Source organism: Anguilla anguilla, chromosome 5, assembly GCF_013347855.1.
Source record: "Anguilla anguilla isolate fAngAng1 chromosome 5, fAngAng1.pri, whole genome shotgun sequence".
Classification (NCBI taxonomy): Eukaryota; Metazoa; Chordata; class Actinopteri; order Anguilliformes; family Anguillidae; genus Anguilla; species Anguilla anguilla.
In genome coordinates this window covers 62,349,557-62,410,504 of record NC_049205.1, presented here as the reverse complement: position 1 = coordinate 62,410,504, position 60,948 = coordinate 62,349,557, and the positions used below count along the sequence as shown (strand labels likewise).

Genomic DNA, 60,948 nt, shown 5'->3' with positions numbered 1-60,948 from the left:
ACTGAGGGTGCGCTCCCACTGCTGTCCACTGCTACAGAAATAACCATGCACACACACTTTCTCTTGGCCTTGTATATGACTCTAACCATGCACACGCACTTTCTCTTGGCCTTGTATACGACTCTAACCATGCACACACACTTTCTCTTGGCCTTGTATACGATCCTCAGGCAAATTAACACTGTGTGATTACAAAGAGAAGAAAAAGTTGTTTTTTTTGGGGTGGGGGGGTGTGTGGGTTGGTGGGGTGGGGTGATTCGGGTGGGCTTCAGAGGCATGTTGGCAGCAGTCGGTAGCCCAGAGGAATGACATTGCATGGCACTGCATATCTGATTGTGAAAACACAGACTCGTGTTTCACTGTCTGTCTCCCCCCGGGCCTCTGTACCTTCCTATATAACGACAACAGCTTGGCTATTATGTTGCTTTCTTCCCCCCCCCCCCCCCCCCCCACCCTCCTCCTCCTTCCAAGAGATGTGCTGTAACTTCTGTGCAAACACACAGTCAACAGGCAACTGAGGCCAGCGGGAGAAAAACAGAGATTTCCTTTGTCTGGAGTGACGGGGAGCGGGCTGGCAGGGACCCAGCGGAGAGAGAGAGAGAGAGAGAGACCTTGAGCAAGCCTGCAAAAAAAAGAAGAAGAAGAATGTGTGCTGCTTTTTTTACAGGAGGAATATCAGCGACACAATGCAGCCCTTCAGACCGTAACGGCCTCCTCTCCTCTTCTTCTCCTCCTCCGGCGCTGTGTGTCCTCAGGAACGCTCGCTATCGCCCCGGAGACCGGCCTGTTTCGCATCGCCATGCCGATAACACACGCGTTCAGAAAAGAGACATGCTTTACATAGGAAGTGTGTTTTAGTACAAGATGGTTTACACATGTAGTATATCATAATAAAAGAGAGATACTTTACATATGAAGTATTGTTTAATGAATATTGTTTAATATAGGGCGGCAGTGTAGCACAGTGGGTAAGGAACTGGGCTTGTAACCGAAAGGTCATAGGTTCGATTCCCGGGTAAGGACACTGCCGTTGTACCCTTGAGCAAGGCACTTAACCGAAATTGCTTCAGTATATATCCAGATGTATAAATGGATACAATGTAAAAAATGCTATGTAAAAGTTGTGTAAGTCGCTCTGGATAAGAGCGTCTGCTAAATGCCTGTAATGTAATGTAATGAAAGATAGTTTACATATGAAGTACATTTTAATAAAAGAGAGGTACTTTACATATGAAGTATATTTTAGTACAAGATGGTTTACATGTGAAGTATATTTTAATAAGAGAGAGATAGTTTACATATGAAGTACATTTTAATAAAAGAGATGCTTGTATACGAAGTGTATTTTAGTAGAAGATAATTTACATGTGAAGTATAATACAAGAGAGATATTTAATATATGAAGTCTGTGTTCGTAACAGAGAGACTTCACACAATGTTCCAACATCGTCAGCTGATACCGTCTCTCAATCTCTGTTCCTTTTTTTTGTGTGATGCAGTCTGAGAGTTCGTACCTGATCTCGCCGAGCACTCCTGTGCATTTAATGTCAAGCCTCATAAATAATTTGCGGTTGTAAACCACCCGCTGCTCAGCTGCGTTATGACTGCATTGTAAATAAACCACGCGCTGCGCTAGAGAAATAAAAAAAAATAATGTTGAAGCGGAGAGAGAACAGCCTTCAGTACATGAGGTTTAGAACCCGTCGTTAAATATTATGAAAATGTAGGCCAAAAAAATCCTAAAATGTCTACCTGCCTGTGTCCTCGTAATGCCTGTGACAGTAGACCCATGCTACGATATGTGTGACCTTCAGTTTGGTACCACCTAGAGGCAAACCTTGAATCCCAATGCTGTCATCTGGGCATCTTATTAAAAATTATGTACGCACAAGGAAATGCTGCTTATGCGCGTGGATTTGAGCCAATGCTAGTCTATTTACATGCAGGAGGCCAATGCTAATCTATCTCCATGTAGGAGGCAATGTTAATCTATGCGCGTGTGGGAGTCAATGCAAATCTATGTACTTGCATGACCCAATGCTGGTCTATGTACATCTATGCACATATGGGTCAGTGCTAGTTTATGAGCATGGCAGCCTGGGCATTTTGGGGGGTTTGTAGTCTAAAGCCTAAAAATACACTTCAATTAACTTCAGAGCAGCTGGTACAGCAGTATTAAGTTTCCAGAGTCTGTATATGCAGTATAAACAGATTGATGTATGGCCTTTACTCACTATCATGAACGTAAATATAATTTTTATATCCTGCCAGTACTTCTCCCCTTGAGTCCAGCGGGCTCAGGTGGCGTGTGCCATTGGAAACAGATCTGTTCAAAAGTGAGGTCATATTTCTTGAAGAATTACTCTGAAAATTGATAATAGAATGAACTAGACTAGAGAGTGTACCAATTATATGAATTCTTAAATGTAATATGTTATAGCCAGTAGTAATTTTGAAGAAAAAAAAATGCTATGTAAAAGTTGTGTAAGTTGCTCCGGATAAGAGCGTCTGCTAAATGCCTGTAATGTAATGTGATTTTAAAAAATGTAATAATGGAAAAAACTTGATCAACCAGTACCTGTATGTGGTATTCAGGTACAAGTTCACCTGCCAATCCCATTAAAAGGTCATTTTTGGAAAGGTGGAGATTACATTACATTACAAGCATTTAGCAGACGCTCTTATCCAGAGCGACTTACACAACGTTTACATAGCATTTTTACATTGTATCCATTTATACAGCTGGATATATACTGAAGCAATTTCGGTTAAGTACCTTGCTCAAGGGCACAACGGCAGTGTCCTACCCGGGAATCGAACCTGCAACCTTTCGGTTACAAGCCCAGTTCCTTACCCACTGTGCTACACTCCGCCCTGGGGCTCTCAGAGTTTGGGGCTCGCCCGGACTTGGGCTGGGGGAAGCTCATGGGGATGCTGGCCATAGATCTGGATTTGATACCAGATCGCGAGACTCATCCATGAACACGGGCCCCTCCAGGCACTGGAGCTCCTCCATGCACTAGAGCCCATCCATTCATTGAGACATAACCATGCACTGGAGCCCCTACATGCACTGGGGCCCCTCCATGCACTGGGGCCCCTCCATGCGCTGGGGCCCCTCCATGCGCTGGGGCCCCTCCATGCACTGGGGCCTACCCATACACTGATTTTCCTCTCTTTCTATGGGAACTTCTCTTGAATGCACAGGGGGTTTTAAAAATGACGTGTAAACCAAGCTCATCTCACCGAGTGACTTAATCTCCTTTATGACATTGGACCCTAGGGCGAGAGTCACACAAGTCAACTGGATAATCAGTAATTACAAACCAGGTACATTCAAGGGGGAAATTATGCCACAAATACAACGTAACACTGTCAGCAGTGCTTGTTTACAGTTTTTGCTTTGTTTGTTTATATTTTATGTTGAGAACAGACATAGACACTGATATTGCCAATCATGTATCAGGCAAATATTAGAGAAATGCAAATACCGCACAGAGCAGACTGAAAAAAAAAAATTGTCTCAAATGTTAAAATAAAGATGTTTGGTCTGTGATAATCCTCGGCCTTGAAACAATGAAATTCTTTCCTACCATTCTATAAGCCATCTGCTAATTTTCTGTTGTCAAGGAAACAAGTCTCATCGCTTGAAAGCCCTGTTCTGGTAAAACATTTAGATAACCTAAAAAAAAAAAAAGCCTCAATAAGCGAAATTTCAAAACATCACATGGAATAATAAAACCATATTTTGAGAATGAGAATGAAAGCTTCAATAAACAGAGTCAAGCAGAAAAACAATTTTTGATGCATTAGTTGTGTCACTTCATAAAACCAGTGTTCCAGTTATGTTTGATTGCAAGTATTCAACGTATGATGAAGAATACTCTCGCCATGGCACCTTTTCCTTCTTGTACACATTGAAACTTACTTTCATGCCCTGATTTGAAGGAAATCTGGCTTAAATTTCCTTTCATATGTTATTCCTTTGTCAGGTATATTTGAAAATGACAAACATGTTCAACTATGCAAATGAAACTGCTATACATTGTATAGAACAGAATACATATAGGCCTATACCACTCAAACAGCATGTTCATAGTGAGGCTAATGTATACCAGTTTTATTGAAATAAAAAAGTATACCTCCTCATAATTAAATTAACTATCCAAAATCATAGCGCATTGGCCAAAAAACATAAATCTTGCATGGAACGAGCACTGTTGCCAACTGGTCTTATTCCGTCACTGCTCTTGTACATTATTCATTTGAGCTTTAGATGCCCGTATCCAAGGCAACAGCCATAAGTTATATTTTGCATACGACCCTTTCCTACAGCTGAATATTTACTGTGGAATTTCAATGGCTCGGCTCAAGGGCGTGACAGCATTTTCTAACCGCCTTCCAAACCGGATTTTCGGCACTGCATCTCTGCAGCCACTTACTGTCATCTGCTGTGCTCAATTAAGGCTGACCAAATGTCCTCTTTTTACTGGACATTTCTTCTTTTTTGGGCCCAAACATATCCGTCCAGGTGGTATCTTTAAATTCCTTTAAAAAATTTAAAAGGCCGGTTAGTTTTGCTTGTTACATAGACCTAATATAAACAAGCGAAATAGCCTAGTATTATGTTCATAACGCCCCTGTCTTCGTTTCCTGAAATCCAATACATGTTCACCCTAATTCTCTCTCTCAGCAATAACACTCGTTACTCAGAATCCTGACATGGCCTAAGAGGACAAGGAGAAAGTTACCAGAGTACAAATATGCAGTGGGGACATATTATTAAGAACATTATTAACATCATCTTAATCAGATTCAAACACTTAATTTACAAAATTCTACTCGCGCAAAATGATACAAAAAACAAGGATGATCAAACAGTTTGTCATGTGTTAGAATTTCTCTGACAGGTAGCGTTTTATAATGGCGGTGTTACATGATTAGGCGTTAAATAGCATCGTTATTCCATGTTGCAGGGGAGCCAGTTTCATTTTCACATTGAAATCAGCAACCGACCAGACCCAAAACATCAGGTGAGGAGAGCCGAGTGTGTAATTAACTGCTCGAAATCGATCAATTAAGCTCTGAATAACAATTAAAACTAGCGCTCTCTTTGGTTCCCCAAGGACAGTAGTCAGGACTAGTTCTGAAGGGCTTTCTTTCTGAAATTTAATCTAAAAATTGGTCCTCAATCCAGGTCCTGGAGAGCCGCAGGATTCAGGACCTCCTGCCTTTTGTTGTCACTCAGCATTTGAGCAGAGCAGCGATTGGCCAGTTAAAGCATTTAATTACGCAGCTAACGCAGATCACCTGATTTCTCGGATCTGAATCGGTTGTTGATTTTATGGCGAGAAACAACAAAGACCAGTAGACCATGGTTCTCTGTGACCAGGACTGAAGATCACTCAGCGAAGATTTAACATAAGGTAAACGTTTAAGTCAAAAAAGGATATTTGTTCATATTACTTTTCACGGATAGGTAAGGTTCTGGCTATAGCATATGAAACCTCCGCAAGCAATTTGCCAACCAGCTGTTCGTAAATTATCACAGCTGTATGCTAGCAAACCATTCGATGCGAAGACCACTTGCCAACTGTGTTGCCTGGTCTTAACTATGAAAAATCAGGTTCTTCCCCTCCTGTCTTCTGTTGTACTCAATTAAGTTAGACATCCTCTCACATTTCTTAATTTTTGAAAATATTTGTCCATGCGAGTTTTCTAAGTTCCCAAAAATGTTCGGTTAGGTTCTGCTTTCTGATCAGGGCTACTCAAATCTGGCCCTCCGTTCCAGTGATGCTGCTGATTTTCATTCTTCCCCTCTAATCAGGACGGATTTAAACCTGGTGAGTTAAATCTCTGGCCAATCAGTGGCGTTAATCGATCAATTAACTATCAGATAGAAAAAGAAAAGCAGCAGTACTACTGGCCTTGGGGGCCAATTTTGCGTTATCACCGGGCTAGGGGACAACAGCAGGACTGATTTGCATACATTTGGTGGACTGACTGCTGTGACAACAGCAGGCCACTAGTGGGTGCTGTTAGTTTGGGGTCTGAATTAGAGAAACGTGATGAAATTCAATACAATATAATGGAGACAGAGGTCAATGGCTATATTTTCAGAAGGTATGGCACTGAGGTGTCAAATCAAATTTAATAAGACAGTATTACATTATTACTTGGTTTTAAAGGGCCAAAACATAAGCTATCATCCACATGGAGGTAAATGTATTATATTCAGAGGTGGACATTCCAGGGGTCAGAAAGTAAAAGTCGTGCCATGTATTTCATCCACCTCTGAACTCAGCCTGCTGATTTAGCTCTACCTCCTGGCTGAAGAACGGTGCTCATTAGCAAATCCAGGTGACTGGAACAAAATCCTGGGATGAACTTTCTGAACCTGGATTGTCCACCTCTGATTATATTGAAGGTTATATCTGTCATGTCTTAACCCAAATCAGAACTCCTTTCGAGCTGGATCTCAATTGAAATTAGTCAGATTACATGGTTGCTGCTTATAGCTTTAAACAAATTATGAATATTTAATGTTTGCTTGTGAATAAAAAAAGCATGTTAGTCCTGCATATTTTATAATAGCTCCTTCTTTATGAACCGGGACGTGGAAATCAGAATGCCTTTTAAAATGACCCTACTGGCTTCACGCAGGGGTTGGCTTGTAGCTAATGGTGTTCTTGAAACAAATATTCAACCATGGTCTTCACCTCACTTTCCGTCCTCTTATAAAAAGCTACATGGGGTTTTATAAGATATGGTCTCATGCTAAACCCATATGTGGGTCAAACAAAACCAGAAGATGAGATGTAGTTTAAATTACTTTGTAGTGTGTTTTTGAACACACTGAATCCATCAGACATTGACTGAAAAGCAGGACTTGACTTAGTGTTGCTACTACAGGTGGCTGCTGTGCTTCAGGAGGCAAAGACTCAGCTGCAGTTTAGACTACAGACCTATTCAAAGCACTGCTGTATAGATGCAGGTATGTACACGTACAGCGCAGTCCAAGAATTTGGATGGTAACACATTTTTGGTTGTTTGGTTCTGAACTCCAGCACATTGGATGTGAAATGAAACGATGGATACGAGGTTAAAGTGCAGACTGTCAGCTTCAATTTGCAAATATTTACGTCCATATCAAAGTGCACCATACAGCAATTGGAGGTCCTTTTGTTAGACCTTGTTTCCCCCATTTTGGGGGGCCGAAAGTAATTGGGCATTTAGCTGCTGAGCTGTTCCTTAGCCAACTGTGTGTCGGCACCATTAGTTCATGCACAAGAAAGCTAACAAAAGACCTGGAGTTGATTCTACAATGTGTGTGGAATTTGCAATTGGAGTCTGTTGCTGTTGTCTCTCCGTACTCTCCTTGTAAAGAAACAAGAGTGCGCAGGTGAGCTCGGAAGTAGCAAACAACCTAGTAGACCACCGAAGAACACACATGTACACACACACACCCACACACTCATACTGCTGCACATATTCAAATAATATCTTGCATAAATACATCATTTAAGCATTACAAGAATATAAACTGTTGCACTGATTGTGTCACTGATTCACGACAATATATTTTTGTGGTTGCAGTGATAAAATGTATATTGTGTACATTTAATGTATACTTAAAGTATCATACGTGCTCTGTGCAGTGCTTAGAGCTGGGACATTGTTCCTCTCACAATGCAAATATGGCTCTACTATTCTCAAACTGGAGAGGGTCTCTCTTGGCTTTCACATGGAAAAATAAAACCGCTGTCTGATTGGTTGATTTTTTTAAATTTTTTTTTACTCATGACATCACCTTTATTCATTGCTGCTACATTCTTTGTATAGTTCAAATGTGCATTTTGAGAGCAAACTGAATTGATGGAATTGGTGGGGAGGAGGAAACACTGCCCCCAAGTGTTTGTGTTTAATACTACAATTCATTTCTGATGTAAATGTGACACAAGAAACTAAACAAAGGAAACGATAAGACCTTCATTTGAACAGACACATTTTATTATGATAGACATTTCTGGCGCAAGTATATTGCCAGTTTGAAAGTGGAACCTTGAAGAGATTCAGTGCCTTGAAGAGTCTCCATTTCATACCCTCTTTTCATGAATATTGTTTTGAAGCTTTGAAGGATCCCATGGAATGTAAATGTATGGATGCAACTTTAACGTGACAATAAATTTTTAAATGTAATGCATGAGCAACCTTTAATATTAAGCAATACATTGCAATACAAAGTATATAAGCTATAACTATAACTGAGTGACATGTTTCAATTCGAAAGCTTAGCAGTTTAATCATTTAAGACATTGCTTACTAGCTAAATATAACGCACTGTACGTTTCAACAACAGCGAGCGATTTGCAGCATTGCGCCTTGACTGAATCATATATAAGAGCAAGCATCCTATTAACCCTTTGAGGTGTGAGATCACAAATACGCGATTGGAATGTTCTTGACGGAACATTGTGATGCTGATGTAACAATCACTGCTGGTAACTGACAGCAATGGAGTTCAGCATTTATTTAAGGGCTGAGGATGACGCTATTTACATTATTTCCATTTATTACAGATTAACCTCATCTAAGGTCATGCAGATCTTTACATGCATGCATCACTGGTATCCTGACTTTGCCTGACACAAACAGTCTCCCTTTATGATGAAGATTTGTGACTTTTTGCCAAACAATACATCACAGGGATTGTTCTGTTGGATGCTTCTGAACACAAAAGCTATACGCTTTTGTCACAGTTATTTTGGTGACTTTGAAATGCAGAACAGAGGTTAACCAACTCTAATCTTCATTTTCTGTGTGTATTTGTGGGGTTACTCCTATATATCTTCAGCCATGCCACAGCACCCTGTACATTTATGTGTTTTAATCATAAGTGCTGGTAAATCCATCGCCGGCTGGCAAGATTAGACCTGTTCATTAAATCTTGTAATGTCTTTGGTCCGCTCTACAGGTCCCTGTTCATTTCCATTGCAGATAAAACTGGTGATTAAGTGCATAATCAATCTGCGTTGAATCTGTGGAGGGAGGTCTGATGTGTTTCTGAAGATCCCTGCCACAGACAGGGTTGCCAAATTGGAGTTAAACCCTATATAATTCATTGGGGGAAAATGTATGGCAGTCAGTGACAGACAGGATTTTAAAAGGAGATATGGGGGGACAAATTGTGAGAAATTTGTATGGGAGACAATAGAAGATCAGGGATTTTGAGAACTTTTCATGGGGACTTAATCTGGCAACATTAACCACAGATTTCCCCTCATGGTGGGTCTGATTGGTCGGTCCAGTTTAGCGTTGCTCTGGGGATCAGGTTTTAAAAAGAGGATTTGCACAGTGAATACTTGGTCTGACCTGGACACCAAGAGCGAGTTGTGTTCAAGGCAGGAGTCACACACTCCACTAGAAGTAGTTTTGCAGATTGAAAAATGTAAGATATGTTAAAAGCATTAGGCTACACCAAATAGCATTAGCCATTCAGCAGACACCCTCTGGGAACTGAATCCAGAGTCGCTGAGAAACAAGTTCATTTTCTAAACCGTCGGGTTACATCTGATAATTGCACAGCTTCTGCAGAATGGGTATGTAGCATAATGAAGACGAGTTTGACTCATCACGCCGCCGACAGAAGCTATCAATCCCGAGAGAGGAGCGGGAATTCAGTGGACCACCCCCCTTTCCCCCAACCGCTACTGCTTTCTGTGCCCCCGTCTTGAATTTAATGGGGAACAGCTTGTTCATCTTCTTCGATTTGACGATCCCCAACGTTGGATATTCAGTGACAGTTCAGGACAGTTTTTTTTTTTTTTTACATTAATCTGCCGCAGATGACGCGCGGAAGCTACAAGGCCGAGGTTTTCGTTGGGGGCTCCCTTTGCGTGCAACCTGGAGAACACTGCCGACAAATTTCAAATTTGGGTTGGATCGCTGAGACGACTTTTATGGCCCCAGCGAAACAAAGTGACCACAAAAACTAACCTGTCATGTCGAATAAATCGCGCTGGGAGTGGGAAAGAGATGACTCACAGACACCAATTCCCGAGTTCTGAAAAAAGACGCCCATTTTTCATTTTTTGGGAGACGTCTGAACGTCTGAAACCCTTATAAAAGAGGTTATTTACATTTTAAAAAATAAAACCGCGTGTATTAAATGTACCAAAAATCAGACCGTGCACACCTGCGACCGCAATCTACAATAACAATGTGAGGGATATTATGCTGCCAATATTTTTTTATGCGGAATTGTTGGTGAGGACGTCAGTTGGCTGTTGTAGGAGAATGAATCATATCCGTTAATCTGTCCACAGATTCAAAGTACAAAATTTTCCCTGCTAGCTTAAAGTGGTATCAGATAGCTCCCATATTGGCCGGTGGGATGGACTATATATAAAACAAAACTTGGAGACACGTTTGATCATTCATGTTCGAAATTCAAATTATTGGGTTAAAGTAAATATTACTTTGCATTTTGATGTATGTACGTACGTACGTGTGTGTGGACACGTATTACTATCTTTGTGAGAACCAAATGTCCCCACAAGGATAGAAAGATGAGGAAAATTATGCAAAGTGGGGACCTTATGCTGGTCCCCACAAGTTCAAGAGCCTGTTTTAGGGTTAGGACTTAGGGTTACAATTAGGTTAAGGTTAGGGTTAAGGTTAGGCATGTAGTGGTTGGGGTTAGGGTTAGAGGTTATGGAATGAATGTCGTCAATGGGAAGTCCTCACATGTATAGAAATACATTCTTGTGTGTGTGTGTGTGTGTGTGTGTGTGTGTGTGTGTGTGTGTGTGTGTCGCTCTTAGTTTATTTGTATTTTTGTGTGTGTGTGTGTTGACGTGCAATCTTGTTTCAGCAATGGATTTGGGAAAAAGTAAATGTAGGGAATGGTTCAGAAACACAATGATTTATTCACTTTTACTTGTTGCAGTTGGACCGCAGTTTGCCTGTTTGGTTCCATGAATCCTTCTAAGTGGTTTCGCAAAATTGCATAAAACTCTTGGCAGGTAGCTATCTCTTGGCATGCCATCGGGCCCATAAACATTGTGGCTTAACTCTGAGGTAGACACAACGTTAAAGAGTTGATGATTTTATATATTTTTTTCGGCTGAGCAAATGTGTGTCTCCACCATCATCCAAGCAGTGTCTTTGGCCTCCTGACGGGCAGACTGGGTACAATTATTAATTGCAGTAATTCAGTTCATTGGCTGCAGACTGGGCCCGTTTCGATGGAAAGCATTCTTCCTTTGCTTTTTGTAGTATCAGTATCTGACTCCATCTCGTGCTGTGTTCTTGCTGTTTTACTAAAACACTACGTTTCGTCTGTCTCTCCGGGACCGGGGTTGGCCGCTACTGAGCTAAGGCGTATACCTTGTATTAGTCTGTAGAGGGCAGCAGAGGTGCGTGATTTTGCATCCTTCATATACCCGAAGGTAAGTGCGATTGAGACATCTGATACTCCTGTTGAATCGTAAAGGGATATAGAGAGACCGCACGTGTGCTTCTCTCTGGGCCCAGATGCAGTTTCGGAAGACTAATCTTTTCCCCACAAACGCAGAATATGGTAATTTACAGAGCGGAGCTCCTCTCGCGCTGCGCCGTATTGAGGATGTGGGTAAGCGGCTGAGCTCCGCGTTTTGAACTGCATTTGATGAAAATGCTGACTGTAAACGTCCCTGTACCCAACTGTGCTTTCCTGTTTTTCAAAACTCCTTGTGTGCAATATTATCCCGCATTTACATTTTTATTTAATTTATTTTAAAAATAAAGGCTTCGACGGAAAATCCTACTTAAAATACTAAAATCCTGTCAGCACCATTTCTGTACTTTGAAAGATGCAGATCCTGCATATCATATCCGAAATGCTCATGTTGAACAAACTCTAGAATATTAAACAGATGTTCTACATCTCTGAGTGAATCTCTTGTTATATGGTGTGAAATGCATTAACATGTATTAGCCTGTTTCTGCAGTAGCCTATATCCACTTATAGTGTCTGAACTCTACTCATTTCATTTAAGGACCAGATTAAACGCAGTCCACATGACAGGAGTTCAAATGTGCCTGCTGTATCTTGTGAAAAAGAAGTGTACCGGGTGATCATTCCTTAGGAGCTCATTTTATTTGCCGACTTATTCGGCAGATACCCTATTTGTCATTCCAGTTATTTCCCGTTTGATATGATCTAAGGGGCAGTAAGACTGCTCGCAACGAAGCAATTACAGGAAGGCGCTGACATTGCGCGTACGCGTTTGCGCGAGACCGTAGCCGAATGTGTGGTCACGTGACCTCCATTGATCTCAGTTCCGTATTAGACAATTACTCTGGAATAACAGAGCTGGGAGCAGCAGCGTTTCGTTGCTAATCAGCAATTAATTTCTCTGTTAAAGAAGCCGAGTTACCTGAGCTGTCTTCCGGCTTTCTTGGGCCTGAACTGGCTGCTCATTTTAGGGTGAAAATGAAACTCAGCAGACCCTGTGGCTCTCCTGGACAAAGGGTGTAGGCGCCTGTGATAGAGACAATCTTGTTTCCAGATTCAAGATTATTTCTATTGCCATATGGAACGAGTACAATGGAATGCTTGCTTCCCACTCATTCCCACGGTGTAAGCAGAAAGCCAAAGTACTATAAAGACGCACGCACGCAGGCACCCTCAGGTCTGGCTCGCAGATTTCCAGTTGATCCCAAAGGTGTTGGATGGGGTTGATGTCAGGGCTCTGTTCAGGCCAGTCAAGTTCTTCTGCATCGTTTTCAACAAAACCATTTCTATGTGGACCTCGCTGTGTGCTGGGGGGTGTTGTCATGGTGAAACAGGAAAGGGCTTTCCCCACACTGTTTGGGAAGCACAGAATCATCTAGAATGTGATTGTGTGCTGTAGCATTACGATTTGCCTTCACTGGAACTAAGGGGTCAAGCCCAAACCATGAACAACTGCCCCAGACCAAGGGGTGTCCAGATACTTTGGGTCATATAGTGTACCAACTACTTTTGTCCCTACAATAGTTATTTTCCCCAAACCCCTTTGAATAAATGATTCTGATTGGTGAGAAGCACTCCGCTCCACTATAGTCGCCAACAGTCAATTGCCAATTTCCCCACATTAATGGTTCTCCCCACTCCGCTGTATAGCAGTTCCCCCCTGTGTGCTAAGAGAAGGCTTTCCTCACGTGTGTGTCATGTCTGGGAAACATGATAATGATAAATTTATTTTATTTTATTTTTTTTAAACAAAATAGTTTGAACTACATTTGTTGAGCAGTTGTCGGTTCACAAGCTACTTTTCTCTTCACGGGCGCTTTGCTGTAGTCCAAACTACTTTCAGTGTGGAGTAATTGGTCATTTGTACGACTGCTTTCAAAGTTGCTTCCCCAACACTGGAGTTGTGTGTGTGCACTTGAAAAGCACCAGTGGTGTGTTGGATCCAGTTTGTACCAGCCTATATTTGACCTTTGATGCCTGGTCTTCCACTGCTACACCAGACTTAACATTCGCTGTGAAAAAGAAGGCACTTCTCTAGTTTCCGCACATCTCTAATTCACGTAGAATATTGGAATTCCGATCAAACCTCATTCATTTTTTTTTTTTTTTGGACAGATAATCTCAAATGGACTGTGAATAGCCTATATCCTCTTGATGAAATTGCCGTTATAAAGGTGCTCCTGACAACGGTTGATCAGACTACTATAGCTCTTCAGGTCATTTTTTCCTCTCTGCGAGTGTGCTTCTTCCGTTCATGGTAATCAACGCTGGAAACACGATGCGATCTTAATGGCTTTAATTGATGCCATTGTGTACTGTAATGTCTCACGACGACCGTGTCTGATGTAGAGATTCAATCTGATGTTTTCATTATTATGTTTTTTCTCTCCACTTGTTTAAAAGGTACTTTCACACATTACTACCAGACACTTTCCTACAGGCGTTTAATTAAATTTTCTTTGCGAGCCAGTAGCTTTTATTCGTTAGGTTTTTTATTTTTATTTATTTATTTTTTTTACAAACTATTGAGTTTGAGAAATAGTGATTTTGTTCAAGGAGGTGTAAAATTGCCACCTCATTTGTAAATGTGTCTGGGACAGAGCTTGGTGTGTGATAGTGATTTGAATAATGGATTTAAGCAGGGTGTTCCTTGTGTTTATTTACTTCCTCAAAATGTTTAATTAACTCAAACTCCTGAGCGTTAAAGGTGTGTGTATAAGGAAATGCAAACTTGGCTTGCTGAAAGATGCAGCTTTGGGAGTTGTGAAGATTTGAGTCCATGTCCAAGTCAACAAAATTCCTTGTTTAATATACTTAATATACTTTGCTTAATATTCCACATTTACCGCTTTTGTTTGTATTCAACACGTTTTGATTCGGCTTGACCTGGTATTATTATAAAATCTAAGTGGGTAACAGGAGACTGACCTGTTAGAGGGATGTAGACTAGAGTTTATGCTCTGTGAACCAGAAAAGCAGATGGGTTGGGGGGGGGGTTGCTTGCTTGATGACTGATTATTTGGTGGCAGGGGGTGCGGGTGTGGGGGGAGGGGGGTTGGGGGGTGTGTCTGGCTTTCGGGGTTAAGCTGGCCAGGTGTGCCTCGGTCCTCTGCTTCCTAAATTGCTTCTCCACAGTAGAGGTGCAGCAGATGTGGGGTCACTGCAGTGCACCTGTGCACAGAGATCCATATGGCCCAGCTGTCCGGCCACAGGAAAGAGATGTCTGTGTGTCTGCAGGACAGATAAAGACAACAGCTCAACTTCCTTAAGGACACACTTCTACGTGTGTGTGTGTGTGTGTGTGTGTGTGTGTGTTTGGGTGAGAGTGAGTGTGTGAGAGAGAGAGTGAGTGTGTGCCTGCATGTGTGTGTTTGTGAGTGTGTGTGAGAGTGTGTCTGTGAGTAAGTGGGTGTGAGAGTTTCCATCTCAGATCATGTGATCACTGGAGGAGGCGTTAGTGTTCTCAGATCCGGCCGGGCACTTTTCAAACAGAGCTGAAAATGTGCCGGTGTGCACCCCTATCTGATTTCCCCAAACGCAGGGGGGGCCTGGAGCGCCCTACTGAGCGCGTGTGTGACTTCAGTTGAGCGGGACCGGGGCACGTGGGAAGGGCAGTGGGAAGGGCGTGAAGGAATACAGAAGCCATTCGGGAATATTCACACCCAATTTCCTGCCTATTCTGAGTGCCATTTTGAGTCAGACATGTCTGACAGTGCAGATCTGACTGATGTCACTGGATCCTGTATTTGGGGGGGGTCTCTTAGTCTTTTTATAAATCAATCTGTTTCTCTGTCTTTCCATCTAATTCTCTCCCCATCTCTCTGTCTGTTTCTCCCTCTCTCTTTCTCTCCTTTCCCTCTTTCTCCATCTCTTTCTTCCTCCTCTTTCTGTTTGCTGAAGTCTGAGGGAGTGCCCTTTCTCTGTCTTTCTCCCTCTCTCTTCCTCTCCCTTCCCTCTCTTTCTCCATCTCTCTTCCCTCCCCCTCTGTGTTTGCTGAAGTCTGAGGGAGTGGTGCTGGACTCAGGAGAGCGGATCACTGCTGTTTACCTTCAAATCTTTGATCATCGAATTTGCAAAACAAAGGCAGGAGAGCAAATAGCAAACATATGCATGCACACACGCATACAAACACTCACACACACACACACACACATACACACATACACGCACACCTACATGCGCACACTCGCATACACACACACTTACACACACACACACACATGTATTCGCATACACCCACACTTGCATACGCATACACATACACACGCACTTACATACACACACACACTTGTTATCTTTGGCAGACAGTTTGGAAACTCGCAGTTAAGGCTGTGTGGAGCCTGAACGGCAGTGGAGTGTGGGATAATGTGCTGGTGTTGTTTAGTCACGGTGCCTGACTTGTGTGAAAACAGGTTCAGGAGTGTAATGAATTGCAGTCCAGTGCCGGAAACAATTTAGTAATGTATTTTGTGTTCTGGCTCCAGAAAACTGCAGTCATATTTGCGGTTCTTTAAAAAGAAAAAGAAAAGAAGGTATTTCACATCACTTGCCCATAGTTTAAACATGAAGCGATCGCACACTAATCAAATTTGACTTTGCTCTGCTTTGAAAGTCAAATTTTTTCATTCTGCCTATGGCCACACAGTACTACGGGAGAGCCAGTGACTATTTTACACCCTACAGACCACACAGTACTACAGGAGAGCTAGTGACCATTTTACACCCTACAGACCACACAGTACTACAGGAGAGTCTGGCTATTTTGCACTCTACCCAACCTACCATACTACAGGAGAACCAGTGCCTATTTCACATCCAACAGGCCACACAGTACTACAGGAGAGCCAGTGCCTATTTTACACAAAGCAGGAAAATAAAAACTGTGGGGACGTTGGCCCCCAGGACACCCCTTTTCTATGGCCCTGGCTTGTGATATGAAACCGTATCCAGAGAGGATGATGCGGTCCTCCTCGCCAGTTCCTGCAGTTACGTTCTTGTCCACCTGATGGCGACAGCGGTCAAATTTTGGACCTTACAGGTGCACAATGAAAAATATATATTTAAAATAACGATCAATTTCCATACAGGCTGAAGCAATACAAAGTTTCTCTCAAATATAGATGAATAAGAAATGATCGTATATTTTTAAAAAATTTAAGTTTATGAGGCGTGAGCTGATGTGAAGAGGACTGCGGGAGACTGATTCTCGGGAGAGCGTTTATAGGGAAGCGGTTCCTATTTCACACTTGAGTATTGCAGTTACGACACTTTCTGACGATTGCTTTTCTTTTATTGTGCATGAAGCCGGAGTTTGCATGCCTAATTAACTGTGCCGTAGCTCTGCTTCATCGTAAACGGGTGTCTTTCTCCTGTGGACTCTTGGGTATTAAGATACCTGTTTCTGAAGCCGTTTTTATTGCAGTGATTTTCAAGCAGTTCCTTTGAAACGTAATTAACGCCTTTTAAATTATTTCCTTAAAAAAAACTGTTGAAAAATCAAATTTCATTGTCTACACACTGTAATTCCAGCAAAGCATCATTTATCATTAATTCATTGATACGCTTAAGAAAACGTACTCTTCGTTTCCTTCCTGGTTCATTTCTGCCTATAGTCTTTAAAACAATGGGATACACTGCACAGATGTTTTCTCCTCTGAGATTAAATAATTCAGGTTTGACTTTAAATCAAATAAAGTGGTTTGCACTGTAAAAGCCATTGAAATTAATCAGACGCTTCAGTAGCAAATATGGAAATCAGTTCTTCAAAGTAGGCGTCTTCTCTCAGTCCCTCTTAGCTGTGATTTCTGTTTCTCTTGTTACTGGAAAAAATCCTTATTGATCAACATAAATATATTTATTCATGGTCTTGGGAGATGTTCATTGGGTGTGCCACGGGTGCCAGGAAGGTTCCCTTTCCTGATTGGTTGATTGGTGGGGATTGGTGGTTTATTTCAATGGGTTAAAGCAGGTAACGTTACACATTGCAACTCTCACAACCCAGAACGTATATGAAGCGGACAACAATGCTGGATTACGGATTAGATTTATGTTCCAGGAGTATGACACAACGGTCAAAAAATGCACTTGGCCCACGCCAAGCCTACGGCCAAAAAGACCTGGCCTGAGGAAGGGTAAAGCAAGAAGAAGTGAGAGAGAGAATTCATGCTGAGCCCCTTTAATAGTCTTCATTACAGGTGCTGCCAATTATATTATACATTTCCCCTCTCATTGCTGGTCCACACCTACTGGGAGCAGCGAGACAACTGGCAGGGAGAGCCATAACAGTAACTAGCCACAGTGTAAAGGCCTCTTGCAAATAGCATGATCAGTTGCCATAGCTGCAGTCTTCTGCTTCTTCTGTGTTCAGTTCAGTCCTGTTTCTATTTTAAAGCGTTCACGTAATGTTTCCTGGGCTCTGATTATACCTGTAATATGTAAGATACGATGGAAAACCTGCTGTGGATTTCAGTTTTTGTGGAAACTGAGTACTGTTACAGTGCATTTTAGCGCTGATCTTTTTGTGCGGGTTAAGCTTGAACAGGGCTTGGAGGGTCACAGTGTCTGGTGCTTTTTGTGGACTCCAGTTGTTAATTTGGGCCGTAGAACTATGGCATGTGAACACTGTGAAGTAAAAACAGGACTGAACACTTTTGCACAGGGGTGTCAAACTAAATCTCAAGTTTTCCTTCAAATCAACAAGGACAAGAGAACAAGGTGTGTGGTTTCCTTAGCCAATAAATGCTAAATGAAACGGTTGTGCCGAGAACACCCCCGAAAAACCAGCAGGCACTGCGGCCCTCCAGAACTGGAGTTTGACACCTGTGCATTAGCCAAGCAATGACTTAAACTAAGTGTTATAGTGCTGAAACGTACATAGTCATTCGGCCGATGCTCTTATGCAGAGCGTTTAGCAAAAGCGCTTTGAATGACTGCGCAAGACAGCATCACATGCGCGTATTTAGCCTGTGAAAACACTCCCATGACAAGAAACTACTGTCCACGTGCCTGAGCGTATGTTTTATTTTTATGATGACGATGTACTGAGAATGAACCGAAAGAACCTCTCAACCTGTGCACAACTGTTATTATTCAACAACAAAAAAATAGCGGAGGCTGTTTGTCTAGGTCTACTGCATGCATGCATTGTTAACAGCGGACGCCATCTTGACTGAAAATGCATGGATCTGGTGATCAGTACCATATGGGCCCGTGGGGTTGTAAATTTAAACAGATTCTAAAAGGTAACACGTCTGTCTGTGACTCAAAAAGACAAACTCTTCTGGGGCCTTACCTTACCGGCCTCGGGCGGGTGGCGATACGTTCTCGTTTGATTTGAAATTATGGGCCGCATTAGGCTGGTTTAAACCGCTTCAGAATATACGCTCAGTGAAAATAAATACAGGCAGGGCCGTTGATGTCATTGTTTGAGCCCAAACGTCTGCACTCTGCCCAGCAGACGTTCCTGTGCAGAGCCATCGGTTCAGCTGCATTTCCCATCAGCCCCTGACGAGTTACAGTATCAAACATGTCCGTACCCCCGTCCCTTGTTTAAAAGAAGATGATTTATGTCAAAGACATAATCAGGTATTTGCCTGAATGAAGTTATTGTTATAAAATTCGACAGATGTAGATACAATATGTTCTTTCACTGTTTTGGATATTTGGCGCTGGGTAACGTAGTCTTTCTGGGAAATTTAGCGGCTCAGTTTGAGGAGAAGTTGAGGATCTGAAGCAGTTTCTTCTTCACTGCTCATTTGCGTAGTTGTTCCTTGTTGAAACGTTTTTAAAATGGTGACTGAAAACTCTTCAGAAGTGTGTGAGCGTGCCCATTTCACTTATCTGAATGAGAAGATGGAGATAGCAGTGGAGGACCGATGGTCTTATTCTCTTCTTTACACTGCCAAGGAAACAACTGACATATTGCGGGAGAAAAACATCTGAAAACATCTTGGCTGTCTGAAGGAGTTACTGATGTTTGTCTGGACTTGTTACCGCACTACCATTGCTACTTTGCAATTTAACTTGCATGATTTTTTTTTGCAGGAAACAGTTAAGATTTTTCTGTGCAAATTTAGTGGCTCTGCGGACAAAACACAACAAAAATGTCACACAAGTACCCTTCAAGAACAAAGTGTTGATAATCGGTCTAAGTATGCCGTAGTGTACTAGAGACAAAACAAGAAAACGGTAATCATGATTTCATTGAAGGGCAGACATGCACCTATCTGTAACTGAAAATCTAATTTTCCTAAAGTCCTTAATTTTATACTGCTTTTAAAACAAAGATTTACTATTTCTCTTCTGCATGTAGTAGAAAATACAAGGTGATTGTCCAACAAAGTACCTGTTTGGTATTCAAAACCGTTCGAGCCTGTTGTTGATTCCCCTAAGCGGGTGTTTTCCTTGTACTGCCCGTATTGAGTTTTATTTTTTAATATGTACAGGAAGAGACTTGATATCACTTCCTTTCTCTGGAAGTTGGAGCAGCCAGGTTTTTTTCCCTCTGTCTTTTTAAATAGTAAAATGGTAAATGAACTGCATTTATATAGCGCTTTTATCCAAAGCGCTTTACAATTGATGCCTCTCATTCGCCAGAGCAGTTAGGGGTTAGGTGTCTTGCTCAAGGACACTTCGACATGCCCAGGGCGGGGTTTGAACCGGCAACCCTCCGACTGCCAGACAATCGGTCTTACCTCCTGAGCTATGTCCAAATATGGAATCACAAACGGATTTAAATAAAAAACAAAAAGATATATATACAGAGCAGTTTAATATTGTGGAAAATGAGAAATGCTTATGCTTAAGAATAACTAGAACAAGAATTAAGTAAATTGATGTTATAATTGTACTTACTGTATGCATTTGTTTGTAGTCCTGCATATTATCTGAAAGATATGTGCTTACACACATTTGCAATGGTTTTAAATATAGATGAGGTACTTTTTTTTTTTTTTTTAGACCCGTTTAATATTCAACAGAGCACACATGCGGTCCTATCTAAAATTGCTTTTCAAACCTATAACACTATAAAAGTCTAACAAGATGCAGAGTGATTCACATTTTTTTCAGATTCTATTAGATCAGAAGCGAACAAGGATATAGAAATCCCCACTTCCGCTGCCCCAGAAAAAACTCTCCCAAAAAAAAAACTTTTTCAGACTAAAAAAAGATCAGCAAAGTCTGTTTTTCCTGGAATAAAAAGATTATTTTGTGTGCAGCGTGCCCCATAAACAATCATAAAATAAATATGCAGAATGCCACACTCCCTATCAGTGAGCTAGATACCTGAAATTAATGCCTTTGAGCTGAAAGGGGGGACTTTTTGTTTGAAGCATTTAGAGAACACGTTATCTGAAAGCTCTACTGAGAGGACATGGTTTTGCATAATAAATAATAACTAGAGTCATTATTGCTAATGAGTGGATTAAATGTAGCATAAAGAGCCTGTAAACATGAGTAATGAAGCAGTGATACGGAATGTATAATGTATGATTATCACAACAGAAAGCCAGGTTATGAGTATTACGGAAGTATTGAGTGTAATTAATGGCAGAGTGTTTCGATATTATTGGTGAAATTAAGTCCTGGGTTTTAAAATGAAGTTCGTTGGAAAGCAGTATGAAATATGTCTGACGCTGTCGATATCTTGAAGACGCATTAAAATAAAAAAATTATTTCTCAGTGGCTCAGATACGGCTGTTTTTTTTTTTAAAAAGAGCTAAAATTCTGTTTATAATTTCAAAGCCAAGCAAATAATATATTTACTAATAATACACCTATACTTACACAATGCGCTACAACATAAGGCACAAAAAAAAAACAGCTTTCACCTGTCAATTGAGTTGAAAAGGCAGCCATTTAACCCTTTAAGGTATCAGATCACAAATATGTGATTAGAATGTTCTTACTGTAACCGAACATTCTAATGCTGATGTCACTATCACTGCTGGTAACTGAAAGCAACGTTCTAGAATGCTGACTTAGAATAAAAATTGAAAAAAATAAAAATAAAAAAACATTGCAAAGAACCTGCTCTCCAAAGGGTTAAAATTCCTTTGGCGCAGAGGTCACATGGTGACTGGTGAGGAGAGGGGAGAACGTTTCTCACAGCGGCAACATCGACAAGCTGTTTTAGTCCTCTGATTGCAGTGCCATTGTTAATTTGGAAAGCAAATGGCCGGCAGGACAGCTAATTCTCCATCACGTGGACTGCCTTCTCAGCTTTGTTTTCTTTTGTGTGTGTGTGTGAGAGAGAGAGACTGTGTGTGTGTGTGTGTGTGTGTGTGTGAGAGAGAGAGAGAAAATGTGTGTGTGTGTGTGCGTGTGCAGGGGGGTGGTGGGGGGTGTGGGTGGACTGTCAGGAAGCCAATAAGGGACTCTTATTCATCAAACAGGTATTTAGTCTCAGGACATCCCTTCGCCCCCCCCCACCCGACGGCCATGTTCTCACGCAGCACAATGGCACAGATGCTCACTTTAATCAGTGCTGTCAGAGTGCAAACGAGCAAAGGCTGCTTCCAGTAATTAATCCTTTTTTTTTTCCCTCCGGTCAAGTTGCACTTTCGGGACAGGAAGCCGTTTCCTGGTCCTCAGAGGAGAAGAAAAGTACCTTTATTTGCTCCTTTCAGGAAACCGGGAACCTGAATTTCGGTTCCTGTTCCGATTATTTAGATCAAAATAATTGTTAACGCTTCGTTGAACCACATGCCGTTGAGCCTGTATTACACAGTGCCACAAGCCCTAGCATAGCATCTGACATAACAAGTTGTGACAAATGTATTACAGCTGCCAATGGATGTCATTACGCTGACATCATTTATGCTGCCATCACGTTGTAACAGTTATTATGACAGTGATATTATGATGCTTGTCGTGAGCTGTGTTATGCTGTAATGACTTGATTTGACAGGTGTTATGTCACGCCTACGGCAGTGTTATGTAGGCTCATAGGTGCATAGCACAAGCAGTATTTCCACCAAACCTGTCACCTGTTGACTTTTAGTAGATAGTTTAATGGGTTGGAAACATCGCATTTTAAAATATGTTTAGAACACGGTTACAGAGATGAATATTTCCCATTGAATCCAAAAACAAGGCCCCATTAATTAAACACATCTTCCTCCTTTGTTGTAAGTGTGTAATTATTATTATTATTTTTTAACTTTCATAAGCCACATGCCTGGAGTATTTTCCTACCCTGCTGGCTGTCTGGCTTATTCTCAGGAATGTGTGGCATTTCCCAATCAAGACCGAGGCTTAACGAGCTTAACAAGAAGTCCCGGCCTCCTGGGTTCAGGGCTTCATCGAGGGGGACATTCTCCTGTACTTACTTCATCACTTCACAACCACAGTGCCATTTTTCAGCAGCAATGCTGAGGCACAGCAAAAAAACAAAACATTTTTTTAAAAATTTCAAGATACTAAATCAGAGACTGACAGCATACGCAATAATATTAAGGTAATACTACTTATAGGACCACTTCTCTCCATCAGATGATTGTGTTATCCTAAGAATCCTGTTTGTAAAATTGGGGCCATATGAGGGAACCTTTCTTTGAGCAGGATACCGTATCATCAGATGACGCTCAGTCTAAATCCTCACATTCCAAGATGGCCGCCCTAACGCTCTCGCAGTAGATTTAAAGTACACGCATTGACTGAGCCCGGACCACAGCGTGGACGCTGGATAGCTCACGATCCCCGGACGGTTACAGCACTGTGTGAATGAGTCGCATGGAGCTGTATGGCGCATCGGGCTAGCGCACGCCGCCATGCGCCGCGACGCCGCGGAGGCGCTAGTGGTGTGATTTACCCCGGGGCCCGGTGCAGCGGCGCGGGGGCTAAACGGTGGGATCATTACCCCCCCCCCCCCCCCGCCTGGATTAATCTGCAGCTCCGCCACGTGACGGCAGGCATGGCTCAAAGTGTCCGGGCATAATCGCCCGAGTGACAGCTTCATTTGTAATGTGGGGGGGGGGGGGGGGGGGGCTGGCAGAGCGGGGGGCCGGCGGGCGGGGCGGGGCTGAGTGGGGGGGGGGGGGGGGCTTTTTCCCCTGCGTGGCGGAATGATGGAGGGCTAGTGGTGGCAGGGCTCGTGTCCACGAGAGAGAGAGACATGGAGTGTGTATGTGTGTGAATGAGAGAAACGGAGAGGGTGCATGAGGCAGAGAGAGAGAGAGAGCGAGAGTGCATGAGACAGGCAGACAGACAGAGAGAAAGGCAGAGTGAGAGAGAGAGAGAGAGAGAGAGAGAGAGGCTGACATAGAGTGAGAGGTGTTTCATAAAGACATGACAATGGGAGAGGGTCTGAGAGCAGAAGATTGGTGGGCTGACAGGTAACCACCATAATCTGCGTAGGTGTGAGATTAGGGGAGGGGAAATCGTGGGGCGGGCGGGCGGGCGGGCGGGCTGGCGGGCGACTTTAAAAGACCTGCCGCTGCGTTTGAACTTTACCAAACTGCGGGGCCACGAACGGGCCTCTTGAGCTCGGTGAACGTCTGAAGCAGCACCGCTTGGGGGGGGGGGGGCCCTGAAAATCAGCGAGAGACCCCCTTCTTCCGCCGGGAGCCCCCAGAGTAGCGGGTCACCCCATCCTGTTTAACCCCAGGGGCGCCTTGCTCAAAAAAACTTTATTAAACTTTATGAGAATCTTAATGAAGTTTTTTTTTTTTTTTTTTTTTTTTTTTTTTGCTGCCCTTCAACATAAATCCCTCCAGTTAAACTACGTGAGAAAGCGAGTCGGTTATACTTTTGAAAAATATTTCTTCTAACAAGCTCTCATTAAAGATTCCTTTTCCGTTCTTCTTTAATTCAAATGTGTTCTTTCTAAGTTATTCATAGTTCTGTGGGGAGTGCTTTTATACGAGTGGGGATCTTCTGTTCTCCTCGGTCTCTATAGAATTGAAGTTTTACAGTCCTTGTATCCACAACCCTTTGGTCAACCCCTCAGAAGGAATTACTAACACACATCAAATTAGCAAACAGATAAGCACGCTTCATACAAATTATGTCTGGAATGCTTGATTTTATACCAGGATTTGTGAAATCTGTTTTTCGTGTTTTTGTTATCATGCAGAACTATTTTCTACGTGTTTATTTTAACGAACATTCTGCCATTAAGCATTTTAGAATTGGAAATAAATTATTTGTTTCAACATTTTCTGTGCACAGAAATGTATAGATAGTGACCCATGGGCTCTGCTCAAGGAACTGCAAATAAATTCTTAACGGCATAGATATGGATTTGCTATAATAACAACTATGAACCTCTGCCAGTTAAAATTTATTTCTGAGATACCCATGTTTAAGCTTGCTAGGCAAAGGGAACGGAATTTATTTTTCAGTATTCCTTTTAAGGTTGTTTTTTTATGGACTTAATCCTTATCTGTGAGACCACCTATATTTCAGACTACACTCCCACCCACATTCCACCAGCTCGGTACTTTGGCTGTTCATCTGATCTCCATTGAATAAGAGCTGCCTCCTCCATTTCATATTTGGACCTCTCTAGGTTTTGCAAAGACACATAAATTAATATGTAAAATTATCTCATATTTTTTTGCAAACATCTCAAAGATATTCCTAACATTTATAAAGCTTCAGGAGACAGCTAAGCAATGTGGCTTGTATCTTAAATGAAAGCTCACTATAAAGGACGGTTTTCAAAGATCGGTTCAAGGTCGGTTTCACCATGTGTGCACTCAACTTTCTTGAAGTCTTTCAGGTTCCGCTACGTATAAGAAGCTCTGTAATACATTCTTTAAAAAAATATATAGAGCAAGCTTTATTCATTTTTATTTTATTTACCTGCCACGCAGCATAGCTATGTGTCAAAGATAAAAGCTATGAAAGATAAAAGCTATAAACGATTTAAGCTATGAGGAAAGACTTAAGAGTTAGTGTAACGAGGAGACATAAATGGAAATTAGCAAAAGGTAAGTAGTCAATGTGTGGAACAGAGTAGTCAGTGTGTGAAATAGCCTGCCAGGTCACGAAGTAGAGGTAGAAACTCTGGATTTTCAAGACTAGGCCTGACATGGTGTTAGATACGATCTAGTCTAATAGGTAATCCGAGCGCTAATTTGATTAGGAAAATGGCGAGCATTGTTAGGCTGAATGGCCTTGTTCTCGTCATTATGTTATGTTACGTAATGTTAAAGACAGGAAGTGGTAACCAGGGGAAACCTGTCTGTTTTTAAACCCGTCCCGCTGTCTCTGTGATACACTTTCAGTTCTGTAGCCGCTGACTTCCAGGCTTAAACATATTTTTAAAAAAATTTTTTTTTAAACATACAATCCATTTATTTATATTTAAGGGAATGGACTTGCAACTGCAAGAGGTTTGATTCTCAGGTGTGTCACTGCTGTTTTGTTGTCAATGTGGCGGCTTAACCTAAATTGATTCATTAAACATTATGCTGCAATGAGTTCAGTTGTTAAAGGGGCTGTTGACTCAAAAAAATGAAGTAAATCTATATTTACACTTATCCAGAGTGCCATCTATCCATCCAGATAGTTTTGTTGAAATTTTTTTAGAGATATTTGCTGCTGCTTATCCTGATACAACTGACATGTTTTTCATGGTTTGGGCTCAGCCCCTTAGTTCCAGTGAAGGTAAATCTTAAATGCAATGACATTCTAGATGATTCTGTGCTTCCATCTTTGGTAACAGTTTGGGGAAGGCCCTCTCCTGTTTCAGCACGACAATGCCCCCGGGCACACAGCGAGGTCCACACAGAAATGGTTTTGTCGAGATCGGTGTGGAAAAAACTTGACTGGCCAGCACAGAGCCCTGACCTCAGCCCCATCCAACACCTTTGGGATCAATTGGAGATTTTGGATGAGATAATGGACGTCAGGTGTCCGCATACTTTTGGCCATGTTGTGTATACTGTAGCAATTAAGGACCTTGCTTAATGGTACAACAAACCTATAACCTTGATGTTCCATGACCAGATCCGTATCAATTATGCTAATTATGCTACACTGCCACCCACTTGTTAAAGTGTAATTCATTGGCCTTTCTAAAAAGCTGTCGCAAATATTTTGCACCGGTATTTTAATGCTTATTATAACTCTCACCCATCCAGCTTTATAGCTCTTAAAATGATAATGAGGGATTATCTCTCAAATCTACATCCTTAACTGATTTCTGCACAATGTGAGCCACAGACACCAATAAAGCTATCGTTCTCGCATAACAATGTAATTTCAGGACCTCCAATGATTAACGGTGTCATTATAACTGAATATGAGGGTAAAAAGGCAATAACACACACACTATATTAAAATAGATATTCTTTGTGGAAAAATAAAACATGCATGATATTAATCTCCTTACCGTTATCATTCAGGGGAAAAGCCTTGTTTGGGTACCATCTACCGACAAATCTCACAATCCTATCCAAAGGGAATAGCTTTATTGTTTTGTGTGCAAGTACAAATTAAGAAAGAAAGAAAAGTGGGTAGAAAGAAAGATGTTTGCAGCAAGGCAGCAGGCAATACACAAAAATAAGCAGCATTAATACAATAAAAAAAATTCTGAGATGAAGAGACAATTATTACATTTATAGGTAATTGACTATATGTTCTGAAATACTGCATTGCATACTAATCCGTTGATTCATCTGTAGGTTACACACTCACAAACAGCTTTTGACCAGCATTACTTTATACTGTGAAGTAAAAAAAAAAAAAAAAAAATCTAGAACTTTTTGAAAGCGCTGAAGATCCCTCACAGATTCCCTCCAGTCTTTGATCCTAATTATCGGAGGCGACCTGCGTCATGGCAACCTTGCTCACGAGCAATTAGCTTACCATTTCCCAGACCTCCAAGTGCCATCTGTCTTGTCCTCTGTTTCGTATTTACACTGTGAAACACATCATTTCTTTTCTTTCCCACCATACTTTTCCTCTTAAAGTGGCAGCGCTGTGCAATGGTCCGGGATTCTGTCTTGAAACACAGGGGTTGCGTGTTCAAATCCAGGATGCGGCACAGCTGTTGTACTGACAGAGAACAGCTTGTTAGGCACTCTGAATAAGGGTTATCTTCCATGGAAAGTGTATGACAATGCAAATAACGCCATATTGTAGTAGTTTAGTATCATCATGTGTATTAAAGAAAATGAAGTAGAATGTGAATGAGGTTAGATTACATTAGCAAGCATCCCAACATAGCCTCTCCAAATTAGCAATCATCCTAACAGAACCACTCCAGCTGCACTTGAAGTGGAGAGGAAGAAACTGTTATTTTATTGTTTAAAACAAATATGTCTGCTGAAACCCTGGCATAGGCAATTTCCAAAATATGCTAGTTTTAAGTACTTCAAGTGTAGCCAGAGTGCTTTTTCTCTTTACTCCTACTATTGCCAAATCCATGAACCGTGATAGTTCAATAAAGTAATCCCTTATCTTCCTTCAGGTTTGGGTAATGCTCACTTACACAGCGGCATACACGCTCTGATAAAGCAAACGCTACTTTGCTTGGGCTGGTTTGATTGAACTCATTTAAACTTGTTCTCAGCGGTAATTCAACCCTCAGACTATTTCACTGTCTGTGAAAACATGCGCTCGTCTTACAGTCATGAACCTGAGATGAGAACGTGCAAATTTTTCGTTTCGCGAGTTTCAAAAAGCACATTTTGGATTCGAGTGCGGTCAGAAATTTGGGAGGTTGTGCAAGGACAATGTGTCGCACAGGACTCCAAATCGGACCCGGTCGCTGGCATAAGCGACTCTGTGCAGTCGGTTAGGGCCACAACCATTCCCTGAGCCGCACATTTCCATTTAAAACAACATTCGACGACAGTTTCGTGCCACCAGATCGAAGGGCTGGATCTGCCCCAAATATTGAGTGAACTTGGTGTCCGATGCACTTAACATAAAATACGAGAGAATATATTGTGAAACGGCACACATGAACGTTTGCGCGTTCTACCACTACCTATGTTTTTATTGAGTCGGGCTTTTGGCTTCCCAAGTGAATGTGATTTATCAAGGTGATTCAAACAAGCGATGTTCCAATGTATTTATAGAATGAAGCAAAGAATAAATACATAGAAAAATCAATTGCGCCAAACAAATTTAATTCCACCATTCAAAGTAGACTAATGAGCCAACGTGTTATTTTATTTTTTGACCTCGCAAGATATACCCCCGAGGTGCCAGCTCTTAACAAGCCAGAGCAGTAACTGTTGAGTGTAATTTAGAGAACAAACAGGAGGCGAGTCACCTTTCTATTTAAACGGGAGGCGCGTTGCTTAAAGCCTTCGCCATTCATCACAGTTAAGGTGAGGTTACGGCGGAAGCTAGATTGAGCGTGTGCAAACAGTGTCGAGGCGCGCGGGTGGCCCTGCCAAACCCACTAATGCGATGCGCCGCGTTTCTGCTGAACCAGCATTTGTCCCCGCGCGTCCACGCCTTTAAGGTCAGGCTCGCTTCGCTGATCCTGCAGTCGTGAAAAGATGAGACGCGCGCCTCCGCCCCCCCTCCCCCCCCCCCCCCCCCAGTTCGCCTTGTGTTTTTCTCGTCGCGTTGCGGCGTGTTCGAATAATTTTAGAGCTCGGGAGAAAAAGAGCTTAATTATAATTAGGAGTAACTCCGAACGCGCTGAAATAAAGATTGATAACGGTACGGGGGGGGACCTGTTTAAAATATTGTCTGTCGGGGGATGCCAGCCGTCCCCAGCTGCAGCGATTCATCACTCTCGCGGACGGGCGGAAAGCAATAAATTGTAATCTGCGGCAGGATGCTTGCTCTGCTGGGTCGCGGGCTAAATACCTGTAATGTTTTGAGCTCCGCGGCATTCGGATTGACCTTAAACATGAAGACGTGTTTGAGAACGGGACCTACTATTTGCTCTGTGTGTTCCACCGTCAGAGACCCCCGGCTATCACTCTGACTAATAGTGCATGTAATTAGTGTAACCGGCGTGGGAATGAAATTCTCGAATATTCTGCCGTAGCCTAGTGTACCGAGTAGGCTAAAAAAACTGTACTGTTACTACGGACTAGAAAAGTTTGTATGCGTGAATGTAAGATCGCAGCCTTTCTATTAATAGGCTATTAGGCTATCTAGATTTTAAAAATAACGGTAAAACCGTAAAGCCATGGAGTGATTTTCAGGACGCAATATATTGAACGTTTAAAAATTATTTAGAAATTATTTTAAAATGTAATATATGAAAAATATTAGATATCATTTAAGATAATTCCCTGTGGTGTTTGTTTTTATTTTTTACATTTGGCCTCTTCACTCTACCTTCCAGCTCCAGTGCCTGCAGGTAACGGACCCCGTTCCCTGGTCTGGCGGAGAAACTAAGCCACGGCCTCGTCTCCTTTGGTAACATCCTTTAATTTCGCTTAATTTTTACGGTTTTGTCTGGAAAAGAAGGAGGAGGCCAAATAAACATTAGAACGTCCAAAAATATCACTGCTGATAGTCCTGATTTAAAGCCGGGACTCTCACACTGAGCGAGTGACGCAGTAACACAGTTTTTCCACTAGAGACACCAGCGAGCCAACGAAATAGTCACGGCAAACATGGACAGCGCCGGTTCATGTTCAGTTTTATTATCTCGCGCATTTTGCGCGAAAAACATCTGTCTGATTGATAGATTGCAAATATTGAACATTCTTTACTAGCGCTAATACATTATTCTCAAAGGCCTGTGCTTACAAAACGTTGACTTCCCCTATTCACCAGAATCTCTGACTCAGAATGAGGTTTCCTTATTTATTTTTCTCCTGAAATAGTCTCAAACAGTTTCTTTGTGTAGCTTACTCAGAAGTGATTTATCCAGTGGTCCAAGTTTAGATTTGGTTAAATAAACATGCACAGTAATGTATCCCTTTTCAGGGAAGGAATATACAGACAAACGCAAGCACAAATTGGGAAAGCTGTTGTTGAGACTTGTTGAAACCATGCTGCAGTGAATTTTTCATAATATATTTTTATGACATGAAACTGAGTGGTGATTGTAAAAAAAAATAAAAATAAAATAAAAATGTAACTATAGTGTTAGGAGGACAACATTCATATGAATGTATTTATGTATTTCTACTTCAAAGGCCAAAAGATTGGTGGAACAGTGGTCAAAATAAACCATGTTAATCAATTGTGCTGCATAATTACTGGAATGTTTATTTAAAAATGGGCTGTATTGTCTACATTATTACATCTTGGGCATTCAGCAGAGCAGCTAACAGTACCTTGCAGGAGGGGACAATGTCAGAGCCCTGCCTGGGAATCAAACCTGCAACCTGCTGAACATAAGTCCAAATATAATGTCTCTCACCATTACACTGTCTCAGCGCAGGTTCATCCATACATACCAAACTGTTACAAAATTCACATTATCCCACAGATCACTACCACACAAAACCTGGGTATTTCAAATACAAAACAATGCACTATAACTGTTCAGTGCAATACACCATTTGTAATGATTGAACTATGAATGTGGATCGTCAACAAAAAGCTAAACACCAGAAAGTTTTGTGCGTGGAGTACTGCAGGTGTGACCAGGACCTTAAGCGGCATTAGAGACTATCGAAGCGTTCAGGGCCAGGCACGGCACCTTGCTGTAGATACACAGCAGACTGTGCACAGAATTATGGGCCTTGTATTCTGAATGCCATGCCCCCCCCCCAGACCCCCGCCCCCTCCCCCCCATGGATGGAACTAAAAAAGGAAATATAGGAATCATTAAGCTGGGTTAATGACTGCAGTTCCTATGTTGCTTTAACCTCTGAGGCATCAGATCGTTCGGGGGGGGGGGGGGGGGGGGGGGGGGGGTGTGTGCCTGGGATTTTATTGTCAGCATTACAGTAGAGTTCCCCCCCCACCCCACGTCTTTTTAGGGGAGGTGGGGGTTCACTGTACCCCAGAGTAAAATGCAAATGAGAGGCCGCGTGGATCCCCTTTTTCGTACGATGGCAGAGCTGCCTTTGCTCGCCGTTGCAAGTGCGTGCCACTGTTTGCACAAGCGCTCTCTCTCAGAATCCCCGCGGACTCGTGTTCCCAAAAAACAAGTCTTGAGTTTCCGCTCCTGACCAAGCCATCCCCGCCATCCCGCCATCCTGCCCGCTTCCTGCCCACCGTGAGAATCGTGCCCCCCCCTCCCCCCCCCCCCCACGAAACCGCTCGCTCAGGGTTCGGCAGGGCACAGCGCTTTTTTTTTACTAGCCGCGCAGCGACGTGCGTAATGCATCACACATGTCCGCTAGCTAGAGGAAAAAAAAACCAACCAAAAAATTACTCATGATGCACCAAAAAAAAAGAGAATTCCTTTCCGACACTCCTTAGCGGCGCGGGGCCTGGAGGCTCACACCTCGGGAGCGAGCGGAGGAAGTCGTTTTTCGGGAACTCGCGTTTTTTTTGTTTTGCGCGCAGTCCTTCTTTTTTTGGGCGGGTCCCGTCGGCGGGACCACACAGCGAGCACCAGGGGCGGCGGCGACTTAGCGAGCGCCCGAGCGGATGGATATCTGCCGGGACCTGCCGCGCGTGGAGCGGCCCGTAACGGCTTCCAGCCGCCGGAGGGGCCCGGGAGGAGGGCTTCAAAGCCGCCGCCCCGGTGCTCCGGAAGCTTCCGGAAGGGCAGCCTCAGGCGCGGCGGCTCGACGGCGAGCGCGGCTCAGGGCCCCCGCAGGAGGAAGCGGGGGGGGGGAACACGTGGGCTGTCCTGAGAGCTTCTCCAAACTGGTGGGGGCGGAGGAGGAGGAGGAGGAGGGGTGGGGGGGGCACGCTCCATGGGCCCAGTCAAAAATACTTCCTCTCCACCCGGATCAGCTGACGGGATTTATCATTCCTGCTCTCTACACCTCGTAAGTTTGGAGCTGGTGGGACCTTGGGCTGTGCTGCAGCAGTGGGGGGGTTGGGGGGGTTGGGGAGGGGGGTTGAAGGGGGGTGGGGGGTTGGTACACTCCGGGTCTGTGTTCCGTGTGACTTGCAATGGAACAAATTGCAATAATCTTGCAATGACAGTCCCACCACTTGTTGCGTCCCCCCAACCCCCATTTACTAACATAGCATTACAGGCACTTGGGGGGGTTTTGAACCAACTTTATTAGTAGTTAAATTATGACACATTGTCATTACAAAGAGCTGAGATCACAGAGATGAGAACTTCAGCTTTGTGCCAAAAAAAAGAGATACAAAATGAACACACAGACTTTATTCACGACATCGACCATTTGTGATACCAGTTGTTATCCTCTACTTTTGCATACTAGGCTTCCACCGTTTTGATTTCACTCCACAGATATGTCCATTAGTCGGTATGCATGTGACGTTAAGTCTGTTCAAATTCTTCATAATCTTCAAAAAAAGAATATGACAAAAAAGTGAATGTAGTCATTATCAATAAATATTCACTCCAGAATAAACCAGTAGCGAGGGACATAGCTCTCAACTTTCACCAGGCTTTAAAAAAACAATTAGAAGTTTTGCTAATAATTAGTGTATGTGCGGCCACAGAGCACATCTCAGTATGCCCTTTGCAGAACCGTCCAAGGCTGAATGATTCCTTTTTTTAACAGCTAAAATGTTTCTCAGTGTACAAGTGTTTAACGGCATGGGCGACGGGCGATGGAACATGTTGGGTCTACACATGTTCCCACTAATCGGAGAATCTGGAATTCATTTGAAGATCATCTGCATAGTATTTTATTTTATTTTTTGCGGAATTTTTTTTTTTTACTCTCCATTCCACAACATTCAGAAAGAGGATTTATTCATTTCACCCAATTCCAGGGTCTTTTTTGAGCCGCCGCTGTTTTATAGCGGCGAATCCTCGCCGGTCGTCTCCAGACGGCCCTGCGTCTTATTTTATTCCAGAAACACCAAAATGCTATTTCCTGAGAAGAAAAAAAAAAACTTTAGATTTAAGAGCTGTTGGGCCTGTGGAGTTACAGTCTCTTATGTCCCCAGTATTTATGAAGGCCTGGGACACTCGGGACATATTTATGTGGTGAAACAGTGTTGTACCACACTTTCAGTAATTTACTGACCTCTCAAAGACACACACTCACACTCATACACTCATGCACACACACACACACCCTCTCATGCACACACACACTCACACTCACACACACACTCACACACACACACACACACACACACACACACACACTCATACACTCACACACACACACACCCACACACACACACACGCACACACACACACACACACACACACACACACTCATACACTCACGCACACACACACACACACACACACACACTCACACACACACCCTCCCTCTCATGCACACACACACACACACACACACACACACACACACACCCTCCCTCTCATGCACACACACACACACACACACACACACACACACACACACACTCACACACACACACACCCTCTCATGCACACACACACACACGCACACACACAGGTTACAGCAGTACGCTGCTACGGCATTTGTCACCGAGGACTTCAAGATGCTACGTTTCTCCGTACTTACGCGCTCGTACATTATTAAATAAAAAAAAAATAAGTAAAATAAATAAAAACGTAGGACGAAAATAAGAAGGTTCACGGCTTCCTCGTTCACGAAAAGGCATGTGGCCAGGAAGCCGTGCTGCTGCGTGACCTTTACAGCGGCGGGCCGGGTCCCCAGGGGCAACCGGCAGCCGCTCTGGAGCACTGTAGGGCCACCCCCCCCCCCCGAGGACCCGACGCGCTGCAGCATAGCTGGCTTAATGAGTGCCTGTTCCGGGAGCACACTTTCCCTTGAAGGGGGCAAGGCATTTAAATAGGCGCTTAAGCTGGAAATCGTTTTCAGTTCAATCAATATAAAGGTCTTAAACAGCCCAAGGGTATATTCACTGAAAGCTTGTTTTTTTTATTATTTTTTTTGTGTGGCCAGGAGACTTCAGTGTACTCCTGAAAAAAACACAATAGGGTTTTATGTACACGTCTGAACTGGCATGATAAGTAATAATAATAATAATAATAATAATAATATTGGGCAGATTTCGAGTTGCTGTAAATAGCCTTTTTTTAAAAAAATGATGGAAATATTCAACTTGATTAAATCTACGATGTTAATAAATTTAGTAATAAGCCTTTAATTAAACTTCTTGGGGAAATTGATTGTTTCATGTCACACCATATTAATAAAGCATTTTCCAAAAAATGTAACGCCTGGATGTGTCTTAGAGAGGTAGGACCCAACCCTTTGTGCTCTTGAGAAAATGGTTCCACCTGAGCTCGGTGAAAACTTGGCAGGAGAGACAGGTGATTTGGGAAGAGCTGTCGCGCACGGCTACTGTATGTGAATCACCCAGAGCAATGGCATCTGTGCCGCGAATGAATATGTGATGCCTGGGCAGAGGGGAGCAGATTCATTCGGTATGGGGTCGGGGGGTGGGGTTGGTGGCTGTGGGTATAGATGCTCCCCTTCCCTCCCTCTATCCTAAATCCCCCTCCAGCCCCCCTCTGCCCCCCCCCCACCCCCCGGTAGAGGCTTCTCCACGCCTGGCGGGGTCCCGAGAATTCCCCCAGGTCCCCGGCACACAGCCGTAATGTCACGTCTGAATGGCGGTATTAACCGCGCGAATTGCATCACTGTCCAGAGTGATTTATGAACCGGGCATTTCTTCACAATGGATTCTAAATGGGTCTGTAAAAAATGCCACGGGGTCCAGTGTGGGCTCGGGCGACGGGAGGCGACAGGCGGAGGACACGCTCCCCCCCCAACACCCTAACCCCCCCGCCCCCCCGACAGCGCACGTGGGCGTTAAGGGCTGTTTACGCTCACAACTTGCCATGCGCTATGTTTCCCCCCCCCCCCCCCCCCCCCCCGTTGCTGACAGAACAGTTCTGACACCGCTACTTTACCGCGGTTGCCGCCGCCGCTTGCGTTTAATTTAATAACGCTTTTGAAGAGTTAGCGACGACGCTACACGGCACGCCCATTAGCAGCGGGAACGACGCCGTCGACGTCGAGCTGCTATTCATACAGTCGCCAGCGGAGACGTCCTTTCAGAACGCACAATGGACAGCAGTCAGCGGCGTGCGGACCGTATGATGGATCTTCATCGCTGAAAGGCTGTTATTCTGTGCTGTTTTTGGCCGGCGTGCCCAAAGCGTTGGGTAACAGCGTGCGCCCCGTCCTCGTGTCCGATCTCTGATCCCAACGGCCAGATACCCCACCCAGGCCACGTTGTGCTCTGCGTCTTTATAGACTCACTCTGTAGGTCGAACTGTTGAGATGTTCGTCAGAGCCCTCGTTCAGGAGTTCATCCGTCATCAAAGCTCATTTCTACCCCTTTTTGGGAAGGGCGAAAAGAACGTTCCCTGACCAAAAAAAAAAAAAAAGCTCTTCACATCTTTGTTTAATTTATGCGGATCGTCACTTTAGTTTCACTCCAGTTGCTATGACTTTCAGATTTCAAAGTCTCTGAAGAACATGGCTTATATATTATTCAAAATGGGAAGCTATGTGCTTGTGTTAAAATTTGTTGTTATGACTACGCATCACTTTCAGGCACTAAGGAACTAAGAATCAGCCTTTCAGGGAGATTGTGGGAAATCTTTATTCTTACAAAACTGTGAAATTTCCAGGAGCTCCTTCTCAAACATAAATTGTGTAAATTTCTGAAAGTGAATCACAAATTAACTTCTATCCTGGTGTGTCTCATGGCAGAATTCCCTTTTAACCTTGGAGCTGATCAGAAAGGTCATCCGCCGGTTCCTTGCTCAAATTCAGACTGTTGAACATATTCTTGTTCACCACAAAGTCTGCAGCTGTTAAAAACTTGGCGGTTGGCAGTTATTTGTACAGAATCATATGGGTTTCCATCTGGGGTGGGGGGACCGCTGGAAACACTTCTCTCAATCAAGTCTTTCAACGCTTTCTGCATTCAAACGGCCTTTCCTGTTGGCCCAAATGGCCACCGAAAAGACCACAGCTTTGCGCCTGCACATCGCACCGTTGTCCCGAGCTACCGGGCCGACAGGTTTACAGCAAGCCGCGTCTCTACCGCTTACTGCCCCATCGGCGGCCATCTTTTCTCTGGCGTAAAAATTCCACGGAACACGGTGACTAACGGTCCCCATGGCGACCGTGACTTCCTTCTGTGCGTGAGGGGGGATTTGCCCCCCCCCCCTCGGTTCTCTGGCCTGATGGCTAGCCGTGGGGTCAGGGCTTTGATCTCTGCAGACGGGGAGGACGGGCCGGAGGCGATCGCTGACCGCTTTAAAAAAAATCCCCCGGCATCGCGCCGTAACAGGAAATAGCAGCCTCCGCGTTCTGTCCTTATCGAGGGCGACTGACTGAACGTGCACACGCAAAGGCTAACGCACAGAGCAGCGGTCATGCCGAGTCTTCAGCGTCTCATAGTCGACAGTACATGGACCTATACATACATAGGGGCGGCAGTATAGTATAATGGGTAGTGGACAGGTCTTGTAGGTCACAGGTTCGATTCCTGGGTTGGACACTGCTGTTGTACCCTTGAGCAAGGTGCTTAACCTGCATTGCTTCAGTACATATCCAGCTTGTATAAATGGATGGAATGTAAATGCTATGTAAAAAGTTGTGTAAGTCGCTCTGGATAAGAGCGTCTGCTAAATGCCTGTAATGTAATGTTTGATCAAATGGTTCCCATTTGTACTGGTATGTAGACAATGACGGGATTTAGGATGGACGCTCATGTTGTAAATGAGGTTCTTTTGCTCTTAAAGTATGAATGGAAGATGCCTTGCTAATTTGTAAAAATGAGAGTGAGGAATTTGACAATTATTCATTCATCGAGGACATGGGTAGAGTTCTACAGAGAGTTATTGTTTCTGACACAAAACTGACCAAGGCACAAATGTGAAAAGGATAAAATAAAATTTCAGTTAATAAAACATCGAAATTTAGGAGTTAAAAACACACCATCTTCGAAATTCATGCCTTCATTCTTCAAATTGAAAGGTTCAACTGTTAAATGTAGAAGTTGTGTTTATTTGAAGAGAAAAACATTCCTGTGGTTGTTCTTTCAGAGTAGATGTTTGTCAAGGTTTATCTTACAATTTCCTTTACACTGATTGATGAGCTGGGTCTAGAACTTCTGACAAAAGGACATTTCTGACATAAACCTTTCAGCGAGGTCCTGACCCTCCCTCAGGTGGGTTAACCGGAGTCTTCATCGACAAAAAGAACAAAAAAAAAAAAACTCAACAGCACTTCCCTGTTTTATTCATAACCCCTCTTCTCTTTCACTGACAATGTGGGAATACTTTCGACAGATAGACAAATACCGAGTTACAGAATACAATAGAGCTCGAGTTGTTGTTTTACAACCCCGAGTATTGGGAATAAAAACGAAAGAAAAGAAAAAAAAAAAAAAAACATTTCTTTATGTCTCATTTCTCAGCCGGCAGCCTCCGCAGTTTAATTAGCTTAATTAAGCTGATGAAGCCGCCATGGCGTTAACGAACAGGACGGAGCGCGCGCTCGGCTTATTGATCGCCCGCCGTGGGTCTCGGGCCGCCGCCGGTGACGCATTACCCTGACCTCGGCGCCAACAGATTTCATATCGGATCCTAATTGTGAAATCGCTTGCAGAAGCGCCGAAAAACGTATTCCTCTCTCTCCCCCCCGCCCGCCCGCCCGCCCTCGCCCGCCCTCGCCCGTTGTCTCGTTAACGGACGCCTCTCGAGCGCTCAGTATGTCCACGTGTGTGTGTGTGTGTGTGTGTGTGTGTGTGCGTGTGTGTGTGCGTGTGTGTGTGTGTGCGTGTGTGTGTGTGTGTGTGTGTGTGTGTTTCTCTCGCTCTCTCTCTCTTCCTCGGTTTTGTTATCCCAGGGAAGGTAACATGAGATTCGGCTCCGAAGAATTTCCGACCGTCTTATCTTTCCCATCGGCAGGTGTTTTCTTTAAAGGGCGCATAGCTGAGGGGCGAAGGATCATGTCAGGGGAAATGCTTGTTTTCATTTTTTTCAGATCCTCTTTATGGTAAAAAAAAAAAAAAAAAAACATTTGCAAAACATTTACATTACTACAGTCTAGGAATTTGGCAGATGGCCCTTAACAGAGAACAGAACTCAACCAGAACAGCTTAAGAAGAGTGCTGTAAAAAAAAAAAAAAAAAAAAAAAGCTAAGGCAAAGAACAGAGGCGATATGATAAGTTATCAGTGTCACATTAGTCATAGTAGCTATTACATCAATCTGCAACGTAACGCTAAGCTCCATGCTCGGTGCAAGGAGGGCGATCCATGATGCATCGCTCCACGTCGCAAAAGGAATTCGAGGGCTACGGAGTTGAACGTTGCGTGATTGGGGTTATTCAACGTCACAGATCTCAGTACTCTGCTGAAGAGAGGTTGTCTATCCTGAGTACGGTGGGGACCTCATTCAGCCACTAGGGGGCAGGGCAGAGAAGGGACGTGAGTGAGAGAAAAAGAGTCTTTCTGGAAGAGACGGCAAGGATGACCTGAGCGGTCTGTCTGGCTGGAGTCTGGAGGTACGAGGACAGATCACAGGCAAGAGAGAGAACGCGACGAGGCAGGCAGTGCAGTGTAACGGGTGAGGAACCGGGCTTGTAGCCTAAAAGCCGCAGGTTCGATTCCCTGGCAGAGGTGGACATTCCAGGGGTCAGAAAGTAAAAGTCCTGCCGTGTACTTCATCCACCCCTGAACTCAGCCAGCTGATTTAGCTCTACCTCCTGGCTGAAGAATGGTGCTCCTTAGCAAATCCAGGTGACTGGAACAAAACCCTGGGATGAACTTTTACTTTCTGAACCTGGATTGTCCGCCTCTGTTCCCTGGTAGGACACTGCCAAGAGCTTCAGCTGAAATGACAGTAATGTAAATGGCTCCACTTTGTGCTCCATAGGTCAGTATCAGAGATTTATTTATTTATTCAGGCCAATAAACAGTGGACTACAATGGTTAGCCAATGGAGATCACATACTGAAAGTCATTGGGACAACTACAAAAGACAGGTCCGATAAGGTACAAAGAAAAAAATGTTTACTTAAATCAACACTGATATAGTATATTTTACACTAGTAGAGTACATGTGCATCCCGTGTGCACAGGTATAAACACTGTTGGTTTTGAATTAACACTGAGCGCTATGTTTCCCATAAGCACTGTTGATGTGAAGCTGGACTCAACTGCTTCAGTGCTGACAATGATGATTTAACCCTTCGTATCCGTGTTTCATAACCATGGACCTTTACAGGTTTTTATTTTTTTTTAATTAAATGAAAAAAAAACTTTGCATAAAATGTTTATAAGTCACGCGCGAGTCCTGCCAGAATAAATTGTGTTAATTTATGCATAGCTTTGTCTGAGAGTGAATTGGCTTCAGTTCCGGGAGCTGGGAGGTTAAAAACCTGAATATTTATTATTGGACTCAATCTGAATTTTAAGCAGTGAAGATGTCCAAGATCATAACAGGTTCTCTGCCAATTGATATGATATTTGACATTTAATTTGCAAAATGTGACCCTGGAGGTTAATAGTGTTTCCCTGGCTCTCCGGCAGAGGTATATAACCCTATTCTAATGATGTCTTTTTAATATTTTGTGGAGCAGTAAATAATTCTTATTCAGAACCAGGACTGATTTAATCGGCTGAAATCCACCTACCTCGTTTTACATTTTTAATTTATGAACTTAACACAATAGAAACAGTTGATTAGATGTAAGTTTTTCAAGAGTAACATTAGCAAGTGCAGATTGGCTAATGTAGCAAAATTGGTAAAAGTAGCACTACAGTATTATACAAGTGGTAGAAAGCACAAGTACATGACAAATAAATAAAAAATGATACTGTGACAAAATGTCCTGTGGGAAAATAAACTCTAATAATCTGATTATGTACATTTTAACTTGAATTGAGTGCCTTTCATCCAGTCTAGACTCTTTTAAATTCCGTTGAGTTTGAATTAAAACTGGAATGTAGCACTATGTACTGAATTCTGATGTGATAGCATTCATCCTCAAGCCGTTCAGTAGCACTGATACAGCCTGCTAGATTTTAGAAGCTAATGTGGGGATGACAGGTGGTACTGAAAGGAGAAGAATATATTAGCATCCAGAATGAAAGGTTGGGCCTGAAGAAGACTGGCCTGCAGTTACACTGTAACAGCGTGCTGTAATTAGTTACAGTAACAGCCAAAATGCTGTAACGAGGAAGCAAAATTGCAGTTACCATAACGACATAGCCAAAATTAAAGTTACTATAATGTGGAGGCCAAATTGCAGTTACTACTGTATAAAGACGCAGCCACATTAAAGTTACTGTAAAAATCTGGCCAAATAACGCTACTGAAGAGGCAGTCAGATTATTGTTATTCTCACAATTTGCTCAAATTACAGTTACTGTAAACATGATAGGAAAATTTCAGTTGCCCTAACGAGGCCAAATTAATTTCTTAACAAGGCGGCCAAATTACTGTTACTGTAACAGGAAGCCTAAAGTTACTGTTACCATAACGTAGAGGCCAAAGTAAAGTTACTCTGAAAAAGTGGTCAAACTACATCTACTGTATCTAGGCAGCCAAATAAATAAGTAAATGCACTTTGTCCTGAAATTTACCAATAAACAGTACATATTCATATTCATATGTCAGGGCATTTAAGGGTTAATATTGTCCTAGATCTCCTCTTAAGTTTCCTCTACGTGGAAGTAAAAGCATAATCGATGCGAACAAATTTTCTGAAGCTCGTTCTCCAAAAATGTTTCACCCTACCCATATATCATTTCCTTTCAGATTAATGTGGGGCATTACCCAGCCCTAATCGCCATCGAACCTCCCTCTGTCTGAGTTTTACAGTCAGCGCAAGGCTATTATACATTCAGTGTATGTTCTGTCCGTTTCATGTGAGTACAGGTACACTACAAAAGGATATCCACTCCTTCCAGGTTGTCTAAAAGATAAGACCTGGGGGGGGGGTGACATCCATCGACTTTTTATAGCTGCCATTTCTTTGGTTCAGTCCAGGAAAAGTTTGTAAACCAACCCTCCCCCCGGTATCAGGGAGCAAAGCAAGCACTTCAAATAATTCAACGCCCGAACCGAGCTGCCCCGAAAACATACCCAAGACAAACGGCAAAGCGTCAATTCCGCTCTCGCGAAAAGGCCACGGTGTTGCTAAAATGCGTTTCCATGACCACGATTCAAAAAGGCCACTTGAGGTGGCACGACTGGGATGGAGAGGGAGGTGGGCATGAGACTGACTCGCAGCTTCATTGGCCCTGCGATCTCAGATCCCGCTTCGTCTGCTTCATTGGCCCAGATTTGACCCGCTAATTGACAAAGGAAGCCAAATGAGATTTTTCTGAGTATCACAGTTCTTTACAAAAAAAGCGTGTGCATCAGGCTTCCAAGCTTAGGCTTTAAGGTGTAGTAATACTAATGTAGAAGCAGCACAAACTGAAGTATGTAATTAAAAGGTAGACACTAGAAATGTGAACAGGCTATGAGCTACACATTCATCATCCTGCTGAAAACTCCAGTTTAGACCTTCTGGGATTCTAAGCTGATTTTAGCTGGTCTGTGGCTGGCAAAGCTGGTCTGTGACTGGTCAAAGCTGGTCAAAGCTGGTTAAGTTGGCAGAGTAAGGTGGTGGCCAAACGGGTGGACTACTACTAACTATAGGCTGGTCAAGTGGTGAACGACTGGTTGACCAGCTAAATCCTGCTAGCAAAAAACATCTCAAACCAGCTTTATCGGTTAACTGGTCGATATCAGTGAATACGGACAACACATTATACATTTAAGGACCCACAGGAGAACAGGTTCAAGTGTTCGATCGGTTTCTTTTTTCACTCGTAAGTTTGATCCGAAAAATATTTGTGCAGCAGTGGGGTACGATTAAAGATGCAGAAATATGTGACTGATGCTGTGGAAGAGAGCATCAGCTAAATGAACAAATGTGTGCGCATGTCAATGGCAATGTGTGTGACTGAACAGTGCCAGGCCAACACTGTAATCCTGCATGAGTAATAGAGTACTCTTAGGGGGACTTATACCTGTGTGTGATGATGCATTATTCATCCTAACACCACTGTGCAGGGTCTGCGTTTATAATTAATACTGAGAGCCCTGTGGAGAGAGAGGGAGAGAGAGAGAGAGAGGGGGGGGAGAGAGACAGAGAGAAAGAGAGAGAGGGAGAGGGAGAGAGTGAGAGAGAGATAGAGAGAGAGAGAGGTGGGGGAGAGAGAGAGATAGAGAGAAAAGGGGGTAAATGGTAAGGTCATGATTTCTTCATATTGTTCTTCATTTTCTGCCTGTAGTTGCTCACTCTTATTGTTATATACACTACATGGCATTGCTCCCATTCAGCCAGAGGAGCATTGGTGAGGCTGGCCACCGATTGGGTGATCAGGCCTGGCTCACAATTGATCCCAAAGGTGTCGGATGGGGTTGAGGTCCGGGCCCTGTGCTGGCCAGTCAAGTTCGTCCGCACTGATCGCGACAAAACCTTTTCTGTATGGACCTCGCTGTGTGCCCGGGGGCATTGTCATGCTGAAACAGGAAAGGGCCTTCCCCAAACTGCTGCCACAAAGTTGGAAGCGCAGAAACCTGTAGAATGTCATTGCATTAAGGTTTGCCTTCACTGGAACTAAGGGACTGAGCCCAAACCATGAAAAACAGCCCCAGACCAAGGGGTGTCCAGATACTTTTGGTCATATATATATATATATTGCAACTTCTCCTGCTGGGGTTCAATTAATATCGGTTGCATAACTTTGGATTTAAATTAGCACCTGCATATTGTTCCCTTTTTAATCATTGACAATTTAAACTTTGGCTGTGCTTCTTCGCTGGTCGTAATTAACGTGCTTTATAGCGAAATTGACATGATTTATGAGACAGTTTGTATGCTGGTTGAGTTTGCTGTGGAGATCATGCTATGTGCCGAAACACATGTTTTATTTAAAAGTACAGGACGGCTGAAGAGATGTCTCACTTTTAAACATGGTGGCTTTGAGTAATGTTACCCAGGAGGACATCAGCATTTCTGTAATTTCAGCATTTCGGTATTTCTGTAAACTGAAGGCCTGAAGAGGGTGCCTCTGTCCCCCCTCCCTCCCGACAACCTTTCCCAAAGTCATTTTGAAAGGAAGAGAGAGAGAGAAAACAAAATCGACAGAAAGCATTGTGTGTATTAAATATGACCTTCTGTGACTACAAAGGGGGGAATGGGGATTGTTAAGCTTAAAATTTTTGCTGACACAGGCGTGGGGCTGGATGGCTGTAGCCTGTGGGTGGTATATTTGAGTAATTTAGCTGTGTTTAAATAGCGTGATTAGACCCTGCCTCTGTGCTGACGGGGTGCGTTGATGAGATTCCTCCTTTCTCTCAATCAGAGCTGCAGTTCCTACAACCAAACCTAACAAAAATTCATATTTTTTTGTTGCGAATAATTATTGCCGTACTTTCATTTTAAAAGAAGTGTGTGCCTTTCTAAGAACAATACCACAAATTGTATTTATATATATATGTTATGATATTTATATTTTATATAAATATTTATTTATAAATTCACATCTATGGGCAGATACGTAAAGCATATTCATTCTGCATGCACTGAAAGTCTCCTGAATGGGATAAATTAAAGCCTTCTGTGAAAAATAATGACTTAATCATAATTGACAGGAATTTTAGACAGATTTGAACTCTTAGAACGATATGGGATTTGGCCAAATATTTTTTTGTATGATTTATGAGAAAAGATGCGAAGAGCTAACAATTAATTATATACTGGAATTGTGAAATAATATGTTTTCGAAAGTAGCTAGTGAGCCACAGTTTAAATTAATCATCTGTTTTCTGCTCAGTAAAATTATTCACCTCTCATTATGAATGAAATATGTTTTCATTTATGATTGAAATATATTTTCATTACAGCAGCCATTCTTTCATAACAACAGACTCTGATTATATAGTGAAAGGGGACACTGTTTTAAGCACTTATGTATCACATTTGATTTTCTTCAGTGAATATTTAGTCAAATATCTGCTTTTCTCCAGGACTTGCCCGGAAGACTTTCTGTTTGAAAGAATATATATTTATTTTTTTATGAACTATAACCTGTATAATGTATACAGATGACACCACCATAACAAACAAGTAAAGGAAGATAAACGTACAGACAACAGACAACTAAAATAAGTTTGACTTAACATAACCTTCTGACCTCACGTATGCTTACTTTTTGAACTGGACTTAATGTGTTCATGGCTATGAATAACTGTTACATAATGAGTATTGTACCTTATCGGACCCGTGTTCTGCAGTTGTTCCAATGACCTTCGGTATGCACTTATTGTACTTCGCTTTGCATAAAAGCGTCTGCCAAATAAATGTCATGTAATGTAACTGTACAATAAGAATTGTGAGTAAGGTCGACAAAAAAAGTGCACCAGATCATCTATTCATACCATGAGAACCACAGAGCTTTAAGCTTTCATGCAAGAATTAATTAAAAGCAAAGTAATTATCTTTTGGAAAGGCTGAGTATGCACCCAATAGGATATGGATTTGATTAGACAGTACTTACACTCACCTCAAACCAACCAGGATTTACGTGCTTAATTACCCTGTAAGACATAAATCAGCTCTAAAACACGTTTTTGGATGCACTGCCATTTCCGTGACCGTACTAATATTTTTCCTTCACACATCTGCCTGTGTGAAGAAAGACTAAATGATTTTGTGTTCTATTGCCAATAGATATTTTAAAAAAAGAAAAAAAAAAAAGATTATTAGTTGTCATTAATCATTCTTTATGTTACACAGGCCAAAGCCACGGTTTGCTTTGTGAAAATTCTGCCCTCATTTTCACCCAAAAAAAACCTTGGGCCTCAAGAGAGACCTCTCGGGTTTGCTTTTCTCATAAGATGAAGCCGTTCCGCCATTTTAATGTGCCAACACTGTAATAAGCGGAATGGATAAATACACAAACGGAAAATGGATGCCGGCGGGTGGGAGTGGGGGTCGGGGTGGGGGTGGGGGGGGGTTCAACTGAAGCTTTATAACAGAGTTACTTCTGTACGATTTCCAAAATGGAAAATATTTAAATATAAACACTGTGGATGTGCAATGTTGATACCAATTAGCCTGTGGGTTGTGCTGGGCAGATGTCTGTATCTGGGGTGTACACGTTTTAATCCAGGGTCTGTAGAATTACTATATAACTCTGTCAGTAGTATGTAACTGCATAATAAAATCAGTACATTCTGGATATAGGCATGATGAAGCCGGTTCTTTCAGTTATGTATGGTAAGTGAGTGACGTCACATTTATATTGGCTATGCCGCTGCACACATGCAGAAATTTGGAAGTGTTATTGCTTTAGTCATAATGCTACCTGAACTGAATCCAGCATCCCTAATCAGTTTTGTGTGAAAGGTTGTGCTATGTGTTTAGTCTTAGAGATGAGTTAATATGACAGATAACTGCATGAAAGCTTTTGTGGAAGTAAAGACAATTAAATTTGCTTAGCAAGAAAACTTCCAAACATTTGTCATGAAAGCTGGCACTGTATATCATAAATAAATGTATCAAGCTCTAAAGAGCTACAGCATTGTACAGGACTCTGAGTGAGTAATGACTTTGCGCAAGAACAACTTTTTTTAAAAGACTTTTTGCAACTCATCCAACATTTTGCAATGGGCAGATAATAACATTAACAGAAAATCTTGGGTTAGAAATGAAAAAAAAAAAATCACACAAAAGTTATGCTCTAAGCCCATTTCAGTCATACAGAATCAACTAGAATTTGGCATTGTTAAACAGTTTGGCGCTTTTTAAACCGACACATTTATGACTTACTGGAAATTCGGGCTCTAAATGAAGGAGTTTGACCTTTGACCTCTGATGTCACACCGCAGACCGTAATGACCACTGTTGTTTCTTGTGACAAGGCTCCGAAGGGAAATTGGCTGTTCGGGTCTCACAAATGCAACACCTATTTCTCCTGGCCGCGAGTTTTATTACTGTCATTATTATTTTATGCTTGTTCAGTGTCCAGGGTGACCTTTCGCTGGATACATCACCGATGCAATTCACAGCAGCCATTTTGCTCAGAACTGTGTGTTGCCTCATCTGGGATTCAAATGGACAACTTTATTGACAAGCGGCCAGTTCTCTACCTGCTGTAGTACAGGCTTAGCTTTCACTTACACCTGTAATTGCACGAGTACCCTTGGTAGCTACAGGTACGATCTTCTGCTACAATCTACAACGGGAAATAAACAGTTTTAGCTTTTTCCCGAGAGCGACGTAATTAATGGAGTTTCAGTGTAAGCACAGTTTGCTAATATTTAAGCGTTAATGACATGAAAATATTGGTGAAAACTTGCGTTTTTTAAAAATCCTTTAGGGGACAACATAACAGTATTGGCTCGCAGGCCTACTGTAAGGCCAGCTGCCAGAACGTTGTAGCAACAGCGGGCTTCCTTCAGTTTCCTTCAGGATAGAATAACAGAGAGGACAGCTCTGTTAGCGTAGCGTCCTGTTCGTCCCATTCATTTGGGCAATGTCAGGAGACCTGGGCGGAGCGTCCGCCGCCATTCATCACAATCACGTCCCGATCCCATCAGTTTTCTCCTGTCCGCAAACAGACAGAGCCTTAAACTTAATCCCGTCTGAAATATGCAGTCCTTGTTAGCGAAAAAGGGTGCAGAAATCAATAGCGCTTTCTCTGGCCGCGATGTTCCCTATTAGCCAAATTGCTGATACGGCGGGTACACGGTGAAAGACGAGTTTTTAAAAAGCGAGGGGACGTAAAACGGAGGAGATGACCGGAGTCGGTTGAGTTTTATTTAATAACGGATCTTTACGCGTCTGGGTTCGGGGATAGGTGTCCGTCTGCGCAATCTCACAGCCCTCCTCTCATTTCAGTGTTTTTTTTATTGGAAATTGACCCTGGGCATTGTAACCCTCTAAATGGCTTTATAAGCATAATAAAATATCTGCGTTTAAAGAGAATCTAAAATGGCTGGCAGCCGCGGGAAGGCCGGGGGTCTGTAAATCTGCCACAGCCGCTCCTTTGTCTTGCGTTTTGGCTCCCTGGCGTTTTAGACGGTTTCTGTCTGCGGCAAAAACGGGCGACTCCCTCTCTCCTCTCTCCTTTTCCTTCCCTCTTTTTTTTTTTTCTCCCATCCCTCCATCCGTCGTCTGCGTAAAGCGCAGCTCTGTCGTAGGGACGGAAAGATCTGCGACGGAAAGGAACCTCGCTGTGTCCCATCACCAGAGAAACAGCCCTTGTTCACTTTATCTGTGGTACCATTACATTACATTACATTACATTCATTTGGCAGACGCTTTTATCCAAAGCGACGTACAAAAAAAGTGCATTTCATGGTCGTTGACAACTGCTGAACACGGGTTCAGTAAGGTACAATACTTATTTTGTACAGCTATTTCTAGCCGAGAACAGTGAACACTATTCTGGCCTAACATCTGCAAAGCCAAACTAGGCAGAAGAATAAGAGGCGCGAGTACCTTCATTAGGGTGAACATATGTTGGATTTAAAAATAAAGAGGCCAGAGGTGAGCGGGCATTATGAACAATAAACTGGGCTGCTTATTTTTTTTATGTACGGTCTATGGAACGAGCAACACCGAACTGGTATTTTTAGGAATTTAGAAATCCCGCCTGAATGGATATTTTCAATCCCAGAAAGAAGAAATGTCAGAGAAAAAGAGGTCATCTGGTAAACCTGAGCTTGCGCTCTGGTGTAATGACTCTGAGCGTGGGGTTGGAACAACTGTTGTTTCATTTGATATTTCACCCAATGCCCTGATTGTCAGTGACAGAAAGAAAAACAAGAGTGTAAAAACCATAAAGGTAAAATGGCAAAAATGAAAACCTTATGAAAAAACCTTATGAAATTGGTTTCTCTGAATTTAGAGACGAAGCATATTGAAGCTACTGAACCGGGGGGGGGGGGGGGGGGGGGGGGGGAGCTTTGTCACTGCCTGTCACAGTTCTAAAAAGCTGTTCCCTTGTAAGTAATGTCCCAGGACCCATGCAGGTGGCTGCGCTGCCTCTCACTGCTCCTCACAGGAGGCCATTTTTAATCGCGCCTCATTAATACGACGCAGTTTTTCATACTGTCAGCGAGAGTGTGGTGGGGGGGGGGGGACGGGGGGGGGGGCACTCGAACGCATTCCCCGCATTCCTCCCCTCATCAGCCACCGCCGCTGCCCTCCCCCGGACCCAATCCCCCAATCACGGGGCAGGAACCCATCCATCAATCAACGTCAGACGCGCTCCCCGCAGGCTCCGCCCCCCTCCCCCCCAGGCGACGGGGGTCAGAGGTCGTTCTTCCCCTGAATGGACGGCGTCGTATCACACAAGCCGAGACGGGGCGAGCGAGGCGCCGGACGCTAGCCGAGCGGAGTTTTTAATCCGCCCCCCCCCCCCCCCCCCCCCCCCCCCATTGCGCCATGGCGGTTTTACGCTCTTAACCTCCTGTCTGTTGATTTGGCCTCTGTGTATTATTTCATTGTACCGCGCCGATTAATCTATTTTGTGTCAGGTCTTTTGTTTAAAATGAGATTTTCTACTACTCATGCACAATCAATTTTCAGTGTGCAACAAGTAAATGTAACCTTTATTGAGCTCGTTATAAACTCTGTTAGAGTTGAATTAACACTGAGCATTTTGCTGTGTCATTCCAGTTCTTAAGTTCAGCAGGATGGACAGGAAGTGAGCTAGATTCCCCGAAAATGGAAAAATTTTATCCCAGAAGAAACTAAACCAAACAAAACCCTGTCTACACTGTCTGTGGTCTCTTTCCTCTTCAACCACTTCAGTACAGTACAATACCCACGGGAAACAAGTGACCATAACAAAAATGCACACACACACACACACACACACACACACACACACACAACATCCCCCAAAATGAACACTTAAGTGACTTCAAGAGTTTGTGTTTCCCAGTGTGTTTCTGTGTGTGGTTATTTCTTAGGAGTGGTGTTGCGGAATTGCAAACCAAACAAAAAAAAAAAAGAAAAAAAAAAGCTGATCTCTTCACAGTGAACCATATGGAACCAAAAGCTCCACAACAGCCATCGCGATTACATCTGAGTCAGGCCTACAAACACTTCCGCCATTTTCGCTTTTCATTCTCTGAATACCGCGGCTGACCGTTGCGGTTTCCCTAAAATAGACCCTGGAACCCTTGCCCTCAAGACGCAGGTTCACGCAAGCAAACATATTCATTTATGCTTGCTTGTCACAGTTTAAAATCGTATTTATTCAGAAAAGTTGTGGCGACATCTCTACAGGGCCTTTGTATAAGCTGTACGTCCTGTAGTGAGGGATTTTTTCGTGCTTACAATAAATAAAAGAAGACGTTTGTGCTGAGCTCTGTCTTTTATCACAGCACGTATATATTTTCCGTTCTTGATGTCAAACCTAGCTTTTCCCCCCTTCGTTGTCAGAAGCCATCATTTCATCCGTGAGTTTCGGGGGGGGGAAGGTTCTTGTCAGGCCGAGCTCCAAGCCGAGCGTGGTGTCATGTGACAGCGCAGAGACACGCCCCGTTTCGCTCTCTCTCTCTCTCTTAGCGGGCGACGCATAAATCAACCGCCGGGTGTCCGTTTCACCCCAGCCCGTCCGCCGTCAGTCTGCTCTCAGGTGCGGCCCACCTGGGGAAAGGGAAGCTCCTTTTAAAACCTGCCGTACCCCTGCCTGAAAGCACAGACCCTCCAGGCCATAAGCAATTAAGGACTAAAATGTGTCTCATCCCTTTGTGGCTAACCAGGATGTTAGGAGCCAGAGTTCAGTTCAGGGTGAAAGGCCTCACCTCGGTCATATATGAATCATTCATTCACAATCTGGGACATTCAGGAGCATATTTTTATTTTTTTTTAATTACTGGAATCTTTTCCTGAAGTGGGACATGCTGCATCTTCTCCTGATTAAAGCCTTTGTATGAATGTGAAATCCAAATCCAAATTGAGTACACAGGAAATATAAAATATAAAATTTCATAGTTCGTAGTGCTGACAGGTTAGAGATCAGTAGTTTGGCAATAAGGGAAGGTGAGGTAAGGTGAGGTATCTTTGAGTTTTTATTGATTATAATTGTGTGACTTCAAGGACAGTGGATGGATGAGCTTCTCAAAGCGCATTCATATTACGAACTAATTTGGAGTTTTTCCCAGATGTGCTCTGTGGAAACTCATTTTTGGTCTAATTCATATGAGGTCCCTCTTCAGATTTGGGTACAGTCAAGCCAAAATTATTTCAGGATCCCTTAAAAAAAAAACGAAGATACATCAGAGAAACAGAATTTTTCTTTGAAGTTGAGCAGGACAAAAAAAAGAAAGCTTGTTTCTTTTCAAATTTGTGGAAACAAACTAAAATACACTGCAGTGGTGATACACCGCACTGTGTAAAGGTTTTGTGGGCTATCATTTCTTGTTTGGTGGCTCCCCAGTGCTTTATTGACAAGCCTATGATGTTTCTGCTGAAGTTTGTTGCAGGCCGGGCAATAAATGTCAGAAGATATTTTGATAGTGATCCTGTCCTGTTGTATAAATGTGGCAGGAGAACATTGTTCAGGCTGTCCCTGCAGAGTTACTGTACTGTATGTGTTCTGGGTCACCAAAAAAAGCCCTGAGTTTTAAAAAACTTGAGCAAACTTTTCTTGGAAACTTGCGTCTGTTCGGCACGAATTCCACGTGGTTCACCAGACTTAAGCTCATCTTCAGTTCTGGCTGAAATGAATTGATGGGGTCAGATTCAATATGGAACGATTATTTTCAACATGAACAATGTGCTTCGAGACTTAGCAAGTCTATGAACTGAAAATAAAGTTTACAGTAACAATGAACAGATTTTAAGTTGATAATGAGCATTGACATTCTAAATGAGCTTTTTACGGCAAACATCTGTATAAATTACATAACGACCCCTCCCCATATAAGATGAAAGGATAGTCCATATTGCCTCAACGTCTGATTCCTCCTCACATTTGAAGTAAAAAAAAAAAAAAATTAAAGCCTAATTGCGCAATGCTGTTAATAATCATTTTTTTCACTAAAAAGCAAAAATGCTGAAAATCTCTGGTGAGTGTTCCATCACCCCGTTAAATTAAGACTAAGACACAGGGAGTATGGCTTCTTAACTTGGTGGGTGTTCTTCATAAGCTTTATCCACATACAATCTTTGGCATTCTGCTCATGCTTGTAATGTACAGGTCTGGGGAGTAGGATTTGCATGTTAAAATTTTGTACCAAAAAAAAAAAAAAAATTTTAATAGAACTAAAAACAGTATCAGCCACTTACATCTGAGTAGTCAGATAAAAAAAATGCATTATTAACTTACGCCATTTGGAACAATAAATATACTGTCAGCCACGTTGTGCTATTTATATACACTCGAAGCGCAGTACATTTCATCAAAGAAAAAGAGAAACATTCTCCAGTTTTTGCTTTTTAAAAAAATAAAATAAAAATAATGCACACACACAAACACACCTGACTCCTGTTCTCCACACATTCCAGACCTTTGAGCGAAAGGCTGCCGTTGGGCTGGATGCTCTGCCCGGCCGAACGGAGCGAGAGACCTGCTTTCAAAGGCGGACGAGAAGAGGGGGAAAGAAAGAAAGGGAGGGAAAAAAACTGAAATCCTTTGATTTTAATTCCGCTTTAAAAAAGAGGGAAATTCTCGGGGCCCGGCTCTTTGAAGGGGTACGGGGGGGGGGGGGGGGGTACGGGGGGGTATGGGGACGCCAGTTGTTATTAGCGGGACAAGGTCAGGCTGTCAGTTAGGAGAGGGGCGAGGGCTGAAGGGAATCTCGCGTCCCCTCTGAGCTTATCACATCCACGGCCATGTCAGCCCAGATACGTCAGTACGGTCGAATAAAACGGGGGGGCGGGGTGGGGGGTGGGGGCGGGGGCGGGGGAAGGATCACCCCCGGCTGTGGTCCGCAAAACAACTCGCAATAAAAACATCACGTGTGCTTCGTACTTTCATCTGTAGCGCACTGCTAAATGTAGAACGCAGTCTGAGTAATGGGTGGTACAACTCTGAGAGGAAATGAGTAGAGAGAGAGAGAGAGAGAGATCGTGCAGTAATGAACTGTAACTAGATGACGTGTATTCGGTTCAGATAGAGAGATGAGACGTGGGATGGGTTTCCGCTGTTGAAATGCGGAAAATGGAATGTGTTCTGAATTTTCAAAAAGCTCAAAAACAGGATGTCAACGAGGTCTACAATCAGGGCAGTCTCTGCGAATTTAGCCTCAAAGACCACCTGCGCGCCAAACCTCTGTTTTCCCTGTTACTAGGCAACCAAACTTTTAAAAGTCAACTGCCAGTGTCGACCGACTGCACGGGAGCTCTTTTGTCTGGGAGCACGTGAGGAGGGCCGCAGACAGTCGAACGTGTCCACACCTCTTGCTTTTGGCTGCTGATTCCACCGGGTTTTGGGGGGGGGGCGCGGTTATTGGTATAGGCGCGACCTCTGACCCCCTCCTTTCTCTGGCTGTGGTATGTGGCTCTGCAGGGGGCGGCCCAGCATGTGCGCAGTGTCTGGAGCTGTTTCGGTGCCAGTGGGACGCGGGCCGGGTCTGCGAGAGCCACGTTTTTCCCAGGGTGAGTGCCAACTTCCTGGCCTGGCTGTCGGAGACAGGGGAACCGCCAACCCTCCCGGCCCCGCCCCCTCACCTCTGTCCTCCATGAGTCAACATAACACCCCCCTCCCCTACCTCTGTCCTTCGTGTGGCGAAAACGAAACCCACAACCCTCCCCACCCCTCTCCACCGTAAGACAACCAAACACCCCCCTCCACTCCTCCACCTCTGTCCTCCGTGAGACAACCCTACACCCCCCATACCCCCACCTCTGTCGTCCGTCAGTCAGCCCCCCACCCCTCCCATCAATGTGTTTCCTGAACCCAGGACAGTGCAGGGCGGGGTGAGACGGGACCATCTGCACCTCGACCGCGCCCGTTCGGAGGAAATATCTGTGCTTTCATGTGTGTGTGTCTCACTTTGGAAAACTATCTCTGATCCTTGGCCTCCATGAGTTTTGGGAGGGGGGGGGGGGGGTTCTTCGCAACAGAATGCTTAGGTGGGGTAGGGGGTTCTTCGCAACAGAATGCTTAGGTGGGTGAAAAGGATCTCTTTCTACACACAATGTCTGCCACAGAGATGATTCAGTGGAGACCAAGTTTATGTCCTCAACACAAAAATAAAACCAGACTGAAATGCCAACGTTAAATATGCCTATGAGTGTGCTCTATGAGTTCACGTATCAGACCAGGGCTTTAGAATAATTCAACCTTCATGCCAAATATTATGCAGCTCTGCTGGGCCACAACTGGAAAATTCATACCGACTGCTCAGTACATTTGTGATGACCCACGTTTATGTACCTAGCGTACCACCAGAGCTTTTTCTGTAATTTTCCATGGGAAAGAACATCAAGGATACCGTATCTATTAATTCTCTACCGATGACAACTCACACACGCTGCTGACGTCAGTTTCCTTGGTCAGTGGTTTAGTTTGGGAACAGAGCTTGTAAGTCCATCGGTTTGATTCTTATGTGGGGCACTGTCCTTTGTCCTTAAACATGCTACAAAACCTGAATCAGTTTCAGTAAATTTCCAGCTGTATAAATTGATCGCTTCTAAAAAGAATTTAAGCAGTGTAAGTTGCTTTGGATAAGAGCATCTGCTAAGCATATACTGATCACTTGAGCTTGTTGATTTGAACATATGTATCGACAACAGGTGCAATATTTATAATGAATCGTTAATATGTAAATTACAATGACAAACTATGTGTGGCTTGGAAATTACATGGGCATATTTTGCATTGTCTGAAAAATACAATTAGCATTTAATTTAAAAAGTAAATAACAAAACATGAACAATTTATTGCACATTTTAGTGTAAAAAATTATATGTTGACTAAATTGACATGAACGTGACATACATTTTTCTTTCCGTCAAATGCCCGTTTCATAAATAGACTATTTATTACACCTAACAGAAGGAATGGAGGCCTTGACAAATCAAGACTGAGGCATAACAACCCAACCAATTTTTTTATTTTTTATCTCAGGAATTTGAAAATGTACGTAAGCTGTTCATGACTAGAATGACATGTTGCTGGCAGGTCATTAGTGAGCATGTGTGAACCTTTCAAGGGCTCGATGAAAATTTCTCTCAGCACGGTAGTAGGTGTGTTTACCATTTCAGCAGACTACCACTAAAAAAGAATAACATTAATGTAACCCCATCACAAAAAAATGAAAGATTAACATAAAAGTAAAGATTATGAAAAAAATCTTGCAGTTTATACCCACCCACACACTTGTAAAAAATTAGTGTTTTGATATCTCATTACATTGGACAGCGGTTATAGAAAACATAGATTTAGCTTTTCTAATGATTAATGCAAATCTGTTTTTTTTCAGATCTGTGCGGTCAGATCAGTTCTTTTTCTCTCTCTCTCTCTCTCTCGGACAGGCCACATAGTCTTGAGTTGCTAACTTCTCCTTTCCCAAGACCGCTGTGGGAGTTTCCTGGATTTTGTTTTTAAACTGTCGTCGTTGTCATTCTCCAAGAAAGCCGCTGATATAAATTATGAACATAACAAGAGCCGAGAACTGTGCTATTGCCCAACCATTTCCAAGTAATAAAAGCACGGTTTGCATTTTATTTTTTATTTTTTTGTTCTTGAACATCCATGTAGCTGATAACATTTCCATAATTGTTATACAATAATAATAGTGAAACTGTTAGACTAAACAAAGATATTTATTTATTAAAATATTTTTATTATTATTTACAATACAAAGAGCTGGAGGGTGTATTTTGTAATAATTATTAAAATCATCTCTTATCTTCATGGCTTTTGAAGACATAATTTTGAAAATTATGATGCTGGAATAATGTTATTCATAATGTTTGAGACCTGTGCTCTCCCCACTCAATTTTCACCATGCTCAGCTGAACACGTCAAACAGTGTTTGTTTCAAACTCAGTAAAGAAGTTTGACAGCCCCTTGATCTCTTGGTTGATTATATGAACTGTAAAATGATTGATATGTTTAGATGTATAAATATGAAATACAGTATGTGTCCATTTATGCAGATAGCAAAATTCCCTGTGTTAACCCTGATAGCTCTTCCTCAAAAAACATGGGGGGAGGGGGGGGGGGCGCTGGGGGGCGAGGTTGATGGGGTGATGGGACATTTCCGAGATTGTCATCTCCCAGGTTCAGTAGATTTTGGTCAGCTTTTGAACTTCTTAAGCCCTGCATCCTGTGGGAATCTGATGTGTGCTACAAGTAAGCCACTGTTTGTGTTCTGTCTGTCTCACCCCCAGCCCATGCAATTAACATAGTCTACATAACCTTCTCATGATCCACTGCAACCCCCCCCCCCCCCCCCAGGAACCCCCCCCCCCCGTCACCTCGAACCGCTGCAAAAAAAACCAAGAGTCGCAGACATGGAGAAAATCGGCACGCGCCTGAAAAAACGTCGTCGCCACTCCATCGCCGCGTCTAATGGACTCTGACAAGTGACACGGCCCAGGGCTGAGGCCGTGATTGGCCGAAACAGGAGGCGCCGTAGCAACGGGCCGCCCTGAAAGCGTGTCACCAAGCGCAGCGCACGCTGATCCAAACGCAGAGTCTCAGAGAGATGGCGGCTTCATCCCCCCCCATCCCCCCCCACCCCCCCCTCCCCCCGTTATTTCTTGTCTTCTGCCGTCTGCCCCTCCTGGCGAAACTGTTGCTGTTGACGCCGAGGGAGATGGGTGGGGGTGGGGTGGTGGGGGGGTGGGGGTATAGGGGTCATCTGCTGGGGGGGGGTTACCTGCTGCACAAGTGAGAATAGCAGAAATGAGAGTGGTAAAATCCTAATGCCTCTTGACAGTGTTTTAAGGGTATGGCCTTGTGTGTCGATGCACCAAAGACCCCTGCGCATGAACTTTTGATAGTTTTTGTCCTTCATTTGGGAAAGAAAAGTCTAAATAATAGAGAACAACTGATATAAAATGAGGTGCCCCGCATTTCTAAGCATTATAGATGCATGTCAGGCCTTGGTTCTACTGGTCATGTGTTGGTAGTACCTCTAGAGTCCTTTATGCGATTTTAATGGATTCTGCTCCATTCAGACTCCTTGCTTTCAGCTGAAATGCACGATAATGCTATACAAAAATAAGTTTGAGTTAGTTGATATTATGATTATTTTACCAAAAAATTGCATTTTGTATTTGAATTTATTTCTGTATAAATACCGCTGTTTTCCAGTGCTGCCATTTCTCCCGTTGGCATTCCACAGGAAGGCCTTGATAATGTGACTGGATTAATTATTTGCGAGAGGTACATTCTTACGCCTTCATTAAGTGCTGTGGATATCAATTCTTCCTGCTGGGTCTGCGGATATTGATCTGTCTTGATGTGCCTCACTTCTGAGAGACGTTTTGTTCAATCAAGTCATTCACGGCAGTCGTTTACACCCGGGAATAAACGTTAGCTGGTGTTACAGTTCGAAATTTTTTTAATTTTTCCAGTTGCTGAAATTTATGGGAAATGTTGTTTAAATAATGTAAAAGGCTATGCCAGTTATGAAGATTTAGGGATCAGTATCTAGAGGGTCTGGGGACTCCGGTGAAACTCTTGCTTAGGGGTTCCACCCATCACTGCTGCAATAATATTTCACTGCAAAATGTTTTTGTCCTCCAAGACACTTAAAAAAAAAAAAAAAAGAAGAAAACTTAACTTTTTTTCTGCTGAGTTGTGAAGTAGTTTGTCTCTTGTATACCTTATAAGGTGAATATCTTCAATACCAAAAATACTGATCCAATGTAAAAAAAAAAAATTTAAAAAAATGCATCGCATCAGTATAACCTGGCAGCACATTACCACATGACCTGGAATGCTAAGCAGCTACAGCGCTAGTAATCGCTAATTCCGGTCACAGCTGCGGGTCCAACAGAAACACTTGATGTAATGTATTAGTTTAATTCCACACCGCCATCTCTGTTTAATATTCAGGGCTTGCATCATCTCAGAAAATGAGCTATGAAAAAAAAAAGTGATTTTTTTTCTTCTTTCTCCTGCTTTACAGAACAGCTCAGATATTGCAGTTTCATCATGAACTTGAGGAAGGCGCAGCGTTATTAGGCTATAAGTTAGCTGGAATCATTTTTTATTAGCCTTTTTTTAATGAACATTGATATCGATACCAGTTGGCTATTATTCAGCGAATGCATTAAACATGGCAGAGAAGCATATATTATGTACAAATAGAACAAATAGAACCTTCTACACTCTGCTTGCTGTGGAAATGGGACCAACATGGGTTGCTGGGTGGCTCATCCAGGTAAGGTTGCGTAACAGTGTGTGGATGGGCCCCACGGTCTGGTATCTGTTAAGGCTCTGTTCCAGTGTGTGGATGGGCCCCATGGTCTGGTATCTGTTAAGGCTCTGTTCCAGTGTGTGGATGGGCCCCATGGTCTGGTATCTGTTAAGGCTCTGTTCCAGTGTGTGGATGGGCCCCATGGTCTGGTATCTGTTAAGGCTCTGTTCCAGTGTGTGGATGGGCCCCATGGTCTGGTATCTGTTAAGGCTCTGTTCCAGTGTGTGGATGGGCCCCATGGTCTGGTATCTGTTAAGGCTCTGTTCCAGTGTGTGGATGGGCCCCATGGTCTGGTATCTGTTAAGGCTCTGTTCCAGTGTGTGGATGGGCCCCATGGTCTGGTATCTGTTAAGGCTCTGTTCCAGTGTGTGGATGGGCCACATGGTCTGGTATCTGTTAAGGCTCTGTTCCAGTGTGTGGATGGGCCCCATGGTCTGGTATCTGTTAAGGCTCTGTTCCAGTGTGTGGATTGGCCACATGGTCTGGTATCTGTTAAGGCTCTGTTCCAGTGTGTGGATGGGCCCCATGGTCTGGTATCTGTTAAGGCTCTGTTCCAGTGTGTGGATGGGCCCCATGGTCTGGTATCTGTTAAGGCTCAGTTCCAGTGTGTGGATGGGCCCCATGGTCTGGTATCATGTGGGCTTGTGTGCACAGTTTCAATCAAGTGTGGTGGGATGTAACCAAGCAACGGTGGGCAGACATATCTGTCTCTTCTTCAGTCTGTCAGAGGGTCCTCTGACTACATGGAGCCCCCTGAATTTAGACAGATTAAACAGGGGGGTCAGGCTAGTCTCTTTTCCCGTTCAACTTCTTTAACTTTAAGGTTTAAGGACAAAGAGCTCCGTGATTAGATTAAACCAGGGGCCTAGAACTTTTGTAAAGGTCCCATTTATTCCAGCAAATTCTAATGGATAAGGGCATGTTTTGATTAGTTTGATTAATGAAGTTGAATGAAGATAAACTGTTTCCCCCCCACTCCGTGTCCTGTGGGATAGCTGGAGGGCCATATATGTTTTGATGGTTAGAACTTCAGTCCAATTCTGTTTTAGAGAGAGTCAACGAAAATCATCTGGTTTAAATCACTCAACCCCCCAGCCCCCCCCCACCCCCCCCCCCCCCCGCCCCCTCCCGCCCGCCCCATCCCCAACCCCACCCGTCCGGTCATATGCAAAGTTTTCTCGCTCAATTAATGACCTCATAAAATTCTACCTTGTGGCGGTACCATTTTTTTAGCCTCATAATTCATCTGTAAACCATAATTATTTTGCCTCTCTCCATTTCTCACCAGCGCAGATCTGGACTTGCATACAGCGAATATTCCACCGAGTCCAAGAATTATCAGACTTTGTGTGTACCAGGTCAAAGCTAAAAATATTAAATAATCATTTTATTAAAAAAAAATAAATAAATAAAATTTTTACTGACAAACCTCTGGCATCTGCACAATTTAACATTAATCTTGCATGTAGATACAGCACGATCCAAGAAACACATTGAGCGCATAATTATAACAAATGCAATACTCAAATCGATAAAGTGGAGTCCTGAAAAATGTTTTATGTTTTTACTCTTTATTGAAAAATAAAGAACATCTGCTCTCGCTTGTAAATCTACAAATTATTGATGCAAAGGTCACACGGATGGACAGCTTCCACACCACAGTTTATGTGGTACTATATTAAAACAGGGGTGTCAAAGTCCAGTCCTGGAGGGCGCTCAGTGTCTGCATGTATTTGCGATTTTCTGTCAATCGACGGTTGGTTGAGGCCTTGAGAATGAGATGTGCTGACTCATTAGCTTCTCGACGGCTTGAACAAACCACTGGTGCTGAAACACACTGAGAACCAGCGGACACTGCGACCCTTCAGGCCTGGATTCTGGTGCTGGGAAAACTCAGTCTCAGGTCTTGTACAGTGGCTTTGCTTTTTCAGTTTGTTCAGTGTTTATGATTTACAGCAAAGGCATATCTGTTTCTTGTGCTTTTATTGTACGTATTCAATGTGGTGCTAACTTTCAGAATGCAGGGGAGCGGACGCTGTGCTCTACTGTTGCATTATGGGAACAATTAGGCCTCCATGCTTGAATGAATCGCAATAAACCACACAATAGAGTAATTGTGTCCAACGCGAAATCTCTCCAGTCAAGAGTTAGCCAGCCACAGGCTCGGGTGCAGATGTTAGGGTTTGTCACAAATGTCGGTTTGTGTCAGGACCGTGTAGCCGTTAGCCCTCTGTGCTGTTCGTGCTTCCTGCTCGCTCGCAGGCGAACTCTTTGGGTGTTCGGGTCCCGCCCCCCTTCCCTTCCCTTCCCTTCCCTTGCCTGGGCCTGTCGGGAGGTCTACGACCTCGAACCGCGGCTTCTGTCCCCCTCGGCCTTCGAGATCGCGAACGCTTCCAGACCTGTCCGTCATCCGAGGGAGAAGAAGAGGGAGAGGGAGAGGGAGAGGAAGAGGCGTGGAAAGCAAGGTCGGGTGGGGACTCTTTTTTTTCGGGTTCCACGCCGCCCGTAACGATCTGTGAAAGCGGGCGTGAAACGAGCGTCCTCCGACCCTCTCGCCCTCTCGCCATCGCGGCTCGGCCGCCGTGACCTCGGAGTGAGGTCGCCGCTGAGCAACGCCAGGAAGCCGCGCGGCTCGTCCGTTTCCCGAGACCCTAATCACACACGGGGGCCCTGGCTCACCGAGGCACTCAGCGCGCGCTAAACCTTTTAGCAACGCGCAAGACCCATAGCATGGCCGCGGCGTTTCGTTTCTTTTGCACCCATCACTGGTTGTGTTAGTAGTTCTGTGCGTGTGCTAAAAGGTTTTGCACGTGCCAGGGGTCTTAGCAAGTGAGGCCCAAGGTGTCTCTGGTCTGGACCCAACCCGGATCCATGGCAGCACCCTGCGGGGTTAGTGGACCCAGCCCGGGTCCATGGCAGCACCCTGCGGGGTTAGTGGACTCAGCCCGGGTCCATGGCAGCACCCTGCGGGGTTTAGTGGACTCAGCCCGGGTCCATGGCAGCACCCTGCGGGGTTAGTGGACTCAGCCCGGGTCCATGGCAGCACCCTGCGGGGTTAGTGGACTCAGCCCGGGTCC

General features: G+C 43.4%; 1 long non-coding RNA gene across 2 annotated transcripts; it reads left to right on the top strand.

Moving 5' to 3' along the window:
* Nucleotides 1-5,200: 5,200 nt before the first annotated feature.
* LOC118228369 lies at nucleotides 5,201-55,211 on the top strand. Of its 2 annotated transcripts, XR_004765469.1 has the most exons (4): nucleotides 5,201-5,426; nucleotides 6,913-6,994; nucleotides 53,002-53,090; nucleotides 54,972-55,211. It is a non-coding gene; the product is annotated as an uncharacterized LOC118228369 (long non-coding RNA). The 2 variants fall into 2 exon arrangements; XR_004765468.1 differs by lacking the exon at nucleotides 6,913-6,994.
* The last annotated feature ends 5,737 nt before the right edge of the window (nucleotides 55,212-60,948 follow it).